The sequence below is a fragment of the Dioscorea cayenensis genome, chromosome 10, assembly GCF_009730915.1.
Source record: "Dioscorea cayenensis subsp. rotundata cultivar TDr96_F1 chromosome 10, TDr96_F1_v2_PseudoChromosome.rev07_lg8_w22 25.fasta, whole genome shotgun sequence".
In the NCBI taxonomy this organism is placed as follows: domain Eukaryota; kingdom Viridiplantae; phylum Streptophyta; class Magnoliopsida; order Dioscoreales; family Dioscoreaceae; genus Dioscorea; species Dioscorea cayenensis.
The window spans coordinates 21302590-21367599 of record NC_052480.1 but is presented as its reverse complement, the minus strand read 5'-3'; the positions used below and the strand labels follow the sequence as shown (position 1 = coordinate 21367599).

Below are 65010 nucleotides of genomic sequence, written 5' to 3'. Positions count from 1 at the left end.
TGAGTACCTTGACGGCTCTGAACCTAGCCATGGCCACGACGAAGGTTTAGAGAGTTTTCTAGACCACGTTATGCTGGGTGAGTGTTGGGTATTATGCTAATTTATTAAAACCATGTTTTGTGGTTTTGGTGTTGTAAACCCTAGTTGGGGTTAAAATGGTTTTCTTGGTATTATTATGTTATTTTAATCCTTTTGAAGACTTCTAATATTTGTGTTTATGTTTCTAAATTAGTATTGTTTTGGTAAAGCTTTTATTTTGATGTTTTATTATTGTTATTACTGTTGGTATATTTCTGCTAAAGTTGTGCTAACATCCCCTCACTGAGTTACTTGAGTTACTCATCCCTCTTTCTTCATCCTAGTCTATTGCAGGTAGTAGGTGTGACTATGTGGCAGCGTAATGGGCATTTGCTACTGTTCTATCTTCTGTTGTATTTCCTTCAGTTCATGTATGTTGTTGTTGTTGTCGTGTAACATATTATAAGACCTATGGATCCACTAGTGTGTAGAAAATTTTGTTGCATGTTTTAGTATCTAAATAACTCTTAAACTTTCATGTACTAGCATTTCCTATTGTTGTTAGTGTTGTTTTCTTGTGTATTTATGAACCTCTACATTTTCTGTATCCTACTGTTGTTGTTGTTACTATTGTTGAATTCCAAGTGTATTGATCGCCTTGCGACGTCCTGAGGGTTGAGTGGTGGGGTATCCCTCCTCGGGATTGCTGCAGCGATTGTCACGTCCGGTGGGCTCGCGGGTCGGGGCATGATAATTTTATTGGTATTAGAGCTATTGGTTTAGATTAATAGCTGCACCTTGTTCTTGTCTTTGATTGTCTTCTGTAGTAACTAGTGGATCCAGTTAGAGTTAAAAATGTAGCATTGTTGCATGTAGGAATTGATTTTGAAAGTTGTTTTGGTGTCTTTTTCAGTGAAAATGCCAGTATAACGCCTGCGCACACGCAGTGGAGCAGTTGCTCTTGCTGTTGAGCCTATTACTGTGCCGCCTAGAGGTAGACGACGTTTAGTGCCATCTCCATTGTCTTCTCATTCACTTTCTAGGTAGGAGGTCATGTAGTTGAACCAGGGTAGCAGATCTATGACTGAGTATGAGACAGAATTAAAGGACTTAGCAAACTTTGTACCCGAACTGGTAGGTTCTGAGGAAGTTCTGTGTTCGAAGTTTTAGGCCGGATTGAACCTCACAGTCCGGGAGAGGATGACAGTCACAAGAAACCAAAGCTTTAAGGAAGTAGTGCAATTGGCCCTTCGAGGAGAAAAAATGGTTCTGGAAGGCAGACGAATCCGAGAAAGCATCAGTAAGAGAAGAGGTGTAGAAATAAGTCAACCCTCAAAGAAGATCAGAGGTGAGAGTTTGTCTAGTGGTGCACCTTCAGTTGGTTTCTTCAGGGTTCCATAGGCCCAGACCTGTGGACAGCAGAGTTCAGTACCTTCTAGAAGTGTGTCAGGTACATGATCAGCAGGAACTATGTGACAGTGTTGGAATTGTCATAAGTTTTATGAAGGACGGTATCGAGAACCGCACAGATGTTATCAGTGTGGACAAACGGATCACATTAGGATGTAGTGTCCACTGTTGACTCATGGGGACCATGCTATAGGACTTAATCTAGATCATCCTACTCAGTCTAGAAGTTCAGAGCCTGTGGCTAAGGCACAGACCACCGCTACTAGATCTGTAGCAGCGAGCAACACCCCTCAGTCAGGAGCATCACGCTCACAGACTAGATCTCAAACCAGGATCTTTGCCCTGACTAATGAAGAGCCCAAGTGTGAAGCGGACATGATCACAGGTATAATATCTATCCATTTGTTTGATGCATGTGTATTGTTAGACTCTGAGTCATAGAGGCCTTTTGTCAGGTAAGAAGGAAATTTCGAGGGCGAAATTTTCTTAAGGGGGGTAGGATGTTTTAACCAGTTTTTACTGTAGATCGAACTAGCCCATTCCTATAGATTTTTCAGCCCAATATGGTAGCATTCTGGTTCTGTAGCAGCCTGGTCCTGTAGTGGTCAGTTACAGTAGCAGTCCATTACTGCAGTAGGCGATCTCCACTGCCAGCCTGTTGAGTTGGCGTGATGATCGCCTAATTACTACGAGGGCCAGTTCAGGTGGGAGTGTAGAGCCCTGGCTGGATATTCATCGGGTAGCGGGAGTCACCAACGGGTGAACTGATGGGTCAACGTCAAGGGCATGAGTACCTTGACGGCTCTGAACCTAGCCATGGCCACGGCGAAGGTTTAGAGAGTTTTCTAGACCACGTTATACTGGGTGAGTGTTGGGTATTGTGCTAATTTATTAAAACCATGTTTTGTGGTTTTGGTGTTGTAAACCCTAGTTGGGGTTAAAATGGTTTTCTTGGTATTATTATGTTATTTTAATCCTTTTGAAGACTTCTAATATTTGTGTTTATGTTTCTAAATTAGTATTGTTTTGGTAAAGCTTTTATTTTGATGTTTTATTATTGTTATTACTGTTGGTATATTTCTGCTAAAGTTGTGCTAACATCCCCTCACTGAGTTACTTGAGTTACTCATCCCTCTTTCTTCATCCTAGTCTATTGCAGGTAGTAGGTGTGACTATGTGGCAGCGTAATGGGCATTTGCTACTGTTCTATCTTCTGTTGTATTTCCTTCAGTTCATGTATGTTGTTGTTGTTGTCGTGTAACATATTATAAGACCTATGGATCCACTAGTGTGTAGAAAATTTTGTTGCATGTTTTAGTATCTAAATAACTCTTAAACTTTCATGTACTAGCATTTCCTATTGTTGTTAGTGTTGTTTTCTTGTGTATTTATGAACCTCTACATTTTCTGTATCCTACTGTTGTTGTTGTTACTATTGTTGAATTCCAAGTGTATTGATCGCCTTGCGACGTCCTGAGGGTTGAGTGGTGGGGTATCCCTCCTCGGGATTGCTGCAGCGATTGTCACGTCCGGTGGGCTCGCGGGTCGGGGCATGATAATTTTATTGGTATTAGAGCTATTGGTTTAGATTAATAGCTGCACCTTGTTCTTGTCTTTGATTGTCTTCTGTAGTAACTAGTGGATCCAGTTAGAGTTAAAAATGTAGCATTGTTGCATGTAGGAATTGATTTTGAAAGTTGTTTTGGTGTCTTTTTCAGTGAAAATGCCAGTATAACGCCTGCGCACACGCAGTGGAGCAGTTGCTCTTGCTGTTGAGCCTATTACTGTGCCGCCTAGAGGTAGACGACGTTTAGTGCCATCTCCATTGTCTTCTCATTCACTTTCTAGGTAGGAGGTCATGTAGTTGAACCAGGGTAGCAGATCTATGACTGAGTATGAGACAGAATTAAAGGACTTAGCAAACTTTGTACCCGAACTGGTAGGTTCTGAGGAAGTTCTGTGTTCGAAGTTTTAGGCCGGATTGAACCTCACAGTCCGGGAGAGGATGACAGTCACAAGAAACCAAAGCTTTAAGGAAGTAGTGCAATTGGCCCTTCGAGGAGAAAAAATGGTTCTGGAAGGCAGACGAATCCGAGAAAGCATCAGTAAGAGAAGAGGTGTAGAAATAAGTCAACCCTCAAAGAAGATCAGAGGTGAGAGTTTGTCTAGTGGTGCACCTTCAGTTGGTTTCTTCAGGGTTCCATAGGCCCAGACCTGTGGACAGCAGAGTTCAGTACCTTCTAGAAGTGTGTCAGGTACATGATCAGCAGGAACTATGTGACAGTGTTGGAATTGTCATAAGTTTTATGAAGGACGGTATCGAGAACCGCACAGATGTTATCAGTGTGGACAAACGGATCACATTAGGATGTAGTGTCCACTGTTGACTCATGGGGACCATGCTATAGGACTTAATCTAGATCATCCTACTCAGTCTAGAAGTTCAGAGCCTGTGGCTAAGGCACAGACCACCGCTACTAGATCTGTAGCAGCGAGCAACACCCCTCAGTCAGGAGCATCACGCTCACAGACTAGATCTCAAACCAGGATCTTTGCCCTGACTAATGAAGAGCCCAAGTGTGAAGCGGACATGATCACAGGTATAATATCTATCCATTTGTTTGATGCATGTGTATTGTTAGACTCTGAGTCATAGAGGCCTTTTGTCAGGTAAGAAGGAAATTTCGAGGGCGAAATTTTCTTAAGGGGGGTAGGATGTTTTAACCAGTTTTTACTGTAGATCGAACTAGCCCATTCCTATAGATTTTTCAGCCCAATATGGTAGCATTCTGGTTCTGTAGCAGCCTGGTCCTGTAGTGGTCAGTTACAGTAGCAGTCCATTACTGCAGTAGGCGATCTCCACTGCCAGCCTGTTGAGTTGGCGTGATGATCGCCTAATTACTACGAGGGCCAGTTCAGGTGGGAGTGTAGAGCCCTGGCTGGATATTCATCGGGTAGCGGGAGTCACCAACGGGTGAACTGATGGGTCAACCTCAAGGGCATGAGTACCTTGACGGCTCTGAACCTAGCCATGGCCACGACGAAGGTTTAGAGAGTTTTCTAGACCACGTTATGCTGGGTGAGTGTTGGGTATTATGCTAATTTATTAAAACCATGTTTTGTGGTTTTGGTGTTGTAAACCCTAGTTGGGGTTAAAATGGTTTTCTTGGTATTATTATGTTATTTTAATCCTTTTGAAGACTTCTAATATTTGTGTTTATGTTTCTAAATTAGTATTGTTTTGGTAAAGCTTTTATTTTGATGTTTTATTATTGTTATTACTGTTGGTATATTTCTGCTAAAATTGTGCTAACATCCCCTCACTGAATAACTTGAGTTACTCATCCCACTTTCTTCATCTTAGTCTATTACAGGTAGTAGGTGTGACTGTGTGGCAGCTTACTGGGCATTTGCTACTGTTCTATCTTCTGTTGTATTTCCTTCAGTTCATGTATGTTGTTGTTGTTGTCGTGTAACATATTATAAGACCTATGGATCCACTAGTGTGTAGAAAATTTTGTTGCATGTTTTAGTATCTAAATAACTCTTAAACTTTCATGTACTAGCATTTCCTATTGTTGTTAGTGTTGTTTTCTTGTGTATTTATGAACCTCTACATTTTCTGTATCCTACTGTTGTTGTTGTTACTATTGTTGAATTCCAAGTGTATTGATCGCCTTGCGACGTCCTGAGGGTTGAGTGGTGGGGTATCCCTCCTCGGGATTGCTGCAGCGATTGTCACGTCCGGTGGGCTCGCGGGTCGGGGCATGATAATTTTATTGGTATTAGAGCTATTGGTTTAGATTAATAGCTGCACCTTGTTCTTGTCTTTGATTGTCTTCTGTAGTAACTAGTGGATCCAGTTAGAGTTAAAAATGTAGCATTGTTGCATGTAGGAATTGATTTTGAAAGTTGTTTTGGTGTCTTTTTCAGTGAAAATGCCAGTATAACGCCTGCGCACACGCAGTGGAGCAGTTGCTCTTGCTGTTGAGCCTATTACTGTGCCGCCTAGAGGTAGACGACGTTTAGTGCCATCTCCATTGTCTTCTCATTCACTTTCTAGGTAGGAGGTCATGTAGTTGAACCAGGGTAGCAGATCTATGACTGAGTATGAGACAGAATTAAAGGACTTAGCAAACTTTGTACCCGAACTGGTAGGTTCTGAGGAAGTTCTGTGTTCGAAGTTTTAGGCCGGATTGAACCTCACAGTCCGGGAGAGGATGACAGTCACAAGAAACCAAAGCTTTAAGGAAGTAGTGCAATTGGCCCTTCGAGGAGAAAAAATGGTTCTGGAAGGCAGACGAATCCGAGAAAGCATCAGTAAGAGAAGAGGTGTAGAAATAAGTCAACCCTCAAAGAAGATCAGAGGTGAGAGTTTGTCTAGTGGTGCACCTTCAGTTGGTTTCTTCAGGGTTCCATAGGCCCAGACCTGTGGACAGCAGAGTTCAGTACCTTCTAGAAGTGTGTCAGGTACATGATCAGCAGGAACTATGTGACAGTGTTGGAATTGTCATAAGTTTTATGAAGGACGGTATCGAGAACCGCACAGATGTTATCAGTGTGGACAAACGGATCACATTAGGATGTAGTGTCCACTGTTGACTCATGGGGACCATGCTATAGGACTTAATCTAGATCATCCTACTCAGTCTAGAAGTTCAGAGCCTGTGGCTAAGGCACAGACCACCGCTACTAGATCTGTAGCAGCGAGCAACACCCCTCAGTCAGGAGCATCACGCTCACAGACTAGATCTCAAACCAGGATCTTTGCCCTGACTAATGAAGAGCCCAAGTGTGAAGCGGACATGATCACAGGTATAATATCTATCCATTTGTTTGATGCATGTGTATTGTTAGACTCTGAGTCATAGAGGCCTTTTGTCAGGTAAGAAGGAAATTTCGAGGGCGAAATTTTCTTAAGGGGGGTAGGATGTTTTAACCAGTTTTTACTGTAGATCGAACTAGCCCATTCCTATAGATTTTTCAGCCCAATATGGTAGCATTCTGGTTCTGTAGCAGCCTGGTCCTGTAGTGGTCAGTTACAGTAGCAGTCCATTACTGCAGTAGGCGATCTCCACTGCCAGCCTGTTGAGTTGGCGTGATGATCGCCTAATTACTACGAGGGCCAGTTCAGGTGGGAGTGTAGAGCCCTGGCTGGATATTCATCGGGTAGCGGGAGTCACCAACGGGTGAACTGATGGGTCAACGTCAAGGGCATGAGTACCTTGACGGCTCTGAACCTAGCCATGGCCACGGCGAAGGTTTAGAGAGTTTTCTAGACCACGTTATACTGGGTGAGTGTTGGGTATTGTGCTAATTTATTAAAACCATGTTTTGTGGTTTTGGTGTTGTAAACCCTAGTTGGGGTTAAAATGGTTTTCTTGGTAATATTATGTTATTTTAATCCTTTTGAAGACTTCTAATATTTGTGTTTATGTTTCTAAACTAGTATTGTATTGGTAAAGCTTTTATTTTGATGTTTTATTATTGTTATTACTGTTGGTATATTTCTGCTAAAATTGTGCTAACATCCCCTCACTGAATAACTTGAGTTACTCATCCCACTTTCTTCATCTTAGTCTATTACAGGTAGTAGGTGTGACTGTGTGGCAGCTTACTGGGCATTTGCTACTGTTCTATCTTCTGTTGTATTTCCTTCAGTTCATGTATGTTGTTGTTGTCGTGAAACATATTATAAGACCTATGGATCCACTAGTGTGTAGAAAACTTTGTTGCATGGTTTAGTATCTAAATAACTCTTAAACTTTCATGTATTAGTATTTCCTATTGTTGTTAGTGTTGTTTTCTTGTGTATTTGTGAACTTATATATTTTCTGTATCCTACTGTTGTTGTTGTTGTTGTTGTTGTTGTTGTAGTTGTAGTTGTAGTTGTAGTTACTATTGCTGAATTCCAGGTGTATTGATCAGCCTTGTGGCGTCCTGAGGGTTGAGTGGCGGGGTATCCCTCCTCGGGATTACTGCAGCGATTGTCGCATCCCGTGGGCCCGCGGGTCTGGGCGTGACAGTATATTTTAATGATATCTTGATATATAGTCAATTTGAGGAAGACCACATATTGCATTTAAGGCAGGTATTGATTGCCTTGCAGGAGAACAAGCTATATATTAATTTTAAGAAATGCAGTTTTATGGCCAACAAACTGTTATTCTTGGGATACGTGGTTTATGCTGATGGAATACAGGTTAATGAGGTTAAAGTTAAGGCTATTTGAGACTGGCCTGCACCAACAAATGTGTCAAAACTTCACAGTTTCTATGGGTTAGCAACTTTATGTTAGAGATTCATCAAGAATATCAGCACAATTGCAGCCCTAATGACAGAATGTTGAAAGAAAGGTAGATTTCAGTAGAATGAGGAGGCAGATAACAGTTTTACACTCTTGAATATCAAACTGTGTACTGCTCCAGTTCTTGCACTTCCAAATTTTGAGAAGCTGTTTGAAGTGGATTGTGATGCAAGTGGAGTTGGAATTGGGGCTGTTTTGTCCCAAGAAAAAAAACCGGTGGCATTTTTTAGTGAAAGCCTAAGTGATGCCAGAATGCAGTGAAGCACATATGACAAAGAATTTTATTTTGTGGTATGTGCTCTTAAAACCTGGGAACATTATTTAATTGGTAAAGAGTTTGTGCTATACTCTGATCATGAAGCATTGAAATATTTAAATAGTCAAAAGTGAGTTAGTAGTGATATGCATGCCAGGTGGATTTAGTTTTTACAAAAGTTCCCTTTTGAATTACAACACAAATCAGGTTTACATAATAAAGTAGCAGATGCTTTGAGTAGGCGAGCTATTTTATTAGTTACCCTAAGTAGTGAGATTGTAGGCTTTGAGCAGATAAAGGGGACTTATAAGGATGATTAAGATCTTGCTTCAGTCTGCATCAGTAGTATGAGAATTTCCAAAACCTTCAATGTTGCAGATTTATTCTTGTTCCGTGATTCAGAAGCTCCTTTATACTTTAATTTTCACTCAAGGACGAGTTCTTTTCCAAGTAAAGGAGATTGATCCAGACTGAAGAAAAATCTTTACTTTTATAGCCTTTTAATTAGTTTTATTTATGTTTTATTTTATTTATTTTAATTTTGTCTAATGTTAGGAGTCTCTTTGTATTTTAGAGGTTTTTTAGGGTTACCATTATTATAAATGCTTGTAACTTTGAAGCAAAGAAGGAATCGAATAATTTTCCAAAAAAATAACAGGCTTTTTTTTTTCTTCTATTGATTGGTGTATCCACTGCGTCATTTTATGTGGACTTAAATGTGCAAAAGTTTGTCTTATAATTCTGGTTTCTTCTTTGGTAGATGGAAGAAGATTATATTAATACTTGGATTTTGATATTTTGATATTAGTTAGAAGGATAATGCAATTATAGGATTAAAAATTTAAACTTTTATTTTACTTATATTTAAAATCATAAATATATGTGCATATATATATATATATTATAACTATTGTACAATTATAAATGGAGATTGATAGTAGCATCTTATCCCCTTGAGGTATGATATCTAGAACCCCTTTGATTTTAGATCTGCCACTGCTACTCATGACTCCTTCATATGTAAACAACTTTTATTGGATAGAATGTGATTGAAAGAATTCATTATAACTATTTTTTTTTATGATATATTTTCAGAAAATAATAGATTTTTGTAGCTATAGAAGCTCAAAATTATTACTTTGAATTTTTATTTGGTAAATATTATGGTCGAAATCTTGGTTTTAACTCTCATGTTTAATCCTTGATTAAATGCATATTTTATCTATATAGTAATAAATATTGTTTAATAATTTAGATTTGATATTAATTGGTTGTAAATATATTATTAATAATTAGTATTGATTTTTCTCTGATATCTCATATTTTCCTTTGATTTGATACAAACAATTTTTTTATTGAATTTTTACATAAACAACTGATTGTAAGTTCCTTAACATCTTTTTCCCAATTTATAAACAAGTATGAAAAAGTTATCATAACTGTTGTGTGATTAATCTCATAAGACCAACACATTTAATCCCATATATGTTATACATTTTACTCTAAAAATATAATAAAAAATGACCTTTTTAAAATCTGATTTTGCATCAAAATACATGCGTTCACATTTAATCAATGCAACTTATATACTGTTATACACTATTTTTTTATTATTAATAATTTAAAATGACAAGATAATTTATTTTTAGATGTAACAATAACTATGGTGCCAATAATTTTGACTTCTACTTTTGTTTTTGCAATAATAAATCTAAATTAGTATTTTAAAAGTTTATTATATATATATATATATACACGACCAATCCTCTATGAATGTCCATAGATAAAAAATCTATCAATGTCCATTATCATCCGTTGGATCTCGATCCAACGACTAACATTGATGAACAATAGTTACTGCAGTAACATGTACAGTAATTACCATTTGGAACAATACACTAAATAGCAATATTGTTCGTCAATGTCAGCCATTAGGCTGATAATTGGATGTCCATAGAGGATGTAAATTCTATATATATATATATGTATATGTATTTATATAGATTATTTAATGATTAATTTTATGAAAACAATCAATACCAATATTATTAAGTTGAAAAGGTTTTCCTTTAGCATCCCTTACTTTACATTATCACTAAACTTAAAAAAAAATGGGTAAACCACACAAATAGTTACTAAACTATAAGGATATTCCTGTTTTAGTCGTTGAACTTTAAAAAATTCTATTTGAGTCACTAAACTTTAATTTTTCTTCCAATTAAGTCACTAGGGAGAACGCCGTTAACAACGTCTTGATGTAGCAAGCCCCATGTCAAATGTTTTTTTGCCATGTCACTAAAGGTCAGTGACCTAAATAAAATTTTTAAAGTTGAGTGACCAAAACAGAAATAACTCTATAGTTTAGTGACTATTTGTGTGGTTTATCCTTGTTTTATTTTTCCATGTTTTTTTTTTGTTACTGTAGATTCAAATTTTCTTGTAATGATGTATTTGTAAATGTATGGAACAATATATACATTCAATAAATCAACTATTGAATGTTTAAAAATGACATTCACAAAACACAATCATACATACAAAGTTTTGGTGAAATAAATACTTGTATTGATAACTAAACATAATTATACTCAAATCCCAAGTTGATGCACGAGATTAACAGACATGCCTGCCATCCAACAAAATTGGCAGGTTCATATGTAATGGTCTGTTAATTAAAGCTAAACAAAAAACAAAAAAAAAACACTTGACAAGTCTAATTCCAAAAACTAAGCCTAGCTACTTAAGACTTCCACAACGTGTGCAACCTCCCCCATAACAGTCCTTCTGTTAATGTGCACCCTTGGTGAGTTGTTTCTTTGCATTTCTATCAGATTGAGACACTTTCCTTTTTCTTTGGGCCATACTTCGAACTTGTGGCAAGTTCCTCATATGCCTAGAAGGCACTTGTCTCCCTTGTTGTTGGCTACATGCATTTTCAAAACAAGCTCCAAATACAAAACTTTGTTGTGTGTTTGTAACTTGAGAAGAACCCTATACAATAATTCAAAATAACATGAACCATCATAGCAGAAAAGCATTGTGTTTTAAACCTGAGCAACATTAAAACATTTATCTTGAATGAAAACAGAAAACAAACAAGGTGTTCTGCTAAAAATTGGTCAAACTACTCTTGATCAAACCACACAAATAGTCACTAAAGTATAGAAATATTCCTATTTTTGATCACTGAACTTTAGTGACGTGGCAAAAACATTTGACATGGGGCTTACCACATTAAGAAGTTGTTAACAGCGTTCCCCCTAGTGACTTGATCGGAAGCAAAACTAAAGTTTAGTAACCCAAATAGAATTTTTAAAGTTCAATGACTAAAATAGGAATACCCCTATAGTTTAGTGACTATTTACTTGATTTACTCAAAAAAAATTGCAAAATTCACTTATATGTCCTTATTCAATACCATATTTACATATATACCCCTGAAGTGAATATGGTGTTTGCAGAATTTCCTCTTGTTTTAACCAATGATTTAAAAACCGGACCAGACTGGTCTGTTCAACCGGTTCAACTGGGAACTGGCTGGTAAACCGGTCCGATTAGTCACATAAAATACTAAAGAACCGGACCAGCCTGTTCAACTGGTGAACCGGTGAACCGATTGGATCGGACCGACTAATTTATTAAATTAAATTATTTAATTGATTTATTTTTTTATAATTAAAAACTTAAATAAAGTTAATAAACTCATTAACTCAGTCCAAATTTCAAAAAGTCTAAAAAATAAAAAGCAAGATTCCTAAAGATATTAACATATTATGATTTATTATCATTAATTTATTATAATTAACTTATAATTTTACACTAATCAATAATTAAATCATTAAAGTTAAAGTGTTAAAGTGTTAAACTCAGCATTTCAACGGTTTGGTTTTTATTTTTTAATCATTATTGTTGTTATATACTTGTATACTTATATTTTATTTAATTCTTTATTTTTCAATATTTGTTATATAGTTGTATCTTTGTATATTTGTATTTTGAAATTTTTAATTTTATGTAAAATTGAGACTTTGTGACCTTATAAAGATAATTTAACTTTGCAATATGTAATTTTGTATATTTTGTATTATTTTTTCTTTATTTTTTCCTTATTTTTCCTTATTTTTTAATATTTTTAAATTTTTAAATATTTATTTATTTGAAAAAATTAAACCTGGTTAAACTGGCTGGTTCAACCGAAACCGTTTACTTAACCGGGTTGACAACCGGTCTGGTTATTAAAACATTAGTTTTAACCTCAGATTTAAGGTTAGGGGTGGCAACATAGCAATCACATGTTAAACAATAATTCATAAATCCAAACATGTTTAAAATTTTCCAATCCAATCAGGTTGTTTCATAATTTCTTTCTGAAATAACTTAACAAAAATTCTTACATAAACAAAAAAATTATTAATTACAAAAAATTTATTAACATAAAAAATTACACCATCTAATATATTTAGATAATTCAAATCATCCAACAAAATCAACATAAACTTCTAAAACTCTACAGGCATAGTTACAAAATAAAATCATCCCCATGTCATCTAATAACATTTGGAAACTAATAAATACTACCAAATAATAATTTCAAAAAAAATCAAAACAAATATTAGAAAAAAATTAATTTAAATAAACTTATTTAAAAAAATAGGGAAACTAAAGCATACTTGATATACTTAAGGCTTCAAATTTTTGCTTTAAGAAGAGAGCACCTTGAAACCTTCCTCGCTGTGACCTAAGAAAGAAAGGATAATTTTTCTCCCAAATTCAGAGTTGAATATAAGAAAATATTTCAATTAAATACTTGAATTTTTGAAATAATATAAAAACCATAAGAAGGTAAGCCTTGAGATGAAGGAGTCATATGTTACAAGTTACAACTTTCAAATAATAATAGTAATTAATTAAATATTTCACATCCATACATATAACATATATATATTTATCTGTGTACAAATATATACTATATATCTGGTTGGTTGAAGTCCACCGAAATGCCTAAAGTTCTGAAGTGTTAATTTCTGTTGAAGTGAGAAATTCAGTTGAAAGTGTCCAGTTTCAAGTGTTTGGTTGGAGAAGTAAGTGTCACTTCAGTGGTCAATTTTTTTGTTTGGTTGGTGGAAGTGAGAATGAGGAAAACTTCACTTCATGACTTCATGGCGTTTGGATGGTGGAAGTGTGGTTCCACTCACCACTTCAATCAAAAGGTGAGGTTACCCCTTTCATTTGTTAGGATTAAATTAAAATTAATTGTACGTCTTTTTAATTAGCATAAGAAAAATATAGAAGTGGGGTTCAACTCAAGTATTTTATCCGGAATAGTTAAATATGTACATATATATATATCTAAATAATTTTTTTTAACAACATAATTATTTAATTTGAGTAATTGTAAGAAAGTTAAAATTAGTGAAAAGTTTAACCTCTTTTATGTTTACATAACCCAGGGGAAAAAAAGAAAACATGCAAATCATTAAAATGTGCCAAAAAAAAAAAACATTCAACATCATATAAATATATGCTTTATTTGCTACAGTCACTGAACCATGACCGGTAATATTGTTTAACAAAGTTTAAGAGAGTACAAATTATTTACTTGGACAATAAAATACAACTACCAATACTTTCGTCAAAGGAGAGGAATTCCATGTGCACTTCATGCTTCCACAGAGTAGTCCGACCTCACAAGCAAACACCAGTTGATGTTCGGTCATGGCTCAGGTCTCACAAAAAAGTAAACATATACATCATCACTTCATCGGCATTGGTAGATCCTTTTTGCCTCCAAAACCAACACACATGAGTAACAAACTAAACCCACAATGGGAAAAGTTGAAAATAATTGTAGGGAAAAAAAAATAATGGATCAAGCAGGCAGCAACGGTGGCAAGCATGCCTCCAAGTTGCCTCGCCATACATACCATTTCATGACTGTAATCCCTTACTGTTGAAAACCAAAACCTCAATAAACACAGGTAACACAACAAAAGTTCCAAGACAACATTGAAAATAAACATTGACGTATGAATAATAATGAAAATAAGACACTCTTCAAATGGATAAAAATTAATCTAAAATATACACACAAAACATTTGCAAACTTGAGATTCAAAACTCAAAGACCTTTTACAATTATCCCAAACTTTAGTAAAACCACTGAAAAGATCCAAGCTCTCTAGCTTAAGAAATGAAATTTCAGCTCTCCAATGCAACTTACAAATAAATTACAAGAATAACAAGAAAACTAAAAATCTAAAACCCCTTTCCCACATTAAAATCACAAATGAAAACTACTCCCAATTCATTTAAAAAACAATTAAAAATCTAAATTTTTTCACCAAAAAACAAATTCAAAAAAGTTGCAGCAAAATGACCACGACAAAATAAAATTTAAGGGAAAAAAGTCATAGAGAACCTTTCTCATGATGGAATCTATTTGATAAAACCAAAAACTCAAACCACTATGAAATTCAAAGGCATGTGGCTGCAAGAGAAGGGTCTTCACCCCTCAATTGCCCCGCCACTACACCTGTTTATTTGTAGAGGCAAAAAGGGAAACTGGCCTGAGTGTATTGCTTTACTCTTATGTAGTCATCATTGCCATGTAAAATACACCTGCAATGCCAACAAAAAAAATGTTGGTTAGAGAAACCATTAATATATAACAACCACTAATAAGTTCATATAAGTGCAGATAGTTCAAAATACAAGCAAACAAGATGAAAGTTTTTAGATGCAACATGCATGCTACTGACACAAATAACATAGGCAAACCTGAAACATGGAAACAACCCACATAATGTTCGTGGATGCTAAAAAAAAACATGAAATAATGCATGAAATGCAGATAATGCAAGCAATAATTCAACAATCCCCATGGGAGCTGAACAACTCCGTAACACTAAACCATTCATGTTGTGGTTCACATCATCCGGGAAAGAAAGCTCCTAATCCAATCTTGACGCAGTTCCATATCTCTCACCATGAAGCCCCTAGATTCAGTTTACCTAGACTAAAGATAATCAATGGGTTGGGTTCACAGCCATAACCCTTTCATATAAAATCTCAGTCCAATGGGTTGGGTTCTGAATTGCATTGGCCATCTTATCCACAACCTTAAGTACATCGGCCATCATGGAAGGGCTTTTAGGTCCCTTGCTATTACGTTGGGACCTAACACTTGATGATGGAGCAAGGTTGCTACCTACGGGTGTAGAGTTGCCATTATTACCTTCCACATCACTAGCAATATCAACAGGGTCTGATTCACCATTGTCATTGTCGGTTCCTTCATTTTCAGATTTGTCTGCAAAATCTAAAAACAAAGAAGCAGCGTAAGAACCTGTTGCACTATCTTCGCCACAAATTATCCTAAGCCCTTCATAGTTCTCAATGGGCTTGTTGATGAATGGTTTTGCACCCGGGTGTGCCTAAAACAGACATATAGAATAATATCAAATGAAAAATGAAAACATGTAAGTCAATGAACTGTTAAAGGAAAAAATTTACCAGCATATATACCTCAGTGTACGTGAAGGCCACAAGTGGGTCGAGAATGATCACCTTGTTTTTGTCATCCCAATCTGCCCCACTCAAGTCCCTCGCTTTCTTAATTTCCATGTACCTTACTTTTAGCGTCCGATAATGGTTCTCCACATTCTCTGGGGTGAAATTAGTGTTAAATCTTGCATTCACGGCACTTGCAGCATGTCCGAACGCAGCCCGCTTAAATGATTTGTCACATTTAAGACCCTGTCTCACTTGCTCTACCAAAACAGGTATTAAAACATTATCAAAATCAGGCTTCCAACGCTTGTTAGGTGTTCCACGTTTGGTGGCAGCCTTCGAAGTGCCGCCCTCCATGTTCCTTCAAATATTAAATCTAGAATAAAGAAGGGATGCTTAATAAAAATTATCAAAATAGAATGAAATACAACCACACATGAAACTAAAAAAAGTGAATATAACATGTTCAAAAAAGTACACACAACAAACAACACAAATGGATGGTTCATAATAAATTAGAAAACACATTCCTAACACCTACTATCGACCAGTATAGTGATTCCACATTTCATTTGCTATGTTGTCCCTTAACTCCACCCATTGCCTATTTTCTTCTCGTTGTTCGCGTTGGGTCCTGTTTTGTGAGGGCACAAGTTGCTCTTCCTCTAATGTGTTGCCCTCTTGCAAGATACTGTCTGTTGGATCCACACCTGCTATATAATTATGTATAATGCAACATGCAAGGACTAACCTTACTTGTGTTTTGAATGGAAAAAATGGCCGCGAGCTAAGATTCTTGAAATGATTCTTTAAGATACCAAATGCTCGTTCAACCTGTGATCGTAGCATTGAATGCCTAAGATTGAACAATTCTTTAGGGTTTGTTGGCGGCCTTCCACTATATTCCTTAAGATGGTATCTTACTCTGCAATACGGAGCTATGAAACCATTCATAGTGGTGCATCCGGCATCAACGAGATAATATTTTCCTATATGCACCGAGTATGATCAAGTGTTAGTGTTTTTTTAATTTTATATATGACTACACATTTTATAGTGTACCTTCTATAATCTTTAGCCCCTGTGGTTGAGGGCGAGATATTGCATCCCTTAAGACAGTGAAATCATTTGCAGATCCCTCCCATCCAGCTAGGACATATGTAAACTTTAAATCCACATTCACCACAGGCAACACATTTTGAGTAATTCCCTTTCGACCACAAAACCGGGGTATTTCATAGGGAGGGATGGACGCTTCAATATGTGTGCCATCCAACAACCCAATGCAATCCTACATGAGAAGCTAAACATTATTGACATTTTCAAATTGGATTTTGAGAAATAGAATAATCTCTTTTACTTTATTTATACTTACTTTAAAAAACGGGTACCAATTAGGATTATTCTCTATGTCCGAGTGACAATTGCTATTGGGAGGTAGGACAAAGTCATCACGTACAACGCAAATAGCACAAATGACATTGTTAAAATATCTGTTGATAGTTTCTCCTGATCGAAGAAATTCTAACCTCACTGTTCAGTTCTTCGTGTTATGCCCAACTATGTGTAGGAATATTGCAAGTTGCTCCTCAACGGACACATGGCGAGTATCAACAAGTAGACATCTGTCACGCATTATTTGGGATAAATGCATGAAAGGTCCTACATCCATTCTTAGGTAGCTTACACAATAGTCTCGACCACTTCTTAAAATACGATTCATGTGTTTTTTTCTAGTTAGGTCCCAGAATATTGAAGGCTCAACACATCTAGGACTCCTACTTGTATGCATTTCTTCAATTATATATGCAATAATGATGACAATTGTGGTAAATGCCGCGATAAGTGGTCTAGCACGCTCACCTAATGCCCAACTATCCATCTACACATATGCATGCACAAGAGATGATAATTGCATTAGGCCATATACTTCAATTTCCTATATTATGTGTCACAAATTTTAGTTAAGCAAACTCAGAAGTATAAACATAAATATAGAAGTTGTACAAAAGTGACTTGCAACAAACCCACATAACACATGCATAAGATTGATTAACATTAACAAACAAGATAGAAGCATGTAAAAGAATTTTAGAGATTGATTAACATTAACAAACATGCTTTTTAATCAAACTGTCTAACAAACAGGAAGTCTTAATTAACATTAACACAACATGCAAGTAGCTAATTAAGGAGGACAATGAGCTGTTGGCATTACTCTTAAAAGCATGTAAAAGAATTTTAGAGATAGAAGCATCAATATTTTTTATAATATCGTTCTTGTTTATGTTCCTTATTATTGGACTGTTATAAAAGAAAACAACTTCACATAACAAATCTTAAAGAAATCAACTTCTTAATCATGATGTTGTTTAGTGAGAATTAAGTTTAAGAAAAGCATTTATCCTCAAAACAACTACTAAAGAAACCAAGTACTAATCATGATGTTGTCATCAGAGAATACTAAGCATATAAATGAGAACTATAAACAAAATTATAAATGAAATACTAAGTTCTTATAGAAATAAAAAAGCATTCAACAGAGAATTATAAACAAAATTAATTCATATAAATGAGGAATTAATCTCCAAATTTCAATAGCAAACACTTGTGAAAATCTTTAATTAAATAAAATCAAAACCATACTTAACAAAGGAAATCCCACACTGCAATCAACAAATCCTCACTCATAAATATAAAAACCTTCATTTTTCCTGAGCAAATGACTAAACAAGATTTTTAAGTAAAAACAACAAAATCCAAAGACTTCAATAATCTCAATTTTCACAGTTCATCAAAAGAACATTGGAAAAAAAAATAAAATATTGTATATATGAATTTTAAAACAAAATTAATTCATAAAACTACAAGGGTAGATTCAAAAAATGATCTACAAAAAGAGGGAAAGAGGAAGAGAGGATTTGATAATGCAAAACTTCACAGACCTGGTAAGGGACTCTTCAAAAAATGATCTACATGGAGAGAAAAAGGAAGAGAGTATTTGATAGCCAAGGTAAAAGCTTGCAGGTATGGCATTAAAGAATGATAGATAGAGAGAGAGAGAGAGAGAGAGAGAGAGAGAGAGAGAGAGAGAGAGAGAGAGCATGTTACCTTGGAGTGGAGATGAAGATGATCGGAAGGATAAAGCACCGGTAGATGGAGATGATCGAATGTCGCACAAGGAGATGAGTTCAAACCCTGGTATTTTGGAAAGAAGATGGAGAAGGGATTCGAGTTACAGATCTGACATCAAAGAATGATCTAGAGAGAGAGAGAGAGAGAGAGAGAGAGAGAGAGAGAGAGTGTTACCTTGCTAGTGAAGATGAAGCCGGTAGATGGAGATGATCTGAAGGATGGATAACAAGGAGATGGGTGCAAACCCTAGTATTTTGGGAAGAAGATGGAGAGGGGTCACGGGTTTTCCAAATCACGGAAGTGGGGGTGCTTATAACAACCCCCACTTGATTCATTTGGCAGAAGTGGACTTCGGCCACGTCAACGAAATTTGCCGAAGTCCCACTTCAGCCCTTTTTTTCGGGAAGTCAGAATGAGGAAATGGGGGTATTTTGAAAGTGGGACTTCAAGGGGTAATTCTCAGTCCAGGGAACCAAACAAAGAGAAGTCACTTGGAAGCCACCACTTCATTCACTTCGGTGCCCACTTCGGCGAACCAAACATACCTTATATATATGTTGGATAGTTACTGTAGATCTGGAGGCCATACGCACATAGTTTGCACATATAAGCTATGTATCAATCCTATCACAAACCATATTTCAGCCGTCATGTTAGTGGTGCATTCTGCATTTAATTATTTTATAAAATTATTTAATTATAAAAAGGACAAAACCAACATATCCTAATATTAAAATTTCCCATTTATTACTATTCAATTTTTCAAAAACATTTCTTTTTAATTCATTATTTTTTTAATTTATTTATATTTTAAAAAATTACTATTTCAAATTATTAGGATGGTGAATGGGCACCAGGGCCGAGTCCCTTAGTTAGTCGTATTATTGCAGTACCATGCATATACTATAGTGTACTATATAAATTTTATAGAAATATTATTTATTTATTGTTCATGGGTCCCTGTGGAGGGATGTCGGTTACACGGCAGTAGATTTATTAACTTGGTTTGGTTCCTCAAATATTTTCTGGGCTTGTATATCGTAGGACTCTAATTGTCCCATATGGCGTATGACAGAATTAATTTATTTTTATGGTTCATTAAGCCACCAAAACTGGTGTATCACTAACCTGCTTGTCACTTAACACCCCCTTATGAGGCGGCGCGCTTGTCATCTTTGTAAAAAAAAATTATTAAAATAGGTGTAACAATCTTATGAAATAATAGTTGTGTATTCGTTTTATATTACCTTTCTTGCAATTTATATATATATATATATATATATATATCAGTAATCTAGGGACGTTCTTAGATTAGATTAGCCGTCAGATGGTAATCCGACGGCTATGATCATCATGAAACAATACCAAAACATGTTCTATAGTGTTATATAGGAATCAGGAACAATAAAATATGTACAGTACTTATATAAACAAACAACAATTGGATAACGATCCAATAGCTATAATTAAGACGTTCCTAGAAAACAGTAATCTAGGGACATACCTAGACTACTATTTCCCTAATATATGCTATGATTTCTTATTCTATGGTAACTAGCTTTTGAGAAACCTCGTATTAGTTGGTGTTTTTTGGGACGAAGCTGCCCTCCTGTTAGTTGGTGTCTCGTGCTTTTATTTTTATTTTATTATATTCTGGACATTTTTTTAGACTTTTCAGTGTTTTCACTTATACTTAAGTTAGGAGTCAAGTTGCCTCATTCCCTCATGATCTATTTCTCTCAAAAGATATGTTGTTAAGAATCAAGGTACAATCTAGTAGTTATCTACTTGTGTTTGAGAAGTCTTGAGTTCAAAACTTCTCAAGCACAATGCAAAAAAAATAAAAAATAAAAAAGTATTTGTCGCCAATTTGTCAAAAAAAATAAAAAATAAAAAGATATGTTGCTTCATGGCAATTACCGAAGTATCCATGTTTTAAGATTGGATCATAAAATAAGTTTCCTCCAAGAGCATCATATTTGCCTTGAAGTTAAAAAGATACTAAAACCTCCTCACGCTAGTTGCTAGTAATTTAAAGTTTCAGGTTACCTTTCTAATGATTTCCTAGGCATCAACTCACATCAACTCATTTAATGTTGAGCATGAATACTTAGGATTTTAACTTCTTAGAAGCCTTCAACTTGTTGAATATTTATATAGAGTGATTTCATGTTGAGGCTGGGTGTATATCGAAAATTAGAAGGAGATATGGTGGTTCTTGAGGACATGGCAGTGACACATGATGATGTCTAAGCTACCAAGCTTGCTTTACAGCAATGTTTTGAAAACCGGACCGGACCGGCCGGTCAAACCTGAAAAACCAGCCCATAGCCCGGTCCGGTTTTAGAATTAATGTTGACCAAATTTTGAACCGGTCAAACCCGGCCAAACCTGGTGAACCGGCCGGTCGGACCAAAACCGGATGGAACCCGGCATGAATTAGCTCTTTTTTTTCTTGATTTCATGATGCTCTTGGAGTCTTGATTTGTCGAAAATATTATTTGGATTTCTGGAACTTTAGAGTTTAGAGGTATGAGAAAATAAACAAAAAAAGAAACTTGTAAATTGTTTAAGAGGTATATATCATTTATGACTTATTTTATTTTATACTTTTATTTTAATGGTAATGATGATCAAATATGAGAATTAAATTAATCATACTTAGTTCTAGTTTTGTTTTGAATTTTTTTTGTTCATGCCTTGTCTCATCCTCACATAATTAGTAATTTAATTAGTTGTTTAATTTATGTAGTTATCATCATCCATTTATGATTAATAGATTAAGAAATAAAAGGTTTAGGGAGTTGTATTTGTTGCTTTGTCTAGATTAATTATTTGAATCTTCAACCATTTTGATAAAATCATAATGATATTAAAATAAATATTTAAGATAATTATGATTAAAAATATAATAAAGTTTGTTATTATACGTATATAATATATATATTTAAGATAATTATTTATTTATGACGTCATCCGGTCCGACCAGAACGGGTCATTCGGTCGAACCGACTGACCCATGACTTAAATATGAGACCGGTTCGCTATCCGGTTTGGTTTTAAAAACATTCCTTTACAGTATAGCGATGGAATAGCATAATCATAAAAGGCTATGCCAAAGACATCAACAAATGAAAAGAACATGGAGTTTTGAGAGTTGTATTCAGTGTGGAAATTGTTTTTTTATAAATAATTTATGTTTATTTTATATTCTATCTTTGTATGTTTGGCAAATTGTACATATTTATAGATATATAACTTATTAACGAATTATAATACAATAATCACTTATTTATGCAATATTTATATTTATTAGTAATATTATATAGTAATTATTCTAAAAGCAGCGATTATTAATTGCTATAATTTACATGACCCCAATATATTAATATACTACAAATTTAAAATAATTTTGTAATGAACATTAACTATGTATTATTGAATTAGTATAGTGATGTACATTTAGTAAATGACTATTAACAAAAATCTACTAATAGACCTATAATCAATAAACTATTTAGTTTATTATTTATAATAAATTTATTCATTAGAAATATATCAACTTGAAATATTAAACATGTTAATAGTTATATAACGGGGAATGAACAAATACTACCTCTAAAATTAAGATATTCACAAAAAAAAACTCCATGACTTTGAGTATTTCCAGATGGTCCTTCGTTTTTTCTGATAGGTTACTTTTCAGATCTTACTGACACAAAAGTGGCTGATGTTGATATGAAAGTATCTGATGTTGATAGGATTGCTCTCAGTTTTTTAAGCGAAAACACATAATTTTAAGCGAAAACCCATAATCTTAAGTGAAAACTCAAAGTTTAAGCGGAAACCCATAATTTAAAGCAGAAACCCATAATTTTAAATGTGAAGTATATGTTGTAAGATAGAATAAACTAACGGAGTGAGCTGCATTAATTGAAAAGTAAACTGAAAAAGAAGGGATTATCAGGCAAATTCAAATTTCAAAGGGTCTACTTGTGATGTTTTGAAACTTTCAGGGAGTTATAATTAATTTTCCTAATAATTTATCCTAAATATTTTTAATAATATAAATTATACAACTAATACTAGTAATCATACAAAGATATTTCATTTTAACAGTAATATATATTTTAAATTGTACTTTAACAAAGAGATAACTTTCATCTACTAAAATATAAAAGAAAAAAAACAAAAAAAATTTTCATAAAGTCTACAGCTTGTCGGTATCATCATGGATGCTAGTATATTAACCATCACTACACCATTTTAATTTTTTAGAAGCATATATATATAGAGGGGGTTTTTAAGAAAACCGGCTTGATTATGTTGCTTCTTCTATTGCTGAGATTTTTGCATCAAATCTTCTTGGGAGTGATCTAAGAGTCTTCCGGACTAGCTTTTTATCCGAGTATTCCTTGCCAAGCTAGTAGGCTTGATTTGCAATATCCATCAATTTGGCATTGAACATGGCTATCGTCTCATCTTCTCCCATCCTGAGATTTTCGAACATAGTTGTTAACATTTGAAGTTTGGATTCTCTTACCAAGTTGGTACCTTCATGTATGGTTTGAAGAATCTCCCAAGCTTTCTTGGCACACTCGCATGTTGCAATATACTTGAACTGGTTCTCATCAACTCCTCCAAAGATTGCATTGAGAGCTTTCCCATTAGCATTAGCTTTGCGCATGTCTTCGACACTCCAACAGCTTTTCTTCTTCATGATCACGTTCTCGTCTTCATCAACTAGAGTAGGAGGAGACCATCCTTCTTCTATAGTAATCCATGCACTCTCATCAATGGACTTTATAAACGCCTTCATGCGAGCCTTCCAATATGGATAGTTGGATCCATTAAGCAACGGTGGTCGTGTGACGGAAGCTCCTTCTTTTCGGCCATCAATGGAACTTGTTAGGACCTCGCCGACTTTGAAACCAAAGTGAAAACGGCGACCAAGTCTCTGATACCACTTGTTAGTTCCTCCGGTGTGGTTTGTGGGTATTAAGTAACACTTAAGCACTCATAGAAGTCTCACACAAACCAATAAAGAAAAAGCACACAAACAAACACAAGGAGACACACAACGTTGGTAACCCAGTTCGGCGTCCACTCACCTACGTCTGGGGGGCCAAGCCCGGAGATAAACAATCCACTAAAAGAGGTAAAAATAGATGAGTACAAACACTTGTCACTCACACTCTCAACAATAAAGATCACTACCCTCTCTAGATTGTTTGGTGCTCACACACTTTAGAATCTCCGTGGCTACTAATTTAAAAACCTGCCGAAATAAGCTGTTGCAACTCCTGTTGTAACATAAGTTGCAACATGGCCCTGACTGCTGACTTGACTGAGTTTTGGTTACGTTGCGGACGACCTCAAGACCCATCAGCCTCCCAGTCATACTTAGTCCGAGTCGATGCAGCCAAATCTCCCGATCCCGACTGCCGGCAACTAGCCTACCTCCTCAGTTCCTCATTACGCAGTCCCCTCGCAAGGGGCGCACGTCCTTGTGCGTCTTCACGAAACTTGCCAAACTTAGTATTCAATTCACCTAAATTTGGTCTTTAAAGATTCTCCAAACTTGATTTTCAATTCACCCAAATTTGGTCCTCAAATCTTGCCTTCAATAGATCTTCAATCAATCAATTCAATCATCAAGGATTCTTCAAATCATATCTCCTTCATTCACACCATGAATAGATCTTTCTTTAATTAAGCTCCACCATATTTAGTCTTCAATCATATCTCTCTAAGTATGGTCTTGATATGATCTTGTCTTCATGTTTTCAAGAATAATTCCACCAAGATCTTCAAGATAGCTTCACCATGACCTTCAAGATATTTGGCCCCATGTTGTAGACATACTAAAAATAGCTCCACCAAGATCTTCAAGATGTTTGCCTTGCACTCCAAGTTATCTTGCCATGTCACCATGTTTGCCACATCATCAATTATGCTTTGTCACCTTGGTTGCCACTTCACTTGGTCTAGGTGTCAAATCATGCCAATAAATAGTGCAGTTGCACTAACAATTGGGGATGCTAGGGATGATCTCCAGCTTCACTATCTGCCCTTCATCAAGGTTTCCTCTGTTTCATTCTTCTTGATTCCTGCTCTTATTTGATCTTGTTCTTAAAAATTAAAGAAAAAGGGTTTGATTTCTTGCTTCTGATGCTATTATATTCAATGCTTTATGGTGATTTGTATGCCCAAATTTGAAATTATTGGTGCATATTTATGTGAAATTGTACTATGAATTACTTGATCCTATTCATCTCTGCCCCCAAGAAAATTATGTTTGATGTATTTGTGAAGCTTCTGCTGTAATTTTATTAGAAAAGAACCAATTTATTTATAAGTAAGACATGTTTGTATGTACATATTTATATTATCACTAAGTAGGCCAGGCACAATTGTGTAATTTCGTCAGTTATCTTGTTTACTGAGAAAAATAGGATGGTTAATAAGTGCAAGAGTTGGTTGCATGTAACTAGCATTAAGAACAGAACTAATTAATGTGCAATTTTTAGCTATCAGCATCTTCTAGTTGGCGTGTCTTTTATAAATGTAGACATTATGATCTTCATCAATGGCATTAAATTATGTCAAAATATTTGCATTTTTTTATTTTTATTTTTACTTGTGAAGGTACGAAGAGTGTGCATGATCAATAGATAGTAAGAAGGAAGATGTATTCTTGGCCATATACATGCTAATGGCGTCATCCAACTTACGGGACGTGTTGCATGTTTGACAGATACTGGGGATGAACTTCTTGTCACAGAGTTGATGTTCAATGGTGCATCTTCTGAGCAGTGCTCTTATTCTTGATGATTGTTATGCGTGGCATGCAAATTTTTGGGTAGAGACATAATGAATGATTGTTATGATCAGGCACTTTTAATGATCTTGATCATCACTAAGTTGCTGCTCTAACAAGTTGTTTCATTCCTGGTGATAAATCCAATGAACAAATACATCTAATAACTGAGCTCGCAAAACCTCTACAACAATATTAGGGCAACATAAGACGAATTGCAGAGGTTTGTTTCGTGTCTCTCAGTTTGAATGGGAAACAATTGGAGGTAACTGCATTGAGAAGGCTTGTCTTCTATGTGTAGATTCAATGGGAATACTACTTGATGATACCATTTACTTACCCATATTTAATGTTGAGTTTATTACATGTGTACTATGATTGCCACCTGATATTGCTATATTTAAAATATCGATCATATCACATTTTTTCTATTCATAGTGTTACTTAACCAATAACTAGTTTGTAATACTGATCTTTTGGCACTGCAGATGGTATGTTAGTCGCACACCAACTAGTGGTCTTATGCAAATGGTGTCTTCTGCTATAGTTTATGATCCCTTCTTATCAGACTATCTGTGATGCTTTTAAGTTTTTTTTTTTTTTTTAATATTGAAACCTTGCTAGACACAGTTTACTATTTATAGTATTATATCTTGTTTGTAATCTAATAATGTTTGGTGATTAATACTACTATGAAATTTGTGGCTTCGAATGAATGTGGTATGCATGCATAGTTCTGGGCTAGGATAAATATTTGCTTGTATTGATTTATATGTGTTTTTTTACATTTTAGAAGGGTGAGTGCCTTGATGCATGTTCAACATGATCATGCCTCTTTTATGCCCTAGCAATCTACCTAATGAAGGATTCTTTTATGCCCTACCAACATGATCATTTTATAATCCCTTGTTCATATACTTTTACAATGTTGATTGTTACTAATTATTTTTTGGTCCTGCTACGCCATTTAGCTGTGGGGACACTTGAATCTGCACCTACAGCTACTACCTATAGCTTGCATGTATTGCTTTTATTTGTGTGGTGTATCATCTTCGCTATCATATTCATTTTTTACTTCCACTTTCATAATCACGAGTATGAGAAAAGGTAGTTGACATTAAGGGATTGTTGAATATATGAAGATTACATCTTTGCTTAAAATTTTGAACCATCGGAAAAATTAAACCTTGTATATCTTATTCTTGTTAGAGAGTGAGAGAAAGAGAGAAATGCTTGAACCATTGATCTCAATGGACAAGCTCATGTATAAATAGATGATGAAGTGTATAAGTACATATAGTGTACATGGTCTATACTCAGGATATACATACACATATATACATGTATCTAACACCCCTCCTCAAACTCAAGACGGATCATACGTCTGGAGTTTGGATAACATGAAAAGATGCTGATCGTGAGTCTGCGCTTTGGTGAAGAAGTCAGCTACCTGAACCTCTGTGGGAAGATAATGAAGAGACACTGTCTGAGAACAAACATGACATCGAGTGAAATGGGCATCCACTCCAATGTGTTTGGCCAACTCATGCTTGACCGGGTCAGCAGCAATCTGAAGGGCCCCAGTGCTATCACAGTGAAGAGGAATAGAGGAGGTCTGCAGTATCCCAAAGTCCTGTAGGATCGAGCGAAGCCAAAGCACCTCTCGAGCAGTAGAAGCTAAAGCACGAACCTCGACCTCAAGACTTTCGGACTTGGCTCATCGTATGTTGTTTCTTAGTCTTCCAAACAATGAGAGAAGATCCAAGAAAGATACGATGAACCGAGTGATGAGAAACGATCATCGGGGAACTAGCCCAAGTAGCATCGAATAGGCTCAGTGGGTCGAAGAATGGAATGACGTGAATAGAACAGACCACGAGATGCAATACCACGAAGATAGCACAGTACTCGGAGAAGATGTGCATAATGAACAGAAGTAGGAGCTGCAACAAACTGACTCAGAATATGTACTGCATGAGAAATGTCAGGATGGGCGACAGCCAAGTAAACCAAGCTGCCAACAAGATGTTGATATCGAGAGGAATCAGGTAAAGGAGTCCCATCAGAAGCTCAGAGCTGTAAGTGAAGCTCCATGGGTGTAGCAGAAGTGCGAGTATCAGTCAAGCCAGAGCGAGCAAGAAGGTCAAAAGTATATCGCTGCTGAGTAAGACGGTAGCCATCAGACTGAGAAGTGATCTCAATACCCAAGAAGTAACGAAGCAGACCCAAATCGGTCATCAAGAATGTCTCACAGAGTTTCTGCTTCATAAAAGAAATATGAGCAGAATCATCTCCAGTAAGAATCATGTCATCCACATAGAGGAGAAGAATAGTGTTGCCGTGATGTGAGGAATGAACAAACACTGCCGAATCATGGATGCTCGAAGTGAAACCAGCCACCTCAATAACAGTACTGAATCGCTCAAACCAAGCCCGTGGAGCCTGTTTAAGACCATAAAGAGCACGGCGAAGTCAACAAACAGTCCCTGGAGGCACCCGAAGACCAGGAAGAGGAGTCATATAAACTTTCTCCTTTAAGTTACCGTGAAGAAACGCATTCTTCACATCAAGCTGATGTAGGGTCCACTCTCGAGCAGCCGCAACAGCAATCAACGTACGTACAGTATGCATGTGGGCTATAGGGGCAAAGGTCTTCTCATAGTCATGACCATGCTCCTGCTGGAAACCACGAGCAACCAAGCGTGCCTTATAGCGCTCGAGAGACCCATCAGAACGAGTCTTCACCCTGTAAATCTAGCGGCATGTAATCGGAGTAGCATGAGAAGGGAGGGGAACTAAATCCCAAGTATGAGTCTGAGACAATGCATCAAGCTCCTCAGCCATGGCAGTACGCCACGCAGGTGACTGTACCGCCTCTCTGTAGGTACCTGGCTCAAGGACATCCGAGACACTAGTGCTAGCAGTAGCATAATGGTTAGGAGGATGTAAAGTGGATCGATCACGTAGAATGTAAGTGTGAGAGGGTACCTCAGGATCAGGATCACCAGTAGAAGGAGTGTCAGAGAGGACCGGCCGAGGTGAAGATGCTGCAGGTTCTCGACGATGATAAGTGTAACGAATAGGAGGATGAGCCGAAGGAAGTGAGGAGGAATCGACAGAAAAGGAGGGGGATGGAATAGGGGATGAATGAGAGAGAAGCTCTGGAGAGGGAGGACGTGGTAGAGAAGTAGTGGAAGCTGGGGGAGTATCCTCAGTGGATGAGAGAGGAAAAAGGAAGGAAAGAGGAACAGTGGGAGAAGTAGATGTAGTAGAAGGGGGGGAAACATAAAAAGGAGTGGTCTCATCAAACATGACATCTCGAGAGATGCGAAAGCGACGAGTGACTGGGTCATAACAACGATAACCTTTGTGTTCAAGACTGTACCCCAGAAAAACACAAAGAACCGACTGGGTGGTGAGTTTTGTCTGCTCCCGAGGTGGGAGTAAGACTATACTTGACCAGTATATAGTGTTTACTGTGTGAATACTAGTAGATGCAAATTAAACACATTATGAGGGTTGTTGTCTGCGGGCATGCTTCAATATACATTGAAATTAGCTCGTGTGCAATATGTCAATGTATCTTACAAATGTGAAGTGAAAAGTATCTGTTTCTAATTCTCCATTTATGTAATATGGAGTAACCATGCAAGCACTAGGTTATATCATCATATGCAATTTGTTTTGCATCCATAGGTGACACGAGTTAGATAAACTTCATTGTTATTGTACAAGTCATGATCGAAATCAATTTTATGGCTGTAAGTAAAGCAGTTTAAATGAGTAGTATTAAAGTTGTTTCATTTCACTTGTCATGTGTATTGTAAAGTTGTTTATAATTTCACGTTTGGAAAAAAACTGTTGTTTGCATTGTCATATAATTGGCTTAAATAGCATAATGGCAAGATATAAGAAATTCTGCAAATGCTATATGATTGAATCATCGTCATAGCATAAAAAATCACATAGCAAGCATTATTTGTATTGTTATTTGACAAAGATGTTGGTGTACAATTTATGTTCTGTAGGAACCTTCAGCTCAGTATGTCAAGGAGCTCAGTATAACTAGGAGGGTATTACAGAACATACACTTCTACTTGCATGTATATGCCTACCAAACTTTGATCTGCCTCTCTCGTTTTGTTTTGTTTTTTTTTTAAATGAAATGTGGTATGGTCATGGATTTAAACCCTCAACTTTCGGTTTGGGAAACGAATGAAATGTAAACCTTTTTGTTATAGACAGGGTAGGGTTATATTTCAAACTATACATGATCTGGATTTTATAATTTAGCATTTAATAATTTATTATTTAATTTTAATTACAATTATAGCTTTTTATTTGATAATGTTTGTTTACTTATATAAGAGAATTTATGGTTAAAGATCGAGAGGGTTGAAGATTAAGAGGATACATGAAACTTTTTTACTTTGTGTAATTAAGTGAACAAATATTTTTTAATAAAAGTAGACAAATAGTGTAAAACTCTTTACATTTTGTTATTAATCAAAATACATTACACTTGAGCTCATTACTTGTCAATAAAAGTCAATGAAATTGAATTTAGAATATTTTTGAATGAATTAAAAGATTCATGTTTTTGACTTACTTGTTAAACAAATTTATTTATTATTAGTAAAAAATAAATTAAAATTCAATTGAATTAATGAATTTATTTAGAGATGGTTATAACCATTTCTAAAACTATTGAGGGATAAGAAATCATTAGCTATAGAGGATAAAATATTATTAGCTGTAGAGACAGACAGTTATAACCACCTCCTATAGGCGTTAGAACCGCCTCTACACTTGTTATTAAAAACTGCTTAAGTAGATAAAACTAACTCTAGCGGTTGGTACAAATGGCTCTAAGGTGTAGAGCCGGTTTGATATGAGGTGATTTAGAGGTGGGTAAAAAAATGACCGTCATAGCAATAGAAGTGGTTAAAACAACCTCTAAGGTTTGAAAGCCGTCTCTAAAACCCTCTTTTGATGTAGTGCATATTATTAACAATTTATATTGGTTTTCCTCTAATACTCCATATTGTTCAATAGTGTATATTACTGTTAATCTCTGAAAATATTTATAAATTTGTCATCAAAATGTTCCATTGCAGCGTAAAATTTGATGCGAACAAATATCTACAAAAAATTTATATGAAAAAATGGTAACCTCACAAATATTGCATGAGTAACACCATAGGAATCACATTCTTAATTAAAGCAAATGATGTTCTCTGTACCATAAAAAATATAATGGGAAAAAACATTTTTTAATTTGATTTTGTAATAAAAATATAAAAAATCCATCAACGGTTTTGTAGCTTTAATCACACCTATAAATTCTAACTGATTTAAGTGCTTTTTAGACTCAAACATCTTTTTTATTTGGATAATTTTGGAATTTGATCCATATATATATATATATTATTAATAGGTGACAAGAGCCCCCGTTTAAAGAATTGTCAAAAGAACAGACAGATATGAAAGTGCACCAGTTACAATGACTTACGAAGCTCTTAAGAAATTCTTCCAGTCTTATAATTCTGGAGGGGTGAAATTACTATCTGTTTTGTCTACAGGGGATTTATACTTAGACATATGAACAGAACTGATGAACAGTATTTGATCGGGTGTACAGTGCGTAAACAGTATATAAATAGTGCTATTTGGGGAAGGATATGAACTTTTGCTCTTTTTTTAGTACTCTTATGTTATACTATTAAGTTATTACATGGTTGACTTTGATAAATTTGAATGATTTGAATAAAATAAAAAATTAAAAGATTACACTCACAAATGCAACAGCTAGCTTTTATTTAAAAAAAATGTTAAAAACAAAAGTGTGGGACACGGTTTCAGCGTTTGCCAAACGCCCCTGATAAAACTTTTAATAGATAAAAGCTCATTGAGCTCAGTACATTAGAGATGCCCTTAGATGTATGCCCACACAAAATATGGCATTTACATTTATGCCCTTGAATATTATAAATCTAGTTCCCTTATTTTACCGTCAAAAATCTTTTTATATTTACATCAGTAACCTTAGTTTTCAAACGAGTAACTTTGTTGTTTTCATGACTGTGCAAATGTGAACTCAATTGTTTATATTAAAACTTCAAACAAGGAATTCATTTTTACAATGCATTAGTTCACCATATAAGAATAAGAACAAAGGAATGTGATACACTATTGTGTATACTCCGCAAGTGTATAGGTTGTAAAAAGTTATATAATTTACTCAAAGGTCAAGCGGTACAATTCACAGGGACCAATGCTACTAGTATGTCTTCACCTTTTATTATCTAACCTATGAAAGAAATTGATGTTTGATCAGTGCTTAAACATGACATATTTTATACATCATTAATATTATATCTAGTATGAAATATTATATGTTTAGTACCAAACTAGTATGAAATTGAATTTTTTTTTTTTTTGTTCACCATGTGGTTTAAATGTTTTTCTGGGCCAAAGAAGCAAATATTGAGGTGATTCGAGGCAAATCGGACCAAAACACAATGAACATAACATCACCACGGCCGTGGTCTGATCTTGTAATTGTTTAAGACTACATGAAGATGTTACAGGAGGCACAATGGCCCTCACAATGGCCGTGGTCATAACAAATAACGCCTACAACCAGACTGTGCCAGGATGTGACTTGTGGCCCAAGAAATCAAATTTGATTACAACGGCCTTCACAACGGCCATTGCGACTCCGTAGCGGACCCTAGTCTATAAATAGCCATAGGTTTTATTATTTCGGGGGGATTTTTTTGCTGAAATTGGGTAGAGGAGGTCAGATTTCTGGAGAACTTTGTAGCTGGGGACTAGGTTTTATATCATTTTAGTGGATTCCGATGAGTTTTTCAAGAAGGATTCAACACATATTCATAGTGGAGGGCACTCGGAACTATCTTGACAATGTTGGGATTCTTTATTCTTTTCTTGTGGATCTTTTATTATTTAATCTTTATTCTTGATCCATAGGAGCTCAATTCGAGGGGAATTGTATGTCAATATACCTCGACTCTTACTTGTGAATTTTCATTGGCAATTCATTAATCTTTCTAGTTAACTTGGATTCATTGCATGATTGTTTAATGCTATTTTGTTGATGTTGTAAGGAAGAGATTCCCCCTAATTTAAACACCCATGCTTTGTTAGATCTGTGCATGCTCTAAAAGATTAGGCATAAGTTTTCGAATTAGGGTTTGATTACCCCTTTTAGAGGAGTTCTTGATCTTAAGGTGAATATAGGAGGTTGTGGTGGAAGAGATTCTATCTTAAGTTCTAAGTGTTTTAGACCTAGTTGTCAAGAGATTGGGACCTGTAGGCCTATGAATTCCCCCAGTACAACACTAGATGGCAATTGTCATATCTTATTACACTTCACAAATAATTGTTGAAGGGATTTTATGAGGGCACCTAACCCGTTCCAATTATATTTCACGATCCTCAATTGTACTTTAGTAATTAGTTGTAACAGTAGATCTAAGAAATACCATAGATATTAGGCTATTGATTAAGTGAAAAGAAAATAATAGGAGCTTCTCACCGTTTCCTGAGGAATATAACCCTCAATTTATGAAGTATTACTTGATGACTCGTATACTTGCGGTGTTACGCACATCAAACCATTCTCATCGTTGGTGTGCGTCAATGTTGCTAACTCTAATTATGAAAATCTAAAACTATGACGGAGAGAGATGATAGCTTGGAATAAAATTAAAGGATGGATGGTGCCCCTAGCTCACTCTTCTGAAGAAACAAAAATGGCTTCCTATATTGGCTATTGTTAGCACTCTTGGAATGTGGAGATTTCTAGAGTAGTTGATTCCTTTAGTCTAGGCAATCAACCCTAATCCTATACAGAAATGATGCATTACTCTAAGATTGCATGACATTTTGTGAATCCCTATATTAGGTTTAATCCTAACCCAAAGAGTTCAACACCATACTATCTAAATCTATGGATGCACTCAAACTTCATGGAGTTCAACACCATACACCCTATCTTTAGGTGTGAACTCAATCTCCAAAATCCTAGCCCTAGAAGTGCATTCAACCACTAACTCTTATGTGTGACCTAACATGATGGATTTCTCAATAGTCATCATGCTAATCAAATATGCAATTAAAACTTTCGTGTAATATAATTGCAAGCATGAATCAACACAGAAGATTCACAAGAATACTCTAAACCAATATATAAAAAACAAGGACATCAAATACAATATGTCTTAAGATTCATGGCCCAAGACATAGAATGACTGTTTAGTCTCTTATGTTTAAAGGTGGCATGATACAGTCAAATATTGAAGACAAGAAGAAAATCATAGTGAAACTCCCTCAAACTCCTCTTTAAGGTTGCAATGGAATCCAAGGATGGAGAAGACCGATTTTTCACACACTCGCCTCTGGACCTCTAAGAAAGCTTGAATCTCCTTCCGATTGATGGTCTTTAGCTCTCTCTTCCAAAAATTCCCTCAATAGTCTAACTTTGGAGTTTAAGTATGCAGGTTCAACCCATGCATGACCATGCTTGAGGGTGCGCTTGAGGCTGTGCACTTTACTGGCGAATTTCGAGGCTTGAATCACACAAAAATCCATCTCCAGAGATTTGTACGAGCGAAGCACGACCATGCTTTCAAAGGCATGGTTGTGTAAGGAGTTTGTTGCCTGCGCGTTTCTTTAATTTTTCAAAAATTGTAATTTGCACGAGCACAAGCATGATAGTGTTTCCTTTTACATAACCGTGGAAGGAACAAAGAGGATGTGTTGGCTCAATAAACTATGAATTATTAGCTCCTGTGATCTGCATGGCTTGAGCATGGGCGTGCTTTCCTCTGAAGTGCCCTTTTCCTCCTTGTTTAGCTCCAATTCGCACGTATTCTTTTTCTTCTGCCTAGAAACTTGTCTTCTAGCTCATTAACCCACAAAATACCATAAAGTAATATTAAAATATAGAAAATTAAACAAGAAGATATGTAAAATATATGTACAATATATGTAAATTATGTATATAATATACAATCATTAAAATGATAATGAAAATGAAAACTATGTAACTAATTGGAATTGTGAATGAAAAAAATCGAAGAAAAAAATAGGGCAAAATTACATTCATGTCTTTAATGCAAACCGTTGCCATTAATGTATACATAATAAGATATATTTAATAATAATTAAACTACTTCGCTTATTCGATACATTGAATAGCATTATTCAGTTTAATAATTATATATTAAAAAAATTTAAATATATAATTCAAGTTGATTGTTAATTTAATTATTATAATAAATTATTTAAATTAAATCACCCAAGAGGCAAAGGTGTCATTTCAATGTAATTGTTATAATTGGACAAAAGTGCCATTTTACTTTAGTTATTATAATTAAATATTATTTGAAATAATCATGTTATATTATTCAGTTAAATTATTATAATTAAATAATTAAATATTAAGTTAATGATATTCTTTAATTAAATCTCATCGGAAGGCAAAAATGTCATGTTTGCTTTAATTATTACAATTTAATATTTTTAATTAATTAATTAATTATTAATTTTTTAAACGTTATAATTAATATTAGAAGCCAATTTTCAGTATGTTGAGTATTAACCTTTGGATAAGAATTTAACGATTAAGATTATCAGATGCATAGTTTGATTATGCTTATAAATAGTAACACAGTAAAAGATTGGATACACATTATTTTAATCTGAACCATAAATCATAATTGTAATAGTGATTGAATTATCAGCCATCCATAAAGTGGGAACAACCAAAAGCTTATATTACAACCCAGATAAATCAGAACAATCCAATAAAAGCAAATATCATGCTCGGGCACTGTTGCAGTTTTCATACACCTCTTTCTTCCTGTCTCTTTCCTCTCATTTCTCTGTCAAATTTTTATTAATTGGGGATGTTGCTACGAACGTCCCCAAATGACAACGTTTCTCCTTGGAATCAATCATTTTATAATGAAATCTCTAAAGAGGGCGAAAATGGCAACAAGCCAATGTGGGAATGCCTAGCGTTGGTTTTTGTTTTTGTTTTTTTGTGTTCTTGAGAGATTACATTTTGGCTATTTTTTTAATATTTTTTTATAATGGGGGAAAAAATTTTATCTTCAAAATTTTTCAAAATTTTTGTTTCAACTTGGAGTAAATTTTTAATGTGGTCACCGTATTATGGTTGATTTTTATTTTAGTCATTGCGTTTCAATTTGTATCTTTTTGGTTTCACCGGGAGGTCATTTGGGGGGTTTTCGGTCAATTTTAAATGACGTGATAGCTGGAAATACCACATCGCTTATTTTATTTTCCGAATTAAATAAGCTGAGTCAGCATCCGGCTGATGTGTTCTCTCCAACTAGGATGAGAGAAAATATTAAAATAAAACAACATGGCATTTCCGGTTGCCACGCCATTTAAAATTGGTCAGAAAACCCCAAGTGACCTCCTGGTGAAAACAAATCAATATCTAATGACCAAAAAGATACAAATTAAAACACAATGACCAAAATAAAAATCAGTCATAACACGGTGACCACATGAAAAATTTACTCTTTCAACTTGATATTCAAAAGCTCTTTTATAATTTTAGTAAATATTGTTATAAAATATTTATTTAGTTGAGAGTTATATGGGTCTCAATCAAGTGAATATTAGTTATTATAATTAAATAAACTATTTTGAAATAAAACAAATATATTCTATAACTCTACTGTATCATAGATGTACATATACATACAAAATTATACATTAACATTAGCTTAATTAAAATTTTATTTTTGCAAATAAAACTTTTAATTTAAACTTTTATAAATTGCATTGTTTCTCATACATATATATTATAAGAATATAATAACATAAATTCATAACACATTTTCATGTTGTTCTTTTGAATAAATAACTATTAAATTTGGCAACCAATTAGTAATATATGTTCATTCAAGATCTACATAATAAATTAATTTTTAATTTATTTATAATGTGATGTGTCATTTGAAAATTTTAATTTTAATAAGGTCATTTTAAATTGTATGATGCGAATAGTATATGAATCGTTCTTGATCTTATTGAGTATAGTTTGATAAAAATATGATATTTGCTTTATATACAAGCATTAAAATTGATAAAATCTTGCTATCTAAATTAATTCTAATTATTAAGTAAAATCTATTTCTAAAAGAATAAAACCTTGAGAAAAATATATTTTAATACCATTACAATTTTAAGGCATTTACAGGATAGTTTTCATTTCATTACCAATTATACCAAAGAATTAATAGAAAGAAATTTAACATATAAGGGGGGGAAAATGAAAAAGCAGGTCATAAAACTCAAAGACCTTAAGATTTATCTCTCAAAATAAATCTTAATTAAATAAAATTAACTCCTCATTTTGTTGATAAATTAACTATTATTGAGTAATAGGTAAATTTTGTTTGTGTATATGTAGGAAGAAATAGATCTCTCACAACTATTTTTCACCAAAACAATATAATTAAAAAAACTTCTAAATCATATTTTCAAGATTATCTCAAGGAATTTTATTATAATAAACTTTTACAGTCAATTATTTCCCATTTGAAATGGGTAAAACATTTAGTTTAACTCCTTTTGTTTAATTTTCATTTTATTTAATAAAACTATACATGTTTAAAGCTGAACATATTAATCAAAACAAAATTAGCTTTCGAAATTATCTAAATTTAAAATGGTGAAATTTTGATGTTATATTATTATTGTTATATATTTTAAAATTTATGTATTAGTTGAATTAAAATTATTTCTTAAAATTTATATCAATTTCTTCTCCTATAATCTTATTTTATCAAAATTAATTTATGTTTCCACCAATATATATAAAAGCTGTATTCCATTTAATGGATATGTTAAATTGAATTATTTAATTTAGATTTTGATATTATAAATAATATAATATCGCATAAATAATTTTATATATAAATTATTTTCAATTAATTTAATAAAAATCAATAATTATTGGATTTGCTCTAATATCTCATATTTTTCAAAAGTTTATTATCAACAATTTGATAAATTCCTTCATATAAAAAAACTAATTGTAAAGATCTCATCAAAATCTTCCAGTATAGCATGGAATTAATTTGTTATATAGCAAAGAAATATTTATAAGATTTGTATATATATAAAAAAAAAAACTTCACACAACATTGTGTGGGATCGAAAATATGCTCCCTAGTGTCATGTCGGTGAAGAGACACTAGGCGATATATCGAATCACAAATATTATTTTATTCTTATCTTTTTTTTTTTTATCTTTGTAGGCTCTTCCATTCCTAATAGAGGCAAGCCTCCATTATTAATTACCCCAGACTAAGATCTTAGGAACCTCCGATTAAGGGCTCAAGTACAAGTAACGACACAAAAACTACGAATTATGAATTTCATTATTTATCTATTACATATATTTGTATATATATATATATATATATATATATATATATATATATATATATATATATATCTTTTATTACATCAATATATATGTAGATATATATATACTATATATATATATATATATATATATATATCATATATTGCTGCATGTGCCTTATCACTGCATTGCACACCACGTTGCTGTCTTGAGATATATCAAAAATTGCCACCGCCACAAGATGAGCATTCTTGTTGTTGCTTCAGATTGAACATTTTTTTTTATCCTCTACTGGGTTGAAACTTTTTAAATACACTGCTTTAGTACTTGATCTTTATGGAGAGCTAGCTAGTAAAATACTAACAACTCCAGTAATGACTAAATCATTGCACAAAGCTATGATGCATGTACTGCTTAAAGTGATTTCCTTGATTGATTGTTAAATCATCATAATCTTGAACTCTTCAAAGCTTATAACACCATCTTCATTAATTAATATCAAGCCTCCTAATCATCTTCTTGCAGTCCTCCATGCTTTTGGACTTACCAAAACGGGCAAGAGATCTTTTGAAGTTTTTTTTTATTTTTTGAGTGTGATGTAACCCTTTATTTCAATCTCATATATTTGAAATTGATAATCTTCAAACTTTAGTTGTATCTTGTGATTCCCCATGAAGCTTCCTGAAAGAACATGGAGCTCTTAATACTCACAAGCATGTTCCTACTAGTGAGAAACAGCCAAGCGCCCATCTTCCTTTTCTTACTCTTTGATTAATAGGCTTTTCAAAGGTTTGGTGAGGATTTACGTGCTTGCATGCATTCATATATATATTAACTATTCCCATATATATTTCTTCATGGTGGGCTCGGCCCTTTTAAAAAAAGTTTAATTCACGTGAGTGCATGCATAGCATAAGCCCATATAGCATGGTTCTCACTTTCATTTTTTTTTTTTCTTTTTATTATTTTTTTATTTATTTATTATTTATTTATTTATTTCATGGGGCTTTCATCACGTGAGCATGGATAGTGGTGGGTTCTTTTATATGCCATGCACGTTCCTGGATTCCATTTTTATTTTTTATTATTTTTTATTTTTTAAACTAATGATAATAGTTTAATAAGAAAACTCCCACAATAAAGTTCAATCCCAAAACCACAACAATAGAGCCAAAGTTCAAAGTTGAAGAAACAGTACACACATGTACCACTATCCTGATAATCACACATCAAGATCTTAAACCATGGCTTCCTAGTCATCATCCTCAAGAACATTCCGACGCCTTTGAATTGTGACTTTGGTCTGTTTGCTAGTTTGGTCATTGATCTGCTTGAGGAGTGATATAAACTTCTCTTCAGATACCTTCTCAGTTATTTGCCCCATTTGAGCAGCCCTAAGGACAACATCATCTACTCCTTTTGCTTTATCAGCTTTCACCAAAGCAATCTGAACAAGTCTCTCTCTCGCTTGAGCAAATAAAATATGATTTAGCATCAGCTGCCTCCGTTCTTTTGCTTCCATTTTTGCATCTTCTTGTTGAGCCATCAACTCTTGCATTTTTCTTTGTCTTATAGCTTCCAACTCTGAATCATCCATGGATCCTGGGTGATATGCCAAGCTCCACTTGCCTTAACCTTTGACCAGTGACGTTGAGTATCCCTGGGAACCGCAGGTCCGTAGTCTCCAGAGTCTGCGACCATTGTTAATGCGGTACCACGAGGAAGAACATTTCTCTGGGCTTTGATTACCATTATAGTTGTTTTCTATCATATCCGAACTTCCATTTTTATCAAAACAATCTTTCTCCATAGCAAAATGTAGCAACATTGCCTCTTGGTGTGAATTCTTTTCAGCATTTCCCTTGCCTATTCTGTTGGACATAATGCCTTCAAACTTCTCCTCTTTTTTTCTTTTGCAAAATTTTCATCTTTGACTCCATCATCTTCGCGATGTTACAACTGCAAACATCCTTGCATTTTGGGCAGGCCCAGTCCTCCAAAGCCGCTACCTTTTCCGCCTTCTCTCCATACCTCATGAGGAGGCATTTATGGCAGAACAAAATGGAGCACGAATTGTCCTTCATCACGAACCTCTTGCAATGCAAAGCAAAGCCCTTGGTCCTCCTCCAGCACTGGTAGCGGTAGTGGTGGGCGACAGCAACAATAGCAGGCAGTGATGGTTTCAAGCAGCAACAACAGCAATGAAGGCATCGGGCGGCGATGGTTTCAGGCAGCAGCAGCAATAAAGTCATCATGTAGCAGCAACGATGAAAACAGTTTCCTTTTTTTTTTGGCTTCTTCTTCTTAAGTCTTCTTGTCGGTTCCTTCTGTCTTCTTTCGTCTTCACAACTTCTTCCAGTTTTCAGGCTCCTTCGTCTTCCACGGGCTCCGCTTCGATATGCAAAGGATAATGACATTAGCGGCGACCAAGTTGGCGATGGCGGCAGCCGCTTCGATATGCATATATATTTCTTCGGTGATGATGACGAACTACAGCAACGATAACGACGATCAGCAACGGCGGTAGGCGCTACGGCAACAGGCAGCAATTATATATGTATATATATATATATATAGTATAGATATATGTAGGTATGGTGGAGAGATGTCAACACGTTCTTCTTCCTCTCTCGTCCTTTTCCTTTGTTCGTCCACCGTCTTCTCTGGTTTGTTCTTCTCACCTTCTTTAGTCTTCTCGCTTTCGTCTTCTTCTCTTCTTCTTCGCTCTCTCCTTCGTCCACCGTCTTCCTTTTGCTCTCCTCTTCAATCTTCGATTTTCCCTCTTTGGTTTTCTCCACGTTCCCCTCCCTGGTTCCTTCGGATGATCTATTCTTTAAAGACATTCCATGGCGGTTGCGCGGTTACGTTGATCGTGGTGGAGAGACGTGGAGCGGTTGCTGCATGGCCTCATGGGCATGAAGACCACGACAAGCACATTCTCTTTTATTTGTTTATTATTTATTTAATATATATATATTACATATTAAATATTTCATTTTAATTTTGGATGATCGTGGGGTAACTACGCCTGACGCCCCACGTTCCCCACTTTTTTATTATTATTTTTTATATCGTATTTTTTTTATCATATTTTATTTTAGTTTAATTTATTATATTTATATATTATGATTTTAATTTATTATATTTATGTATTTATTTTATCTTCCTTTGATTTATATATCTATATATATTTATATATTTATATTTATATATTTTATTTTTATTTGATTTTATTATTATTATTATTATTATTTATCTGATTTGGATATTTATTTATTTATTTATTATCTTTATCTGATTTTTTTTTTATCTTTATCAATATTATATATATTATTTGTATTATTTATGGATTTGAAATCGCCTTAAGATCTGTGCTCTCGTCTACTCTTGGAATTTGAATATTTAGGATCACTTCGAGATCGGTACTCTTAGTTGATCCAGAGATTTGAGTATTTTAGACCGCCTTGAGATCTGTGCTCTTAGCTGGTCTTGAAATTTGTGTATTTTGAATATTTTGGATATTTTGGATCGCCTCGAGATCGGTGCTCTCAGTTGATCCTGAGATTTGAGTATTTTAGACCGTCTTGAGATCAGCGCTCTCGACTGGTCCTGAGATTTGTGTATTTTGAATATTTTGGATCGCCTCGAGATCGGTGCTCTAGGCTAGTCCAGGGATTTGAGCATTTTAGACTGCCTTGAGATCTGTGCTCTTAGCTGGTCTTGAAATCTATGTATTTTGAATATTTTGGATATTTTAGATCGCCTCGAGATCGGTACTCTCGGCTGATATGGGATTTGGGTATTTTAGACTGCCTCGAGATCGATGCTCTTGGCTGGTCTTGAGACTTGTGTATTTTGGATATTTTGGATATTTTAGATCGCCTCGAGATCGGTGCTCTCGGTTGATCCTGAGATTTGAGTATTTCAGACCGTCTTGAGATCGATGCTCTCGACTGGTACTGAGATTTGTATATTTTAGACTGCCTTGAGATCTGTGCTCTCGACTGGTCTTGAGATTTGAATATTTTGAATATTTTGTTTAAATTAGGAAATACATTTAATTTATTTATTATATATATATATATATATTTATATAAACAAATGCCCCTTCATACTTCTCTAACGAAGAAATTTTAGTGAGATTGAGTGAGAGAAGTAGGAACTTCAAAACTTTTTGTATGTCATGGCCAAACATATTTTTGATTCACGAAAATGAAACTTTAAGATAACATGGCATGTATTTCATCATAGACAAAAGTACATAAAAGTTAATGTTTGCCTCAGGAAGTACGCACAATCGTACATGATCGGTCTACCTTTTTTTTTATTATTTTAAGGGACCAGACGTTCCGTCATGGACAAACATTCTACATTATACATAGTGCTTCTTTAGAAAACGACCATTAATAGGTGGCATGGGTCTTTCTCCTTTGTCATCAATGAGTTGGTATGCGCCTTCTTCTGGTATGCCCCTCCTTCATAGACGATAGGTGGCATGGGTCTTTCTCCTTCTACATTATACCTTCCCAATTTGCTTTGAATTTGCCCCCAGCCCGCTTGTTGGTGATAATAGGTCTTCTGAGGACAAGAACCATTTCTCCCTTTGTAAATGTACGGAATCTGGCCAGCTTATTATATGCTTGAGACATTTTTGCTTTGTAAACTTCAAGATTTTGCTGTATTTCTATCCTTTTTTTCATCAAGAGAGTCTAACTCGTCTAGGCGAAGTTGAACATTATCCTCATTTGATATTTCATTCTGCAACGCCATCCTTAATGAGGGTATTTGAATTTCCAGGGGTAGGGCTGCTTCAGTTCCAAATAATAAAGAGTATGGTGTGCACTGTGTTGGGGTCCTATATGTGGTACTACAGAGTTTTGTTAAATGCTTCTGCCAACCCATTTGCTCTCGCATTATAGATGGAGGTATACCTCCAGTCTATTTTGTGATGTTGTGCAAATCTCCCAATTTTAAAGCTTTTGAAAGCGCGGCCATTATCTGAGATAATTCTTCTTGGAGTTCCAAATCTATATAGGATATTTTCTCTGAACAATTTTATGATGTTTTCAGTCTTTACTTCTTTTAAAGGAATAGCCTCTGCCCATCTGGAGAAATAGTCTATTGCAGCCAATATGAATCGATGCCTGGATGATGATGGAGGCTCGATGGGGCCAATCACATCTGTTCCCCATATCTCGAAAGGCCATGAAGAAATTGTGGGATGTAAGGGATTCGGATGTTGATGAATAAAATCCCCATGAATTTGACATAGATGGCATTTTTTGGCATATTCAATGCAATCTTTGACCATGGTTGGCCAATAATATCCCATGCGCTGAATCTTAAATCGCATCTTAGGTCCGGATTGGTGTGCACCACATATCCCAGAGTGTACATCATGCATGACTTCTTTTGCTTCTTCATATGAAAGACATCGCAAGAGTAGATGATCATATGATCTGCAGTACAACGTTTCATTAATGAGGGTAAATCTTAGAGCTCTTCGCTTTATTTGAAGACTTTCTGATTTGTCCCCTGGTAATTTATCATATTTCAAATATTCCATGAATGGTTGTCTCCAGTCTTCCTCTGGTATCTCGAGGGTGAAGACTTCCATCTTTTCTTCAATATTTTCTTCTTCGACATCACTGAGAATTGTACTTATGGGTCTTCTATTTCTTATAGTGATTTGAACTTCATCATGATCTGGATTTGCAAGCTCTTTCGCTATTCTTGCCAAAGAATCAGCTTCTCCATTTTCAGATCTTGAAACCTTGCTCAACTGCACTTGGGGAATTTTCTTCATTAACATTTTGACTTTCTTATAGTATTTAAGAAGTTCAGCTTTGTATACTTTGTATTCTCCTTCGACTTGTTTGATGATGAGTTGTGAGTCTCCAAATATATGGATACATTGAATTTCCATTTTGATTGCCAATTCCAAACCAGCTATGAGAGCTTCATATTCCGCTTCATTGTTTGTGCATGACTCGTAAGGGAAAGTGCATATCCGAGAATTCCTCCTTCGGTGTGACAAACACAAGTCCTATCCCGGCTTTAATTTGTGGAAGCTCATACCTCGATTATCGGCTTTTATGGGACGATGCCCCATCAAAAGTACGATCACCATTCCGCTTCTTCTATTGTAAGCGTCTCTTCATCGGGGAGATCATAATTAAGGGGTGAATCATCGAGGAGAGGATGCGCCCGCCAAAAATCTGCTCTTGCTTGCCCCTTAATAGCTTTTTTTGTGGAGTGTATGTTATATCAAACTCCATTAAGATCGATGCCCATTTTGCAAGTCTTCCGTGAGTAATGGCCTTGTCATAAGATATTTGAGAGGATCAATTTTTGGATATGAGGATAATTTTGTGTGCCGACAAGTAGTGCCTCAATTTCTTCACTACGCAAAACACCAAGGCTAAACAATGCTTCTCAATGGGTGTATATTTACTCTCGGCTCCCTATCAACATTACATTGAGGTAATATAATGCATTTTTCCTTGCCATCTTCATTGTTTTGAGCTAGCATGGCTCCCAATGATCCTTCTAAAGGCAGCAGTATATAGGATTAGTGGTTTCCCCAAAATTGGGGCCGCTAATACTGGTGGATTCAGCAAATACTGCTTTATATCTTCAAAAGCTTTCTGACATTCGGAATCCCACTTAAAAGGTGTATTTTTCTTGACCATCTTAGAAAAAGGCTTGCATCTTCCTGATAAGTTGGAAATAAATCTTCTGATATATGCCAAACGCCCTTGAAAAGAACGCAATTGCTTCAATGTTTGTGGAGGTGGCATTTCCATGATTGCCTTGATCTTAGAAGGATCTATCTCTATCCCTCGATGTCTCACAATAAAACCCAGAAACTTTCCTGGTAGGACTCCAAAGGCGCATTTCATTGGGTTCATTTTCAATTTATATTCTCTGAGGCGTATGAAAACGGTCCTCAGATCATCAAGATGTTTGTCTTTTGAATTTGTTTTCACAACCAGATCATCTACATAGCATTCAATGACCTTATGAATCAAATCATCGAATATTCTGGTCATAGCTCTTTGATATGTTGCCCCGCATTTTTCAAGCCAAATGGCATTACCCTGTAACAATATATGCCCATAGGTGTTTGGAAGGCAGTATGTTTCTCATCATCTGGGTGCATCTTGATTTGATTATACCCTGAGTATCCATCCATAAAGGATAACATCTCATACCCAGAGGTGTTATCGATCATGATCTCCATGATTTGGTAAAGGAAAATCATCTTGGGACATGCTTTGTTCAAATCTACGAAATCAACGCATATCCTTATCGGCCATTCTTTTTCTTCACGAGTACTATCTCGGCAACCCAATCAGGTATTTTTTTCTTCCACGATAAAATTTGCTTCTATCAACTTTTTTTGTTTCTCCTATCACTTTTTTTCTTCTAAATCAAATTTCATCTTTCTTGGGGCATGCTTGATCTGGAGTAACATTGGGATCAATAGCTAATGCGTGAGCGACTACTTCATTCTCCAATCTCGGCATCTCATTATAATTCCAAGCAAAAGCAGTCAATATATTCTTTCAAAAGAGCCTTGAAGGATTCTTTTTTTGTTCTTACATCGAGTTGTGCACTTAAGAAAGTTGGTCTTGGGTCTTCATCACTTCTCAAGTTGATTTTAATTAACTCATCAATTGTTGCTTGACCACCATCCTCTAATTCAGGTGGTGCACTTTTCATCTTAACATCTTCTTCTTCCGTAGACTCCATCATGTAACACGAATATCTGGAAGGTTCAAAATAACCTACCCCTATCTTGTCAGGATGGGAATGGTTCCATAATTAATGAAAATTTTGATATGATTTCTTTGACCAGTTTATTTTGCCCCCAAACTCTTCAACTATCCTCCTGAGTTTTTTAGGATACTGGCTTGGAAAGTTTATAGGTTGGATTTCACTATCCTCTTCTTGTGCGTATAATGTCATCATTTGAAATTTTGTTATTTTTAACTCTGTAGAAGAGAATGCCTCTTCCATCCTTATTTCGAGCTGGCACATAGAATGTCTTCAATTGCTCAACTGTGTCAACCTTCAAATCATCTAGGGATTTACAGAGGCCATCTGCAACCCTTGTGATATGCAATGTGCTTTCTTGGGTGGACCCTCTGGTTTGACTTGTATCATTTTCATCTCCTGAAGATTCAGTATCACTGCCATAGTGAGGCAATGCTGATTCTTTCTTTTTTGGATATTGAAATAGCATTAGATGGTTTTGCCAAAGTCTTTTCCATCAAGTTCAATGTTTTGCCCCCTTTGGAGATACCAAGGTAGTATTTGGCATCCTCATAATGTATTTCATGGACACAAAAAAGGTTGAATTTCACCATCAATTCTGTGTTCTTCTCCATCCACCATATATTTCATACATTGATGAAGGGTTGAAGGGACCATCCGGTTTTCATGGATCCATGGCCTACCCAACAAAGCTTTGTATGAGGCATCAGTATCAATTACATGGAACTTCACATCAGATATGATCTTTCCAAACTTGAGCGGGAGAGTGATAGATCCCAATGCTTTCTGACTATGCTGATTAAATCCTTGAATAATGATCCTTTCTGGAGATAAATGACATATTTCCAGAGCTAATGCCCGAAGAGTATTGAGGGTCATTAGGTTTAAGGAATACCCTGGATCAATAAGAATTCGATTGATCTTTATGCCGTCACAAGACCCTGTCACATACAATGGTCTATTATGCTCTGCAGTTCCAAGTAGTAAGTCTTCATCGGTAAATGATACTGAAAGTGTATGTGTTGCATACATAGCTTCTATCATATTAATTTTAGCAAAATAAGCTTGATACTCCTCAGGGTTTTGTAGAGCATGTATTAAAGATTCCCTGACTTCTGTTGACATCATCAGTGCATCATATATGCTAAGTAGAGCCGGGACTTTCTTTAGGTGTGCCAGGATATTATAATCTGGTTTCTTCAATGGTTTCTTTGGTAAGACATTTTCCTCCTCTATCATCTTCTCTTTATTTTTATCATTGGAGGTAGAAGCTTGTCTTGATTGGAGTAACTTGCCAGTTCTAAGTTGCATTTGATGTACTTGCAGGATACTTCATCCTCTTCACCTGGAAAATTCAACTCATCATCAGAACCTTCCAGACATGTTATGGCACAACAAACACCTCTCACTTCGAAATAATCATCAGTTAACTTCAAAATTCCCAGGGAAACTTGCTTTTGTAGCCATTCTTGAAAATTCCAACAATCTTCAATAGTGTGTCCCACAAGTCGGTGATATGGACAATAATTTGCATAGCTGTCCAAATGCATCAATCATGACCTTTTGGGCTTAGGTAAATCTAGCCTTTCTTCCATGGCTCGATTAAAAATCTCTCTTCTTTTGTCTTTTCTGATTTCAATGATTGAAGGAATGGATTTATCTTTAGCATTTGCTGTTGAGAATGTCGGCTTTATGATTTTTGAATCAACATTATCGCTTGTCGACTTTGGAGGATATATCCCAGATTCATCCCATTTATTATCAGCAATACGCAGTTATATTAGCCTATCAGCTAATTCCTCTGTCACTCTTCGTATGAAAGAAGGAATTTCTTTAGCAGGCATCACTTTTCTCAATATTTTATATTTTGGTGTCTTTGGAGTATAGTATGGATTCTTTGGTTTTTCTGAGTGGTGTGGCTCTGAGAGTTTGGGATTTGCCTTCTTTACTCTTTCTCCGAATCGCGATCTTCTTTTTCTACGCTTCTTGCTAATATAAGGCCGACCATGGCAATCATACGAGTTCTTCGACTCGGAAAAAAACTATCTCCATCATCATTTTGGTTATATATGGGGTATTCACCTCCGAAATAGCCCCTGCAAGTTTCCACTTGCATTGTTTCATCATTTTTCTTCATCTAATTCCTCAAGTAGCTCTTTCACTTCCTCGGGAAATACTCTTTAAGAGTGATCAACACCCTTTCCTTCATTCATATTCTTCAAGTGATTCAATATATTGTTCTATGATGGATTTCTTGTGTTTTGAGTGCTCGCGTTTTTGCTTTTTCTTCTTATTTTTCTTCTTGGTTTGCTTTACTGGAAGTCCCTCAGGAGGCTTCTCAACATTTCTCCACTTGATCCCTGGGAGTTCAGACAACTTCTTCAACATTTTCTTTGACTTTTTGGATATGAATACTTCCCATAATTCTTCTAGAATAGAAGGAGGTTTACCATCAAATACAGACGGGATTATTTTATTACCCACCACTGTGATTTCCCCTTGGGATAATCCCTCATAGTCTGGGTGGTCACATATCGGATATGTTCAGTAGGCTGTTCCAAGAGAACACTTTTGGAGAGTGTAATCTTCCCTTCTTGATATTGACATTCAAGCCAATCTTTAAAAACATAGCAGTCTTCAATTGTATGCCCTAACACTCTGTGGTATGGACAATAATTAGGATGATCTTTCTTGCTCTGTTCTTCTGGTCTTTTACACTCAGGCAGTTGTAGACCTCCATTTACGACATCTTTAAAAATTTTTAGCACTTTATCTCTTCAGAAAGAGTACTTTTTGTTCATTCTATCTTTCAAAGAAGGAATGGGTCTTGGTTCAGTTCCAGGAGCACCTAAGCTGAGTGGCTTAGCTTGTTCTGGTTTATATGATTCTATAGTGTTTTTTCCTTTATCAACATTGAAGGTTGTAGCAATGTACTTGACACCTTCTGCTTTTTTAGGTTTATCATTTCTGGAAGTTTGGAAATTAGACAACACCCTTGGGCTAGTCCTTTCCAATTTCTTGGCTTGTGAGATTAACTATTGAAATGTTGTGATGCCAGATGTACTTAAGAAAGGTGTCATCCAGCTATCAATGTTCCCGAGTAACAATCCAACTGCTTGAGGTTGGTCCAGAGGTTGTTCACATTTAATACTCAGGTTTCTCCATCTCATAATATAATCAACTACTTTCTCATCTTTGTTTTGGCGAGTGGCCGCAAGATCAGCTATTGTAATCTTATAACTGACACCTCCAAACCGTGCTCGAAACGCATCTTTCAGCTATTGCCAATTTTGAATCGAGTCAGGTTGCAAACTTGCATACCACTCAAATGCAACTCCTGTGAGACTGGCAGAAAATTGTCTGAGGAGAAGTGATGGTTTTGTACTTGTATCTCCACATGCTGTCACAAAGTGGGCCAAGTGTTGATCAGGATTACCAATCCCATTGAATTGTTTGAATTTAGGCACATTGTATCCTTTGGGATAGGGCACTAAATCATGATAGCCAGGATAAGGTTTGTCATTATCAACTCTTATCTCGCTATTTTTGGCATGTTTGAGTTCAGTAGCCACCATATGTTGTATCTCCTCTCGAGTCATTACAACTGAATGTTCTTGGATTGGGGTACTTGTTGCTCCTCCTGGCCCCACTGCTTGAGCAGTCTCTTTTGGTTGAAGGATTGGATTGTTTGGCCTCTGTACCTGTTCGGGCCCATTTGCCATTAAGGATGCCATCTGCTTTTGCATGTGGAACACTGTATCCATTAACACCATCATATTTTCATTCATCTTCTTGTATTCTGCTTCCCTATTTTCCATTTCTTGGAATTTCTTCATGTTGTTGTTCTGGTCTAAACCAAAAACTGGTTCATCTTCATCGTCTTCGTTTGGAGGGTCTGCCCCCTTGTAATCTTTTGGTATATCATGTGGAATATGACTTGAACCTTCCTCTCTAACCATGATTTGAGAGTCTGGTGCCCATCTACGAGATCTTATGACTGGCCCTGGTTGTTCTTGTTCAGCTGTCGGATCTCCCCGAGCTTCAGTAATCATTCGGACAGTATGTATTTTGATATCACCATCAGACATATATTCATATTCATTCCTCTTCTTTCGATCAAACTTTGAGTGAGAAACTGAAGCTTGACTCTGTGAAGCTTGGAGTTGTGAAACTTGATCATTTGGCAAAGCAATTCGATCAAAAACAGTTTTACGTGCCTTCAGCACTAACTGCTTCTTCTTCTGATAAAATTCCCTTGGCTTCATTTTGTTGGATTGCAATTCCTTCGATGCTGCATATATCTTATAAAGATTTTTGCCAAAGGAAGTCTTATGAGTTTTTGGTGGTCTACCACCTTTCTTGTCATATGGCTGGTAACGCAGCTCTACAGTGGTTGCGTTCTTCTTAACCATATTAAGTGGTCCGAATGAGTTTTTGAAGGAACCCATTCGATTATCCTTTTGATTTTGGAATGACACAAAATTTAATTTGTGATTTGGGATTTTCATCTTCTTGGGAGTCAGTCTTGAAAACACATTTTTCCTTGGCTTGGCTTCTTCAGATCGAAAAATTCCACTTTCTTTCCCTTTGGCAGTAAGAGTGAAAGTGGGTTCATCATCTTCATCATATGCAGAAACTATCTTTTTTGGACATGATAGCCTCTGAAAGACAGAGGTTTTTGGTTTCTCATCAGCAATATTCTTCTCAAATGCAAGAACAATGACATTTGGGCGACGACCCCTAGATGGCAAACGTGGGATCGTCAGGTTTTCCTCAGAATATGAAGTTCTCTTCACAAACTGTACTGTTTCGAAGATTGTGTCGAACCTCATCTCAGCTCCAACAGCTCCAGTGTTGAAAACACAATTGGGCAGTTGGACTTCCGATCCTTCTCCCAGGAAAATAGTGAGCTTCGGGCTTCCAGGTGCAATTGAACTCTTAAACGCCATTTCATCTACAATAAAAATATCAATAATATTAACTTGTCTTATACATGAGTTATAAAAAAGCAATGCCTTTACTTGTACTTGAGCCTCAAAGATGGGAGGAGGAATTAAAAAGTCCCACCGGGCGTGCCAAAATTTGTGGGATAAAAAATATGCTCCCTAGTGTCATGTCGGTGAAGAGACACTAGGCGATATATCGAATCACAAACATTATTTTATTTTTATCTTTTTTTTTTTATCTTTGTAGGCTCTTCCATTCCTAATAGAGGCAAGCCTCCATTATTAATTACCCCAGACTAAGATCTTAGGAACCTCCGATTAAGGGCTCAAGTACAAGTAAAGACACGAAAACTGCGAATTATGAATTTCATTATTTATCTGTTACATATATTTGTATATATATATATATATATATGTTTTTATTACATCAATTATATGTGAATATGTAACTTCTATATATATATATATATATATATCATATATTGCTGCATGTGCCTTGTCACTGCATTGCACACCACATTGCTGTCTTGAGATATATCAAAAATTGCCACCGCCACAAGATGAGCATTCTTGTTGTTGCTTTAGAATGAACATTTTTTTTATCCTCTACTGGGTTGAAACTTTTTAAATACACTTCATTAGTACTTGATCTTTATGGAGAGCTAGCTGGTAAAATACTAACAACTCCAGTAATGACTAAATCATTGCACAAAACTATGATGCATGTACTGCTTAAAGTGATTTCCTTGATTGATTGTTAAATCATCATAATCTTGAACTCTTCAAAGCTTATAACACCATCTTCATTAATTAATATCAAGCCTCCTAATCATCTTCTTGCAGTCCTCCATGCTTTTGGACTTACCAAAATAGCCAAGAGATCTTGTATGTGAATGGGAACCAGGAAACTGGGAGAAGGCAAGGGAAAAATGGTTTTAGCATAAGGAATCCAAGAGTTAGAAAGATCTATTCAATGTTATAAGTGCCAACAGATGGGACATATTGGAAAAGACTATCCAAACAGGAAGCAGTAGATTAATGAAAGGAACTGTAATTCATCACAACTTACTAATGTGATCCAGCGCGGTGATTCTGATTGTAGTGACGGGGATCTACTTTCAGTTTCATCATGTCAAACCTCAGATTCATGGATTTTGGATACGAAATGTTCGTTTCACATGACGTGGAACAAGGACTAGTTTGATTCATACAAATCAGGGGATTTTGGTTTTGTCTACATGGGCAATGATAAAACGTGTGCTATTTCTAGAAAAGGGTAGATCAAGATTCGAATGCATAATGGTGTTGTTTGGACTTTGTGTGATGTTCGATATGTTCCATAATTAAAGAAGAATCTGATTTCTTTGGGTACTTTGCATGGAAATGGTTTTGGCTATAAAACCAAAAAAAATTGCATTGCGGTTAGTAAGGATAGTTTAATAGTAATGAAAAGAGAAAGGAGTGCAAGGAATATCTACACGTTGATGAGAAATATAGTTGTAGGTGGAGTTGTTGTTGCAGTTACAAAATCAAATCAAGGCAATCACTACAGGGAAGTTCAAGCATTGCTTGGACTTGATTAATGTCTCTAATGCTAATGAGACATGTCACTCAACCTATCTAGATGATGAGGAGTTCCTTGGTTTATATCTTCATGGGGTATATTCACCAAGGTGGAGATTGTTGTGTATGACTCATATACACAAGTAAACAAGCAGATGTGAGAACAGAGTGGAGTGGGGCGACAACATCTGTCATATTGGGGGAGCATCAGCTTGATAGGTTGGTGGTGCAGGGGAAACGCCCCAGAGGTAGGATACAAGGGTAATTTTATATCTAGTTAGTATTATGATTTGATAATTTTTTAAATTGTATCCGGATAGCATTCGTATCCGGATAGGTTTGGAATGTGGATATGTTTAGGATCTAGATAGGGTTAGAATTCAGATAGGTTTGTATCTGGATAAGTTTAGGTTTTACCTATAAATACTTGTGACCTCGGTATTTTGTCTCAACTGAAAAGGAGAGACGAGTGAATAAGAGGAATACGGCCGCTCCACTCCCAAGGACGTAGGCACATTGCAAAACCGCATAAATTTTGTGTGTTTTTTATTGTCTCATTGCTTTCTTGATTTCCCATGTGGATTTTCTATTTTTCTAACAATAAGTCCATATAAAATAATAAAACTAAAATATTACTAAGAAGAAATTAGTCTTTAGAAAATTCATGTGATACCAGAAAAATATCCTCTTCAGAAATATAAATTTTAATGGGTTCCATGATTAAAAGTTGTATTTTATATAAAATTTAAAATAAAAATTTTTACATAAAATATAATGTTATCTAGTCTATTATTTCCTATTAAATAAATGGTAATACGTGAACTCCAAATAATGGTAATATTTTGCATATTTTTTGAATGAATTTAATAAAAATATTAAATTTATTTATTATTTGAAAAGCTCTAAATAGTTACGAAAAGTATTCTCCTTATGACATTTATACAAAGCATGTATATCTAAATAATTTATTTGATAAAAAGTATTGTATGAACTATTATATAAGCAAGAGAATATTTTCCTTACTATATATATATATATATATATATATATATATATATATATATATATATATATATATATATATATGAGTAAAAAACCCAATATGCTCTTAAAAGACAAATTTAATTATGTTGAAAATATTTTATAAATATAAAGAGAATAATAAGAATAAAGAGCCAGAATATTTACCAAACATCTTAATAATTTACTTTTTTTTTTTTCTTCCTCTTATCTCTTTTTTTCTTCTTCTCTTCTATATCATTTACAATACATAAAGGGGGTATTTAAAGGCTTACAAGAGTTAAATGATCGGTTAGGATCGATTTGATCCAACAGTCCAAAATACACTGGTAGGTGGAATAGTAACAGTACTGGCGTCTGCTACAGTATTGCGCCTGCTACAGTACTGGTTACTGCCTTATTAAAACCTTGTCTCGGAAAAACCCATTGGGATAAAAACCTTGGCGAAGGAAAAAAGAGTACAGTCTCCCCCTCAAATAAATAATTTTAATTTATTTCGGGAGTACTTACATCCTTGAATCTTCTCATCTCGATTTTATATATAAGTTTTTGGTGAATGCACTTGGGCAGTGATTTTGTAAATAGATCTACTTGATTCTCATTCGATTGAATCTTTTGAACTTCTATAATGCCTTCTTTCTGGAGATCATGAGTGTAGAAAAATTTTGGTGATATATGCTTCGTTCTGTCACCTTTAATATAGCCTCCTTGTATCTGAGAAATACAAGCACTGTTGTCTTCATAAATTACTATAACATTTGTTGTAACAGTTGGTAATTTGCATGATGACAGTATATGACCAATCATAGATCGCAACTACAGACAAATACCCAACATCAACAAAGGTTGTAAAGTTGGATGAAGATTCTTGTGGATAGAATAAGCCCAGATCTGTCATTCCTTGTAAATAACGCAACATATATTTTACTCCTTTACAGTGTCTTCGTGATGGTGTAGAGCTGTATTTTACTAGAAGATTTACTCCAAAAGCTATATCTGGTCTCGTATTGTTTGCAAGGTACATTAATGCACCAATTGCACTTAGATATGGAGTTTCTGGACCAAGAATGATTTCTCCTTCTTCAGGTGGACGAAATGGATCTTTCTATACATCAAATGCTCGGATAACCATTGGAGTACTCAATGGATAAGCCTTTTTTATATTGAATCTCTTTAGCACTTTTTCTGTATAGGTTGATTGATGTACAAATATTCCCAAAGGTAAATGCTCGATTTGTATACCAAGTCAAAATTTGGTCTTTCCCAGATCTTTCATTTCAAATTCCTTCCTCAGATATGATGATGTAATTGTAATTTTAGAAGGAGTGCCTACAAGATTTAAATCATCCACATATACTGCTATCACGACAAAACCGTTAGTATAACTTTTAATAAACACACATGGAAATATACTATCACTTTGGTACCCTTCTTTTATAAGATATTCACTGATTTGGTTATACCACATCCGTCCAGATTGTTTTAATCTATAGAGAGATCTCTGTAATTTAATAGAGTATAAATGATGATGATTTGTAATGTCTGTTTTTGTGTATCCTTTAGGGATTTTCATATATATGTCATTTTCAAGAAATCCATATAGATATGTTGTGACAACATCCATCAACTGCATATCTAATTTATTACTTGCTGCCATGGCAATTAAAAATCGAAAAGTAATTACATCCATTACAGAGAATATGTTTCTTCATAATTAATACCAGGCATTTGAGAAAAATCTTGAGCAACCAGTCTTGCTTTATACCTTGTAATTTGATTATTTTCATTTCTTTTTCTCGCGAACACCCATTTATAACTGAATGGTTTTATCCCTTATGGTATTGGCACTATCGGCCCAAACACCTCACGTTTTGATAGAGAATTTAGCTCAACTTGAATAGCTTCTTTCCATTTTGGCCAATCATTTCTTTGTTGACATTCTTCAATAGATCATGGCCCTATATCATTATCAATATTTATTTCTATATATGTAGCCACATTGTAGATGAATATATCATTTCTTTCAGTCTCATGCTGATTCATTCTTTGACCATCATCTACATAGCAAATTGAATTTTCAATATTTTCATAAATATCATTCCCCATTGATTTTTCATTAACTTGTTTTGATGGTTTCATAATATCCTCTCCCTTTTTACATAGGAGATCCCTCTCTTTATTTTTCTGCTTTCTTTTTCTAGGAGCTGAATCTTTGGTGCCAATTGGTCTTCCACTTTTTTGTCGTGGTTTATTTTCTACTTGATTTTCTTTCAATGGAGTTTTAGGAATCTCAATTCTTGCAGGAGCATTGGCAGCTGGTATATATGATTTGGTTACCATTTTAGTATCAGTAAATGCATCAGGTATTTTATTTGCAATGTTTTACAATTTAATGATCCTTTGAACTTCAAGTTCACATTCATTGGTACAAGGATCATATGTATGTAATCGTGATGCATTCCAATCAATTTCTTTTGACTTGTTTTGAGTAATCATTTCTCCCCCTAATGAAGGGAACACTGATTCACCAAAATGGCAATCTGCAAATCTTGCAGTAAATGCGTCTCCCTTGAATGGCTCTAAATATCATATAATTGAGGGAGAATCATAGCCAACATATATACCAAGTCTGCGTTGTGGACCCATTTTTGTATGATTTGGTGGTGCTATTGGCACATATACTGCACAACCAAATATTCTTATATGTGAAATATTAGGTTTTTTACCTATAACAAGTTGATGTTGTGAATATGAATTACATGCAGTTGGTCGGATCCGTATTAAAGTTGCAACATGCAAAATAGCATGACCCCACGCACTTGTAGACAGTTTCGTCCTTAATAACATTGGACGAGCAATAATCTAGAGTCTTTTAATTAATGACTCTGCCAACCCATTTTGGGTATGTACATGAGCTATTGGATGCTCAACATGTATTCCAACTGCTATACAATAATCATAAAATGATTTTGATAAAAATTTACCAGCACTATCAGGACGAATTGTCTTTATGGGATAATCTAGAAATTGTGCTTTAAGCCTGATAATTTGTGCCAATAGTCTTGCAAAGGCTACATTCCTTGTAGACAAAAGTGAAACATGGGATCATCTAGTCGATGCATCGATTAAAACCATGATATACCTAAATGGTCCGCATGATGGATGTATTGGTCTACATATATCTCTTTGTATTCTTTCTAAAATTTAGGATATTCACCAGTCACCATAGTTGTCGAAGGTCTGGTTATTAGCTTTCCCATTGAGCATGCTGAACATGCATATTTATTATTTGTTAGGATTTCATAATCCTTCAGTGGGTGTTCATGAGAACTCGTAATAATCCAGCGCAACATAATAGCACCCGGATGTCCAAGTTTTTCATGCAATATTTTAAATATCTCTGGGTCATTAACCTTTCGGGTTAATACCGTATGTGACTCTATCACTTTAATACGTGTAAAATATAATCCTGAAGATATACAATGAAAGTTTTCAAGTACATGTTTTTGACATAAAATAACTTGTGTAATATGAAGATATTCTTTTTATTCCTTATCAACCGTCTCTAAATGATATCCATTAAGACATATATCTTTAAAGCTTAAAAGGTTCCTCCTAGACTTAGGGGAATAGAGAGCATTTTTCATCTGCAAGGATGTCCCATTTGGCAAGTTCAATGCTGCTTCTCCAGAACCTTCAATCAGGTCTGATGACCCTACTATTGTGGTTATAAATGTCTTTCTCATTGATAAGGATATAAAATATTTTTTTTTTTGTCAAAATAGTATGCGTTGTTTCGCAATCAATAATACATTCATCATTAGTCATATTTCTAACAAAGGAAACAAAATAAAATGTAACTTTAATATAATAAGACATGCTATATAATAAAATATGTTGCATAATAAAAAGAGCACCAAAAAAATTTAGTATACTAGGAAATCTGTTACATCTAGGTATGCATTCATACTTTCTGTTAGAGTCTCTCTCTACAGAGTCATAATACTGTAAATCTCTTAAATAGCTCAGAATTGTATTCTTGTATACTTTCAAAGTCCTGGAACCTGAGATTTGACCAGTCATTACTTGCCTTTGGCAGATAAACCATTTTAAGTGATCAAATCTTTCTTTCAGGGATAACCACAATTCCTGTGGATCCTCAACGGTCAAATATTCATTCTTAAGGCCATCATTAAGGTGATGCCTTATAAATATTAAGGCTTTCGCCTTATTGTCATTGGTTTCATTCTCAATCGTTATACCCAGGTTCCTTGCATTCAAGTAAAGCTTGATATGTAATTTCTCCCAGAAATATGGAGGGACTCAAATTCCCTTATAGCAAGATTTGTCATTTCCTTCTAAATAATAATATAGTAAGTAATTAGAATAAAGTGTACAAAATAAAATATAAATCCTATATACAGTTCATATATACGATACTGTATATACATATGGTATTGTTCATATATGATACTGTTCATATGCTGCAATTATTGCAACATTGGGAATGAAATTTTGTTTGAAAGTGAGAAGTATGAGTTATAGAGGGAAGAGAAAATATAGGAAGGAAGGATAAGGGAGAGAAGAGAGAAGGGCTGGCGGAGAAGAGAAAAAGGGATCGGAGGTTCGCCGGTGGAGCTTTTACCTGATTTTGTCAACGATTGCCGGGATCGGAGGTTTGCCATGGTAAACTAGGGAAAGATCATAGCAGATGATTTGGATTTGATGGAAAAACTTGTTATAGTATTAATATTTTTGTTTTTCATGTTTATTTTAGATGTATTTTTATTATTAGCCTTAGTGGCTTTTGTACTATATGTTTTTTACGTATACTTCTAAGAAAATCCTATGTATGGCAGACTGAAATTATGAATTAAATAAAATGTATGGTTTGCTAGCAGTATTATGCTTAGTTGCATGACCTCCCTTCTTTCAGTGTTAAAAATAGATTCCACATATAAGATATATATCAGATGTACCAAGGAAAATTAAAGCCATATGAGCAAGGTCGTGCTGATAACGTGTTCAAAATATTTTATAAATATAAAAGGAATAATAAGAATAAAGAGACAGAATATTTACCAAACACCTTGATAATTTACTTCTTCTTCTTTCTTCCTCTTATCTCTTCTTTTCTTCTTCTCTTCTTCTCTTCTTCTCTTCTATATCATTTACAATACATAAAGGGGGGGTATTTATAGGCTTACAAGAGTTGAATGATCGGTTAGGATCGATTTGATCCGACGGTCCAAAATACCCTGGTAGGTGGAATAGTAATAGTACTGACGGCTGCTACAGTATCACATGCCCGGCTGCTACAGAGTTATTTTATTTACAAAAGTCCTTAATTACCATTAGAAGGTGTTATTAAAACTATATATAATTTCTGTTAATTTAATGTTGTTAACTAGTGATGTTTAATGGACGGCTATATATAGATTTGTTGGGTTATATAATAAACATATGAATGTTTGTAGTCATTTGAGGTTAGGGGTGAGCAAAAAAATCCGGATCTGATGATCCGATCCGGTATTTGATTTTTTTTATCCGAATTTTTTTTATATACCTGATCCAGAAAAAAAAGGGTCGGGTACCTGATCTGAATTTTTTAGATGAAAACCGTGTTGGATCCTGGTCGGGGGAAATTAAAAATCGGATATCCGAATTCGATCCGGTTTTTAATTTTTATTATATATATATATATATATATATATATATATATATATATATATATATATATATATATATATATATATATATATATATATTAATAATAATTTTAAATTTTATATGGTCTAAAAAGTAAAAGGGGGAAAATACAAATCCCTCATCTAAATTCTTAATTATATATATATATATATATATATATATATATATATATATTAATAAATTTAAATTTTATAAAGGGTAAAAATAAAAAAAATAATCAAATAACTGAAAGAGTTATATACATTTATATATATATATATATATATATACACATATCTTAATAAATTTAAATTCTATAGGTGTTAAAAGTAAAATAACAAAACTTTAAATCCTTGCCTCCTAGTCCCCGACAGCCATTACCCGCCTTTTCTCTCTAGCCTCCATTCAAATCTCTTCTTTCTAGCAACTAATGATCATATTTGATTTTTGTAATGCTTAGAATTGATAAAACTCTTTATTATTTTTGTATAACTTTTGTTGCGTGGAGAATAATATAAGAGTTTAATGCTAAGTTATAAATTTTTCATATTTGTTTTGTATGTAATGTTATTATATAAAACAAATACATGGAGTAGATAAAATTTAAATTCGGATCCGGATATCCGATATCTGATCTGGTTTAAACCGTATACCCGATTTTTGGCACCCAATTTAAACCGTATCGGATACGGGTCGAGTTTTTGCCAATATGAAAAATCGGGTACCCGATCCGATTTTTAAAACTGGACCGGATACCCGGTTTTGCTCACCCCTATTAGAGGTAGGATTTATCACTCTTATCGTAAAAAAAAAATATTTAAAATTATATGTTTCTTAAATGTAAGATGCACAACCAGCTAGTTAATTTTGAAAGTATTTATTATATAAAAGAATAAGCTATGATAAATATATTAAATTGTTCGAGATCGAATATAAAAAAATGTTTAAGTGTGGATTGATAATGCTATTAATGGTTTAATTATACTTATATGAAATATTTTTAATAGAGGACTAATATGTAAAAGATTTCATTAAGATATCAGATATAAGCTTCTATAAATCTTTTGATTAAATCACAATTTATTGATGCCAATGATTGTGATTACATGTTGATTTTGCATTTGTCAAGTTTTTGTAAAATAATTCTAATCTAACGCATATATTCATGTGTTCATGTAATTGATATTTGATAATTAATTAATTATTAATTAAATATCAATTAAAATTATTCACTCTAATTAGATTAAAAAATTCTCTAATAACAAGCATAGTATTATTGTTATTTGATACCAAAATTAAGTTTTATGATACATTTGAACTTATTTAAACGTCAATAGAAAATAATAAAACTAGAATATCGTTAAGAAGAAATCAGTCCCTAGAAAATTCATGTGATACAAGAAAAATATTATTTTTAGAATATAAATTTTAATGGGAAAAAAATTTGATCTATTTTTATAAAAGTTATGTTTTATATAAAATTAGAAATAAAAAAATTTACATAAAATTTAATGATGTTTGTTTATATAGAAAATTATTATTCCTAATCCCATTAGGAAATTAGCATTGTGCTCTGAATTCATATCAAACAAAAAAAAGGAGATAAACAAAAATCATAGTGATAAATCATATTCTCCTACTTCAAATAGGAGCAAAAAAAAAGAGTTAAGGGGCATTATCCTATTCCAAATAAAAGTAGGGGGGTAAATAAAAAATAATAAAATAATAATAATAATAATGATATAAAAAAGAGGAGAGAGAATATATGTATATATATTTGAAGATATATATACATGTTGTTTGAAATTTAAAAAAAAAATATACATATATATTTTATAATAATGAATAAAATATAATAATAAAAAGGAGGGAAATTCAAATATATATGAAAATATATATTATGGATAAGATAGGAAATTTTGAATTCAAAAAAAATATATATAAAAATAAAAAAAAATAAAAAATAAAAAAAATCTCCTGGGAGTTGGAGATTCTTAGGGGGTGTTGAGGATTTCGGGGGAACAAAAAAAAACAAAGGAAAAAGGAAAAAGGAACAGAAGGAAAAAAAGAAGAACCAGGAAAAAGAGAGATTTTTTGAAGAAAAAGTGAAATTAAACAAAAAGAGAGAGAATTTTGAAGAAGAGTGAGGAAGGAAGAAGGAGAAGGATAGGCCAAGGAAGTTGATCTGCAAGAAAAAGATGTGCATTTTTGTAAAATAAGAAAAAAAATAGATGCAATGATAATAAACCTTAGTTTTTGCATGATGAGCATGATGTCTCTCCATGCCTCTACATACACTGGGCCCCACTTTTAAAAATGATACTTTTTTTTAAATTTGAGAGCATGCCACGTACATTCTATGCATGATTCTTCTTTCATGCATTAAAAAGAAAAATGCAATGGTCCCACTTGATTCTTTCATGCATTTCTTTTTTTCTTTTCTTTTGAGGAAAAATGCACGTGCATGCATCATGACGAGCATGCATTTCTTTCCATCTCTCTCTCTCTCGTGTTTGTTCTTCTCTCCTCTTCCTGGTGTTCTCTCTTCTCTCCCCGGGCTTTCTTTCTCTCTCTCCATCTCTGCACCTCGATCTTCAATATGGCCGGCAGTACTCACCGGATCGGTTTCATGGTGCTCGCCGTCATGGGCCAGAGTCCCGTTATCAACATCGCCGAGAGAATTTTCCCGATCTCCATCTACAACCGCACCGCTGTCGAGGCTTATGAGACCATCGTCTGTGGTGTTTACAAGGGTTTTCTTTCTCTCTCTTTGGCCACTACTACTCGGTGAGTTCGTCCTCTTTCTCGACGTCGTTCCTCTAATTCGAGTCTTCAGCTGCCGCGGGTTTGAGACAACGATGTCCAGCTCTCCGATAAGACCTTGCTTGGCCGTGATAGTTATAGCACAGTCTACAGGTTGTGCTCGGCGATGGCTGTCTTGTGGTCGTAAAGCGCTCTGCTCGCCGGCCTGTTCACGCGTAGGCCCGCCACTGTAATGACAAGGTGGGGGAACGAGATTCGGATCCTCCTCATCTCTAAACCCCTTTGCTTGGATCCCAGTCCCCGTTGACGAACTTTTGGTGGCCTCCCGTGGTTGAGCGTCTCAAAATCACTCATCTTCTCTAATGACGCCAACCCATCTGATGCTCCCTCGGCAGAAGAAACTGGCCATCCGGACGCTGGTGTACAGAGGAGCAGACTTCCATTGTGAGGAAGATATAAAAATAATAAAAGGATTTCTACAAAATCTTGGGGTCAGAGAGGAGTTGCATAGTTGAAGATGTCCGCAAAAGCTTACAAGAAGATATCTCTAAAGATCCACCTAAAAATGTACTTGGCTCAGATGAAGCGTTTAAAAGTTGTTCCTAAGGCTTTCTAATGTCTCAGCAATAAAGAGACCCGGAGAAGAAATGATCTTGTGGTTTCAGAGGAGCTAAATTATGGTGTTGCCAGACCTACTTCTAGGAATTACAATAATGGATATAATGGATTTTATGAGGCTGATTTTGATGCAGATGAGATATTTAGGAACTTTTCCTTTGGTGAAAGGCCAATGCAAACTTCCTTTTAGGACATTTCAGTTTAGAATTGGTGGCATGGATAGACACACTATTAACGAGATGCAGTGTTTTTGGTGGTGATGGTTCACAGAAGCTTAGGAGCTGGTAAAAGATTGGACGAGCATGGGATTTGAAGTGTCCTTCGAGTTTGTTCATTGCTCATGTTGAAGGATTGATTGGCTCCAGAGAGGTGATCTCCTTGCAAAGTTTTTTTTTATTATTATTATCATGGTCAAAAACTCCAAGCATGCTCCTTTAAAAATTGGTTTAGGCCCTGTGTCTTATTTTGCTATATTCCCATATTTGATTTCTTTTAGAATGATGATATTTTCTTTTTAAAAAGATATATGGAGGAGAAGTTTATTGGTGAGGGGCATTTTCGGTAAAAAGAGGCTGAGAGAAAAATGATAAAACAAATATATGAAGGGTGAGTAGAGAAAGATGGAAAAAAATGAAAGAAGGATGAGTTAAAAAGAGAGAGAGACAAAAATATGGAAAAATGGAAGGGTGAGTTTGAAAAGAGAGAAGGAAAAAAATATGGAAAAAAATAGAAGGGTGAGTAAAATGAGAGAAGAAAGGAAAAATATGGAAAAAAATGAAAAGGATGGGTTAAAAGAGAGAGTAAAATGAGGAGTAAAGGATGAATTTGAGTGGGGGGGTATTTTTGGTATTTTTCTTCATGAGGCTTCCCTCTAGAAAAAAATCCTATGAAATTTCTCTAATTCCACCTTGACTTTCTTGAGAGTAGCGAGACTTTTCATGAAATTTTCTCTAATTCCACCTTGAGCTTTGAGCTTTCTTGGGATGTAGAGAAAATTTTCACGAAAATTTTCTAATTCCACCTATGAGCTTTGGACTTTTCTTGGGATAGCGAGAAAGTTTTTCATATTTTCTCTAATTCCACCATGAGCTTTGGCTTTCTTGGGGTAACGAGACTTTTAATAAAATTTTCTCTAATTCCACCTTGAAGCCTTGGCTTTTCTTGGGAGATGTGAGAAAGATTTTTATATTTTTCTCTAATTCCATCATGAAGCTTTGGCTCTCTTGGGAGTATGCATTTTCATATTTTCTCTAATTCCACCTTGAGCTTTGGCTTTCTTGGGGTATGAGAAGAATTTTTCTCTCATTCCACCTTGAAGTCTCGACTTTCTAGGGGAGTAGCAGAAATTTTTCATAATTTCTCTAATTCCACCTTGAAGTCTTGACACTCTTGGGGTAAAGAGAAATCTTTTCATAAAAAAAATCAAACCCTTTCTTCAAGCTCACTTTGAGGTCTCTTGACGCTCATTGGAGTAAAAAGTGAAATGAGTATTTCCTTGAAGTGATAAAAAATGAAAAGTTCACATATCTCTCATCAACACTCATAAAAAGAGAAGAGTTGACAAAGATTTCTTTAAGCTCACTTGGAGGTCTTTTTGACACAGTTGGAGTGAAAAAGAGGTACAATGAAAAGTAAAAATCTTTTTCTTGAAATGAAAGGAAGAGTAAAAATGAAAAATTTCACGAGAAGAGATGATGATAAAAATGAATGAAAATTTTTCATGCATGCTTCTCATCAACACTTATTGAAAAAAAGTTGAGTTAGCAAAGATTTTCTTAAGCCCTATTGTCGGTCTCTTTCATGAGTAAGATGTCCATTTTAAAATCAAGTCAAAATTATTAAGTTAATGACCTAACCATATTAAAGGTCACGACTTAAAATCAAAATGAGTCAGAGGCTTAAAAAGCATTGAAGAGCTAAGACACGAATGCGTCATATAAGCGACAAATGCAACTCTGAAGTTTTAAGGCACCAAGAGCTAAAGACTTGAGGAGTTTCACAAGTCAAGGGAGCTGGAGATTTTACAAGCATAAAGAGCCAAAGTCTTCAGCGATAAAAGAAGCAAAAAGTGACCAAGTAGGCAACTCGTAAATATAAAAGTGGCGCATGACTTGGACTAAGCTATGTTTCAAGACACAAAACCCACATAGAAATCGAGGAGGCTACATCCACAAAGCTAAAAGGATCTTCGACACACTTTTTAGTATAGGAGCTAAGGCCCTAACTAAAAATAAATTTTTTTGAAGAGCATGATAAAAATAGCTCTTTCTATCTCTTGTTAAGCTCTCTTAGAGAATAGCTCTCTACTTTTTGTATTCTTGTCTATGATCATGTATTCGCATGCATCTTTGAAATTAAATATAAAAATTATCATGTTTATTCGAGTTGCTTCTCATTCACACTTGTTTTCTTAATCGGAGGTTCCCATGACATTGTCTGGGGGTAATTAATATTAGGGGGCTTGCCCCTAATAGGAGTTATGAACCCGCAATCATCTCGAAATATATATTAAATTTTGATTTGTGATCCATGCTTTTCAACCGGTCATACCCTAATTAAAGGCCGGGATTGGAAAGAAAAGGAACCCTACAAAGTCTCAGCACGCCCGGTGGGACCTAACTTCTCCTCCCATCTTTGAAACAAAGTGTGAATGAGAAAGTAGTAGATATCACCATTGTTGTTAACGCTAATGTTTTTCCTTTGTAGGTTTTTGCAGTGGCACCAACAAACAACACCAACAAT

General features: G+C 34.9%; 2 protein-coding genes across 8 annotated transcripts; both read right to left on the bottom strand.

Annotated features, from left to right (window-relative positions):
- Positions 1-13500: 13500 nt before the first annotated feature.
- On the bottom strand, positions 13501-19008 carry LOC120270578. Of its 7 annotated transcripts, none has more exons than XM_039277628.1 (8): positions 18810-18999; positions 18612-18698; positions 16876-17125; positions 16563-16791; positions 16252-16489; positions 15516-15861; positions 15226-15424; positions 13501-14609 (listed from the first exon to the last, which is right to left on the bottom strand). In XM_039277628.1, exons 5-8 carry the CDS (start codon positions 16452-16454, stop codon positions 14578-14580), a joined length of 780 nt encoding a protein of 259 aa, XP_039133562.1. In that variant the 5' UTR covers positions 16455-16489; positions 16563-16791; positions 16876-17125; positions 18612-18698; positions 18810-18999; the 3' UTR covers positions 13501-14577. The 7 variants fall into 7 exon arrangements, with proteins under 7 accessions (XP_039133562.1, XP_039133563.1, XP_039133564.1 ...); XM_039277629.1 differs by lacking the exon at positions 16876-17125 and having other exon boundaries at positions 16252-16334; positions 16425-16489; positions 18810-18995; XM_039277630.1 differs by lacking the exon at positions 16876-17125 and having other exon boundaries at positions 15337-15424; positions 18810-19008.
- A 20086-nt stretch (positions 19009-39094) lies between these two features.
- LOC120270976 (DNA-binding protein DDB_G0278111-like) lies at positions 39095-39488 on the bottom strand. The gene has a single exon (XM_039278065.1). The coding sequence runs from the start codon at positions 39486-39488 to the stop codon at positions 39144-39146; it is 345 nt and encodes a 114-aa protein (XP_039133999.1). The 3' UTR covers positions 39095-39143.
- Between the last annotated feature and the right edge of the window lie 25522 nt (positions 39489-65010).

What these genes read in the sequence shown, in the direction of transcription:
- LOC120270578 (XM_039277628.1), bottom strand. Translation starts at nt 16,454, where the DNA reads ATGAATGGTTTCATAGCTCCGTATTGCAGAGTAAGATACCATCTTAAG. An exon ending in CCATTCAAAACACAAGTAAG is followed by an intron (nt 15,862 to 16,251) that starts GTTAGTCCTTGC and finishes TAATATTTGAAG; the next exon opens with GAACATGGAGGGCGGCACTT. An exon ending in TATTGCTAGTGATGTGGAAG is followed by an intron (nt 14,610 to 15,225) that starts GTAATAATGGCA and finishes TTGGCATTGCAG; the next exon opens with GTGTATTTTACATGGCAATG.
- LOC120270976 (XM_039278065.1), bottom strand. Translation starts at nt 39,488, where the DNA reads ATGGATGATTCAGAGTTGGAAGCTATAAGACAAAGAAAAATGCAAGAG.